At 35.5% G+C, this 72,089-nt stretch overlaps 2 protein-coding genes across 2 annotated transcripts; one reads left to right on the forward strand and one right to left on the reverse strand.

Moving 5' to 3' along the window:
- Positions 1-30,064: 30,064 nt before the first annotated feature.
- On the forward strand, positions 30,065-51,370 carry LOC117316520 (eomesodermin-like). The gene is made up of 6 exons (XM_033871142.1): positions 30,065-31,233; positions 38,236-38,390; positions 44,196-44,311; positions 45,406-45,552; positions 46,803-46,864; positions 48,077-51,370. The coding sequence occupies exons 1-6, from the start codon at positions 30,440-30,442 to the stop codon at positions 48,789-48,791; spliced, it is 1,989 nt and encodes a 662-aa protein (XP_033727033.1). The 5' UTR covers positions 30,065-30,439; the 3' UTR covers positions 48,792-51,370.
- A 14,904-nt stretch (positions 51,371-66,274) lies between these two features.
- Positions 66,275-67,198, reverse strand: LOC117316230 (glutamine-rich protein 1-like). The gene has a single exon (XM_033870769.1). It carries the CDS (start codon positions 67,196-67,198, stop codon positions 66,275-66,277), a length of 924 nt encoding a protein of 307 aa, XP_033726660.1.
- Positions 67,199-72,089: the final 4,891 nt, after the last annotated feature.

Here is a 72,089-nt window from a genome sequence, read left to right on the forward strand (position 1 = left end):
TTTATCTACCAATTATTTGTTGAAAAGTTACGTGATATCGAAGTATACACCGGTATTAAGATAGAAACAAAAACTTGAATTTCATACTTAGTCTGTTTTCATTCACATTTCTACACACCTGTAAATCCAAAAGCATGGAAGAGGTGCATTTCATGCAAAATTTTACATTTTTACGAGATAGCGAGTTTTGACTGTACAAGTGTATATCTGTTGTACTTTTTGTTCTTTTGTCTTACTTCTATCACACCTAATACATCTACTGCATAATTTTCTTATTCACATTATGTTACCCTCTATACCTACCTACTTTTCAAGGTGCCGATTGTATTCTGATAGATGGCGTTTACTTATAATGCATCCTTTGTAATTTGTATGTGAAATGTATAATTCCTTTGACGTATATATGGGATCCATCTGACGTAACTACCCGTTCTTCGAAATTAACACGGAATTTTCTGCTAATTATTCATTTCGTTATTTCTGTGTTGATAAGTATAATTGCAGTCTGATCCATCAGTGAGTTACTTTCCTTCGTTTCAATCTACTTGGTAAGATGGTGAGTGATACCTTGACCATCGATGTGGCCGACAATAGCAGTATTGCAATATGTTTCGATACCTTCTTAGCTTTGTGAACTATGTGTCATTGGAATCGTGATTCTACACTAGTCTTCCGTTTCTGTTCGTTATGTTAACTTGTTAGTGGAAACAATGAAAGTTACCTCGGTCCTTTTGCAATTAAATGAATTTTAGAAGCGTAAGAAAAAATATTTACCTTTCTCGACACGTTTTTCAATGACTTTGATATTCTGTGCTTCATGGAGACACACCTAGATGACTTGGTTGAAGATGGGTCTCTCGTTGTTCCCGGTTACTCTTCATTGATGCGTAATGATAGAAATGCACATGGAGGATGGATTCTTATTACTTAACCTTAAAAGCCATACGCAAACTTCATTTCTAACATTTGTTTGTTTGTTTTTATTTAACGTCCCATTAACAGCCAGGGTCATTTAAGGACGTGCCAGGTTTTGGAGGCGGGGGAAAGCTGGAGAGCCCGGAGAAAAACCACCGGCCTACGGTCAGTACCTGGCAACTGCCCCACGTAGGTTTCAAACTCGTAACCCAGAGGTGGATGGCTAGTGATAAAGTGTTGGGACACCTTAACCACTCGGCCATCGCAGCCCATTCATTTCGAACAATCCACCCTCGAAAGTATTCAAGCGGAAGCAGTGTGTCACAACAGAAGAATTATGACAGGATTATTTGACATGCCTCAAAACTCTAGTAATACTTTTTATCAAACCTTTGAAAGGTCGATTGAGAGTATATGTTGTTATTGTTTTGATGATGTTGTTCTTGGCGAAATTAATGTCGATTTGAACCGCTCATACGGCCGCTCTTCTTGATAAGAATTCTTTACCACCAATATGAAGTGCCTGAATAGCAGAATTTTTGATGTAGGTACCATAATCAGCGAACACAAAGCGACGTTTATGAATTGATCATTTTCATATTGTTGCAAGACTTTTTTTTATGAAAGACTCGTTTGAAGCTAGCCTTTCGATAACGGCAGTGAACTGGCTAGGCTTTATCAATAATGCTTCTTCCATTGACTGTGTTGTAGAACATTTTACAACAAAATATCTGGAAATAGCTGTTACACATATCCCAACATTGGAAATAACTGTTCATGCCTTATATAAAACTGATACTGTTTGATACTGTAATGCGGTAACATCGCCATATACGTGCCAGAATGAAGAACACAGCTCTTAATTCGGTGTCTTGAGGATTGGCATGAGAACCCATGAAAAAATTAATACGAAAATCCAACTAAATTCTAGACAATTCTAGAGAGTTTCTTCTCTTCTCCCATGATATTTATTGACGGTGGCAATTTTATAGCATCACTTAATTCCACCATGTAGAGGAGACACAAATAGTTAGTTAAAAACCCCGTACTGAAATCAAGCTCCTCGTAGTCGTCTTGACATTATGATAAACTTTTTGTTCTGTCGTCTATATATTAATGGAATCGTAGATTCGAAAGTCTCTAAGTGTTGTCTGTATAACAACTACATTATCTATTAAAGATGATACAACGCCGACAAAGAGTAATTATGATCGATTTAAAATAAAAAATAAGCCATAGAATTTTTTGTACAATGCAATAAATTAAATATCTTATACTATTACCACCATACCAATGTTAAGGTCCAAAGTGTATCATTTAAATTTTAAATTAACAATAATTAATTACGCCCGGAAATATTTTATCCTGCTCCGCCATTATCAACCTGTTGTGTTAATTTTTTTGTGGGATACTCAAGTAGGCGATCTCATGTATTTTTGCGTAGGTTTAAAAATAACTGTATATGGATTAGTGCATCGAATTCATAACGTATGTATATACATGTACACGTTGTGGAGTAACCGACTGCAATGTTTCATACAAACGATTTTGACTTTTAAAGAAATCGTGATATATTAATGTTGTATTATACCCTAATATTAAGCTGACTAAGTATAGTCTATATCACACACTCAGTGAATGTGCCTATACAAACAGCTATTATGTTGTCGAAAGATGATGTCAACATTTAAATGTTGTTGCATTCCATTTTTAGTTCACCTGCCCGGCGTCAACTTTTCCATTCAAGCAACTTCTTCTCAATAACCAAAAGGCCCAGAGACCTAATATTGGGACTGTAGCATGCTGAGGTAAAGGGCTACAAAGTTTGTTCAAATGAATAAAGTTGACCTTCATTCAAGGTCACAGGGGTCAAAAAGGCTAAAATCTTTAAACGACTTCTTCTCAATAACAAAGAGTCCCAGGAAGTTGATATTAGGTCTGTAGCTTGCTGGAGTAAATGGCTACAAAGTTTATTCAAATGAATGACCTTGACCTTCATTCAAGGTCACAGGAGTCAAAAAGGCTAAAATCTTTAAACGCCTTCTTCTCAATAACAAAGAGTCTCAGGGAGTTGATATTGGGTCTGTAGCATGCTGTGATGAAGGGCTAATAAGTTTGTTCAAATGAATGACCTTGACCTTCATTCAAGGTCACAGGAGTCAAAAAGGCTATAATCTTTAAACGACGTCTTCTCAATAAACAAGAGTCCCAGGGACCTGATATTTGGCCTGTAGCATGCTAGGGTGAAGGGCTCCCAAGTTTGTTCAAATGAATGACCTTTACCTTCATTCAAGGTCATAGGGATCGAATAGGCTGAAATCTTTAAACGACTTCTTCCCAATAACCAAGAGTCCCAGGGAGTTGATAGTTGGTCTGAAGCATGCTGGGATAAAGGAGTACAAAGGTCACAGGAGTCAAAAAGGCTAAAATCTTTAAACGCCTTCTTCTCAATAACAAAGAGCCCTAGGGGGTTGATATTGAGTTGGTAGCATGCTGGGGTAAAGGGCTGCCAAGTTTGTTCAAATGAATGACATTGACCTTCATTCAATGTCACAGGGGACAAAAAGGCTAAAACCTTTAAATTAAGGATGAACGGAATGACGAGGAGAATGCTAACCGAGGTGCATGATAAGATTAACAATTGTACAATGTCTCACTTAAGAATAGCGATTAGTAATAACTTCTGCCGTTGGCGTCGGGAAAGATTGCCTACATAATGTGATGATTCAATAACGAGTAGCACGATTTTACAGATCCTACAACGTAGCATTGATATTTATTATGTATATTTAAATTGTGTTTGCTCAACTAAATCTTACCTGTTCTCCTTGATTCTACGGTGAAAATATACGATGCATTTTTGCATGAACGACGAGGTTGGTCCATTTTTCTCGCATTCTTCCGGCTCACTTCTGTTAAGTGCCTTTGAACTGTTCAATATTTCTGCAACTTGAACCCACGCCTGTTGTTTTGCTGATGCCGACGCTCCATCCTTAAATCACTCGCGTATGATTTGCTTTCTTTCACGAACTAACCGCACAATCACCACGAACTCGTCTTGTGTCGAGTTAGAACATCTTGTCTTTTTTTGCTGCCGCCAATTCCAGATTCGAAGCGTCTTGGAAGGTCAGGAACTTGACATTTTTCGAAAATCACACAGCTACCTAACAACAATACACCAACTTCATGAAATATTCAAATGCAGATACGTAAGCATTAGTAAATACTTAAGTCAGTTATGAATGTTTCTTACTAACGTTATTTTATGAATATTTGTCCAGATGTTCAGGCTCATCATCAACAACCGCCATGTAAATATCGCTAGCAGAACGTCAATGTCACGTTCTCAAAATGTGAACATGGTAAAAATGAAATAGCCATGAATATCGACTATGAAAACACACCAACCATAGAACTTCCCAGTGTTCCCCGCTTGTCTCAAATTGAGTCTCTGTGTTTTCGGACAATAGCACAGAAAATCCTTATTTGTCGTTTGGCTGAATACCCGGTGTGCATGTCGTTTGGCTGAATACCCGGTGTGCCTGTCGTTTGGCTGAATACCCGGTGTGCCTGTCGTTTGGCTGAATACCCGGTGTGCCTGTCGTTTGGCTGAATACCCGATGTACCTGTCGTTTGGCTGAATACCCGGTGTGCCTGTCGTTTGGCTGAATACCCGGTGTACCTGTCGTTTGCGTCACTGGTTTCTGTTCTATCTTCAATACACACTTTTTAAACCTGTTTGTTAAGCGTAATGGAATAACATTTCACTCCTTCCAACGTATATATAGAGGATATCTAACAGTGTCTTCTGTAATACCAAATATATTTCACGAGTGGGGCTAATATTTTGATATTTTTCACGAGTGCGCAGCACTCGTGAAAAATATCAAAATATTAGCCACACAAGTGAAATATATTTGGTATTACTGAAGACACTGTTAGATATTCTGTTTATTACATTTTTTATCAACGAAAAACCTAACCCGTATACTAACTAGGCCTACAGCGATAATTTGTAAACAAAAAAAGTAGTTCCCCCTGTCCAGGTGCTGACATATATGTCGGGCTTTCTGATTGGTCAATTATTTTTGTATTTTCTAATCATTAATTTGATTGGTCAAATCAGCAAAAGTGATATTTTTCACTATATGATATTTTTCACTAGTGAAAAATATCACTTTTATAGAATGAATAATTTTTGATATTTCACTGGTAAAAATGTAATAAATATATATATAATTCGCGTGTTGTTTTTGTCCATCAGTTCTGTCTTGTTATGTTACAAATACTTGATGGGACAGACATATCTATATCATTGGCTTCGTTAATTGCTAAGCCACATTTATTACTTCGCCAGCCGGTTAGTATTAAGCAATGTGACTTCAGTGATTAACTTAAAATTAACTCTAGTTTCAGTGTTTTAATGCTTGTTAATTAAAAACCACGACAGTTGTCAAAAACCCTATTATACGCAGTTTTTTTCACGCTCGTTCAGAATCCGGGTGTTATAAATTCCAATTTGACCTTAATAATGATTTTCCTGTAAGCGTGTAACCAATATAAGAGAGGAATTGGTTTCACATTATAATATTAACATTTAAACACCGGAAGGTTGTGCATATAGACTTGTATTTTACGGACCATGGGGTAAAGGGAACGTTATGGTAAGATTCGTGTGTTTTTGAAGCTAACAAATTTGCGCAAACTTAGAATTTTCATTTCAAAATTAACCTAGCGAATTGTTAATTTCCATAGAAAAACTAATGGAATAAATATGGTTTGCTTCATTGAAGATTTTAAAAAACACACACACTTCAATTTTGAATTATCCATCTAACAGCCATGTTGATCAATACATGTTCATGAAAAAAGGTTATTTTGATTAATTTTGATGGATGTTATTCAAAATGATTTTTCGTAACATTTGGCATATAGACATTCATAGTTACTAGTATCAGTCTGATAATTTTAAAATCGTTCACGGAATAAATAATAAATGCTATAGTCATTATCACCTTCAGATGTGCTAATCATGTAGAGAAAACTTGCTAACAAGCTTACTGTCATTTTCTGGAAGAGTTTCTCGACCATATATGGCAGACCTGAAGCAAATATATCTTTCTACATGATATCCTCGATAGGGGATTTATACTATACACACAGGGAAAAGAAAGCCTAATGACGATCAACATAGAAAAGTGGTAAAACATTCTGTAGAAAACATGACATGATCAGAGTTAAAACATTCTGTAGTAGACATGACATGATCTGAGTTAAAACATTCTGTAGTAGACATGACATGATCTGAGTTAAAACATTCTGTAGGAAACATGACATGATCTGAGGTAAAACATTCTGTAGGAAACATGACATGATCTGAGGTAAAACATTCTGTAGAAAACATGACATGATCAAAGTTAAACATTCTGTAGTAGACATGACATGATCTGAGTTAAAACATTCTGTAGGAAACATGACATGATCAGAGTTTAAACATTCTGTAGGAAACATGACATGATCAGAGTTTAAACATTCTGTAGGAAACATGACATGATCAGAATTAAAACATTCTGTAGTAGACATGACATGATCGGAGCTAAAACATTCTGTAGGAAACATGACATGATCTGAGTTAAAACATTCTGTAGGAAACATGACATGATCTGAGTTAAAAAATTCTGTAGTATACATGACATGATCTGAGGTAAAACATTCTGTAGGAAATATGACATGATCACAGTCAAAACATTCTGTAGGAAACATGACATGATCGGAGTTAAAACATTCTGAAATGAGTGAATAACATGTGTTTTCCAAAGTTAAGACATCAACAGTTATATCCTATTTGGAGGTCTTTCCAGAGCATACATAGGATTTGTCTTATTTGGAAACTTGACCTCCGTCTAATAACCTCACCCTCTCAAAATTATAAGTCAGCTCTATGATAGATGCACAAGAGACTTGATGTGTAAACGCCCTTTCACCTGCCAGAGTTTGTCTGTGCTTGTTGTATAACTCAACCACCCAAGAGTATATCAGCATCTGCTAAAGTTATGTCAATGATAATGTCAGAGACACAAACAATGAAATGATCAGAAGCAAAATTTTCCAAATATGATAACTTATTGCTTAAAATACCAATACTCGAATGTCAAATGAAAGATATTCATATCTTTATTATGATTTCAGGAGCCTAGGACGAACGTAAGAGGAGTGGTAGAATCGATAGGCATTATCTGTTAAGGCATAGAAAACAAAACAACTTATTGTTATCATAAGCATTATGTCAAACCGAGCTATTGAGAACATTTGTCATTATGATATTGAAAAAATACTTTTGTGGAAAAAATAAAACATGAATACGCTGGTAGATGCAACCGATAGCCGCCAGACACTGAATTAAATCATTACTCATGCTTGTCTACAAATGCATGTGTAACATAAAATAGTCAAAACACTCCGTATCAGGAAATTGACATTGACCACATAACAACACTATCTGATATCACTGATGGTTCTTATCATTTGTGGATAATAATTGCCATTGTGTGATACTATTTACATCATTTGGTGATGGTTTCATATCTTTTAACGGAAATTATCCTGCACGTATCTTCCACCGTGTTATCCCCTTGAGTATTGAGACATAATGACTCTCCACAAGTTTCTATAGGGTGGTCGCAAGAATGGACTGACCAATGTCCTTTGGAACGTGAAAGCCCTTACTACAGAGTTTAGACCATGAAATTCATTACTACAGACAAAACGAGTACAACTTTGCCCTTTGAAGCATTAAATTTGAAATTACTCCCTGGATTTCTTTTATCTGTATGCGTATTGAATAATAATAACCATTCAAATTTAAATTCGTATACGTGTTCATTTTATCATTTGATTGCAGGGAAATCGATATGATATGAAAAAAATAGTTCTTTAATTTATTTCATGCAAATCATGCATAAATCCCTCAATGTTTTACCTTTTATTCCCTTTCTATCAATCATTCAACGTGACAATGGGAATGTACTTATCAAAGAGTTTATCTCATTCATATAAAAATCTAAACAAATATCTCCTTGTATTTTGTTTTATTTGCTTTTTCAACATATAGTTAACAATACATAATATACAAAACCCATTACAATAGCACAGCTTTATAAATTATGTTAATTTCTTATCTAGATATCTGCATTTAATTTGCTATCTCCATCTTTGATGAAATGCTACTATTTTGTCATTACACGTAGATATTTATGTTTCAGTATTATAGTAATTCTTAATATCTTTCTTAACATTTTCCATGTATAACATGTCACCTTTCTCATTATGTAAGTGTAATGTTTAACAATGGATAATAGATTTTGTAATTGTTTCGTAAAATTTATAAGCACAAATGTTTGTAAAAATATCCAGTTCTCAGGAATGTTCCACAGTCCTTCCACGTGTTTACTTTCACAAAAAAGGGATCATAGTTTTCTTTGTCTATTTACAGAAGTACTGACGGTTTTGACACTATAAATGTGCTAATTAAGTGGCTTATATCCCTTTTGAAAATGCCTCAAATTGATCACAGTTTGTTCACTTTCTTCCTGCAGGAGTGGTCCATTTGGTGACCAATCTAACCTTTTCTCTCGAAACACACATATGATGCATAGCAGGTGACTTTTAGCAATTTAAGAAGACAGATGATTATTGTCCCAATAGGTCTACTGGGTGTCCTTTTGACATTTACAGATGTTTTCAACTATAAAATGATTATATTATAAAACAGGCGTCTGGTTCTGGTAAGTTTTTATTGTAAAGATAATAACCTCCTTCTCTAACTATTTGAACAAATTGTCTAAATCCATATGGGGTCTTCATGATTTTTCGCAGTTTTGCTCTTACAACCTTTTAATGTTAAGAAACTGAGAATATAATCTTTTGAAATTTTATAACAATAAAAAATGCTTTATCATTAATGAATTAACCATGGCAACCTGAAGCTTGACTTTATGAAATAAATGTTATTTATTCCTTATGTTTATACACTTAAGCAGATAGGAGTGGTGAAGAGCTAATTTATCAACAAAATTATAAATCATACTCATGAAGGAGGGGGGTATCAAAATGTCATTCTATTTCATTTATTTGCGGTTGGCATGGTTACTTACTGAAAATAAAGAGTAGTGTTTTTTTGTCAAAGTTTTTATTGAAATTTATCTACTTAGCCGCCTCCATTATAAAGAATTTGTATTTGCATTACAGATATAATGTTTAAGACAACAGTCAATATATATTGAAACCCTATCAATAGGTTATGACAAAACATTTATTTTGTTTGCATTTAAAGCGTTACAGTGGGAACAAAAATTGAAAATGCAATAACATACGCATGTGTTCCAGATTATGGAAAGATTTATTGTGAATCTTTCAAACTGGCTTTCTAGATTATGGAATGATTTATTGTGAATCTTTCAAACTGGCTTTCCAGATTATGGAAAGATTAATTTTGAATTTTTCAAACTGTCTTTCCAGATTATGGAATGATTTATTGTGAATTTTTCAATCTGTCTTTCGAGATTATGGAATGATTTATTGTGAATTTTTCAATCTGTCTTTCTAGATTATGGAAAGATTTATTTTGAATTTTTCAAACTGTCTTTCTAGATTATGGAATGATTTATTTTGAATTTTTCAATCTGTCTTTCCAGATTATGGAATGATTTATTGTGAATTTTTCAATCTGTCTTTCTAGATTATGGAAAGATTTATTTTGAATTTTTCAAACTGTCTTTCTAGATTATGGAATGATTTTTTATGAATCTTTCAATGTCTTTCCAGATTATGGAATGATTTATTGTGAATTTTTCAATGTGTCGTTCTAGATTATGGAATGATTTATTGTGAATTTTTCAATCTGTCTTTCCAGATTATGGAAAGATTTATGGTGAATTTTTCAATCTGTCATTCCAGATTATGGAATGATTTATTGTGAATTTTTCAATCTTTCTCTCTAGATTATGGAATGATTTATTGTGAATTTTTCAAACTGTTTTTCTAGATTATGGAATAATTTATTGTGAATTTTGCAATCTGTCTTTCAAGATTATGGAATGTTTTATTGTGAATTTTTCAATCTGTCTTTCCATATTATGGAATGATTCATTGTGAATTTTTCAATCTTTCTCTCTAGATTATGGAATGATTTATTGTGAATTTTTCAAGCTGTCTTTCTAGATTATGAAATGATTTATTGTGAATTTTTCAATCAGTCTTTCCAGATTATGGAAAGCTTTATTGTGAATTTTTCCATCTGTCTTTCCAGATTATGGAATGATTTATTGTGAATTTTTTTAATCTGTCTTTCTAGATTATGGAATGATTTACTGTGAATTTTTCAATCTGTCTTTCCAGATTATGGAATGACTTATTGTGAATTTTTCAATGTCTTTCCAGACTATGAAATGATTTATTGTGAATTTCTCAAACTGTTTTTCTAGATGATGGAATAATTTATTGTGAATTTTTCAATGTCTTTCCAGATTATGGAATGATTTATTGTTAATTTTTCAATCTGTCTTTCTAGATTATGGAATGATTTATTGTGAATTTTTAAATCTGTCTTTCTAGATTATGGAATGTTTGATTGTGAATTTTTCAATCTGTCTTTCCAGATTATGGAATGATTTATTGTAAATTTTTCAATCTGTCTTTCGAGATTATGGAATGATTTATTTTGAATTTTTCAATGTTTCTTTCTAGATTATGGAATGATTTATTGTGGATTTTTTAATCTGTCTTTCTAGATTATGGAATAATTTATTGTGAATTTTTTAATCTGTCTTTCCAGATTATGGAATGCTCTATTGTGAATTGTTCAATCTGTATTTCTAGATTATGGAATGATTTATTGTGAATTTTTCAATCCGTCGTTCCAGATTATGGAATGACTTATTGATCAATGCCAGACAGGAAGACATCCACGCTATCCTGATGTAGTAGGAGTACCTTATCATGTTGGAAATAGAAATTTGCAAATCTCACATACTATGAAGTAGTTTTGAATATCATTTGTTCCGAGTTAAGATTGCTAATGATTCAGGATGTACATGTGGTAACGATTGTGAAAATGTGATACAATATTTTATTGGTTGTAAATTGCATAGACGACAATGTAGAATTTCCTTCGACAACATGAATCGGTATTGCTTTTATTTGTGGTTCTCTAAACCTTGTTGATGATTAAAACAAAAATCGGTTTTAAAGTCATGTCATCGCACCCTTCTTTTCGTTTCTTCTCCTCCTGCTTTACTCAGTTCAATTTTCATTCTGTGTTTTAACCCTCCTCTTCTTAAACATATATAAATGAAAAACTTAATTTGATGAAAGTGTATGCTATTGTAGATATGCTAAAATATGCAATGTTAATTTTGAAGGCGTTTCTAAGTTGTGATAACTTAAATCCCTTTTATTTTAGATTTGTTATAGATTCAACAAACAAAATGTATACGGGTCTATACGGACGGAATAAAACACCTAAATGGGACTAAATGGGTGTTCTGGGGTAAATAAATACCTCATCTATCCATATATGTAAGGTAGGTGTTATGTCACATCCGATTTTATTTTAATCTAACTGAAAACTACCAAGATTCGCAATAATCTTTTCAAACAATCTATATGTGATTGGGTCATTAACGTCTGCGCCATACATTCGGTGCAGGGCACCGAAATTGGGCAAGGTGTTCCGATTGGTATGACCTCGAACGTAATGAAGAAGCTTCCATTTTGTAATAGGGGAAAATTTCTCGAATCAACGCTGAAGGAGGAGGGGTACAATATCGTACACGGAAAATGACGATATCAAGGGCTGACAAAATGTCCAAGATAGTTTCTGACGGAAGAAAATCGTCGATGACGTAGACTCGCTTCAGGCGATCGGCTTAAGAATAGCAAAACTTCCTTCTTACCATTGGTTTTCATGTATATAATTCATTTATCGTGATCAGAGATCAAACTGCCAAGAACAGTCTGTAAAGGCATTCAAAATTCAATACAAATGTGCCGATATGCACTATAAATATTCACCAAATTCATTGGATCACATCTTTACATGATTTTAAACTTTAACACGTTGATCATTCCAGAATGTTTGTCTACATCGAAAGCAGGGAAGATGTAACCTTCTCCACAATGACAATACTTAAAGGATTTAGTGAGTTGGGGTAATCAATCTGTACAGTGGTAACACACTTGTCTTTCACCTAGGCGGCCGAGGTTCGATACAACGAACGAAATGAAAGGGTGTACGTGGTGTCACCTGCTCGACCACGTGGATTCCTCCAGGTACTATTTTACTCCCACAGCAAGACCTCTCGAGCTTCAATCCGGGCAAACATGAGTTAATAGTTTCCAAAACATGTAAGGAACGTGAATATATAATTCGAACTCTGAAATCTGAACTCCGCGTTTAGAAACTAAGACACTCTTTTCAAAACAACGTTACTTTTATCTGTAGTAAATATTAATGATGACAGGCAGGTGTCTCTGTAGTCAATGTTAATACTGACAGGGAGTCGTCTGTAGTCAATGTTAATACTGACAGGGAGTCGTCTCTGTAGTCAATGTTAATACTGACAGGTAGTCGTCTCTGTAGTAAATGTTAATACTGAAAGGGAGTCGTCTGTAGTCAAGGTTAATACTGACAGGGAGTCGTCTCTGTAGTCAATATTAATACTGACATGGAGTCGTCTGTAGTCAATGTTAATACTGACAGGGAGTCGTCTGTAGTCAATGTTAATACTGACAGGGAGTCGTCTGTAGTCAATGTTAATACTGACAGGGAGTCGTCTGTAGTCAATGTTAATACTGACAAGGTGTCGTCTCTGTAGTCAATGTTAATACTGACAGGGAGTCGTCTGTAGTCAATGTTAATACTGACAGGGAGTCGTCTCTGTAGTCAATGTTAATACTGACAGGGGGTCGTCTCTGTAGTCAATGTTAATATTGACAGGGAGTCGTCTGTAGTCAATGTTAATACTGACAGGGAGTCGCCTCTGTAGTCAATATTAATCCTGACAGGGAGTCGTCTGTAGTCAATGGTAATACTGACAGGGAGTCGTCTCTGTAGTCAATGTTAATATTGACAGGGAGTCGTCTGTAGTCAATGTTAATACTGACAGGGAGTCGTCTGTAGTCAATGTTAATATTGACAGGGAGTCGTCTCTGTAGTCAATGTTAATACTGACAGGGTGTCGTCTGTAGTCAATGTTAATACTGACAGGGAGTCGTCTGTAGTCAATGTTAATACTGACAGGGAGTCGTCTGTAGTCAATGTTAATACTGACAGGGATTCGTCTGTAGTCAATGTTAATACTGACAGGGAGTCGTCTCTGTAGTCAATGTTAATACTGACAGGGAGTCGTCTGTAGTCAATGTTAATACTGACAGGGAGTCGTCTGTAGTCAATGTTAATACTGACAGGGAGTCGTCTGTAGTCAATGTTAATACTGACAGGGAGTCGTCTCTGTAGTCAATGTTAATACTGACAGGGAGTCGTCTCTGTAGTCAATGTTAATACTGACAGGGAGTCGTCTGTAGTCAATGTTAATACTGACAGGGAGTCGTCTCTGTAGTCAATGTCAATACTGACAGGGGGTCGTCTGTAGTCAATGTTAATACTGACAGGGAGTCGTCTCTGTAGTCAATGTTAATACTGACAGGGAGTCGTCTCTGTAGTCAATGTTAATACCGACAGGGAGTCGTCTTTGTAGTCAATGTAAATACTGACAGGGAGTCGTCTCAGTAGTCAATGTTAATACTGACAGGGAGTCGTCTGTAGTCAATGTTAATACTGACAGGGAGTCGTCTCTATAGTCAATGTTAATAATGACAGAGGATTCGTCTGTAGTCAATGTTAATACTGACAGGGAGTCGTCTTTGTAGTCAATGATAATACTGACAGGGAGTCGTCTGTAGTCAATGTTAATACTGACAGGAAGTCGTCTGTAGTCAATGTTAATACTGACAGGGAGTCTTCTCAGTAGTCAATGTTAATACTGACAGGGAGTCGTCTCTGTAGTCAATGTTAATACTGACAGGGTGTCATTTCTGTAGTCAATGTTAATACTGACAGTGAGCCGTCTCTGTAGTCAAAGTTAATACTGACAGGGAGTCGTCTCTGTAGTCAATGTTAAACCTGACAGGGAGTCGTCTGTAGTCAATATTAATACTGACAGGGTGTCGTCTGTAGTCAATGTTAATACTGACAGGGGAGTCGTCTGTAGTCAATGTTAATACTGACAGGGAGTCGTCTGTAGTCAATGTTAATACTGACAGGGAGTCGTCTGTAGTCAATGTTAATATTGACAGGGAGTCGTCTGTAGTCAATGTTAATACTGACAGGGAGTCTTCTGTAGTCAATGTTAATACTGACAGGGAGTCGTCTTTGTAGTCAATGTAAATACTGACAGGGAGTCGTCTCTGTAGTCAATGTTAATACTGACAGGGTGTCGTTTGTAGTCAATGTTAATACTGACAGGGAGTCGTGTTTGTAGTCAATGTTAATACTGACAGGGAGTCGTCTGTAGTCAATGTTAATACTGACAGGGAGTCGTCTGTAGTCAATGTTAATACTGACAGGGAGTCGTCTCTGTAGTCAATGTTAATACTGACATGGAGTCGTCTCTGTAGTCAATATTAGTACTGACAGGGAGTCGTCACTGTAGTCAATGGTAATACTGACAGGGAGTCGTCTGTAGTCAATGTTGATACTGACAGGGGAGTCGTCTCTGTAGTCAATGTTAATACTGACAGTGAGCCGTCTCTGTAGTCAAAGTTAATACTGACAGGGAGTCGTCTCTGTAGTCAATGTTAAACCTGACAGGGAGTCGTCTGTAGTCAATATTAATACTGACAGGGTGTCGTCTGTAGTCAATGTTAATACTGACAGGGGAGTCGTCTGTAGTCAATGTTAATACTGACAAGGAGTCGTCTGTAGTCAATGTTAATACTGACAGGGTGTCGTCTGTAGTCAATGTTAATTCTGACAGGGAGTCGTCTGTAGTCAATGTTAATACTGACAGGGAGTCGTCTGTAGTCAATGTTAATATTGACAGGGAGTCTTCTGTAGTCAATGTTAATACTGACAGGGAGTCGTCTTTGTAATCAATGTAAATACTGACAGGGAGTCGTCTCTGTAGTCAATGTTAATACTGACAGGGTGTCGTCTGTAGTCAATGTTAATACTGACAGGGAGTCGTCTTTGTAGTCAATGTTAATACTGACAGGGAGTCGTCTTTGTAGTCAATGTAAATACTGACAGGGAGTCGTCTCAGTAGTCAATGTTAATACTGACAGGGAGTCGTCTGTAGTCAATGTTAATACTGACAGGGAGTCGTCTCTATAGTCAATGTTAATACTGACAGAGGAGTCGTCTGTAGTCAATGTTAATACTGACAGGGAGTCGTCTTTGTAGTCAATGGTAATACTGACAGGGAGTCGTCTGTAGTCAATGTTAATACTGACAGGAAGTCGTCTGTAGCCAATGTTAATACTGATAGGGAGTCGTCTCTGTAGTCAATGTTAATACTGACAGGGAGTCGTCTCTGTAGTCAATGTTAATACTGACAGGGTGTCATTTCTGTAGTCAATGTTAATACTGACAGTGAGCCGTCTCTGTAGTCAAAGTTAATACTGACAGGGAGTCGTCTCTGTAGTCAATTTTAAACCTGACAGGGAGTCGTCTGTAGTCAATATTAATACTGACAGGGTGTCGTCTGTAGTCAATGTTAATACTGACAGGGGAGTCGTCTGTAGTCAATGTTAATACTGACAGGGAGTCGTCTGTAGTCAATGTTAATACTGACAGGGAGTCGTCTGTAGTCAATGTTAATATTGACAGGGAGTCGTCTGTAGTCAATGTTAATACTGACAGGGAGTCGTCTGTAGTCAATGTTAATACTGACAGGGAGTCGTCTTTGTAGTCAATGTAAATACTGACAGGGAGTCGTCTCTGTAGTCAATGTTAATACTGACAGGGTGTCGTTTGTAGTCAATGTTAATACTGACAGGGAGTCGTGTTTGTAGTCAATGTTAATACTGACAGGGAGTCGTCTGTAGTCAATGTTAATACTGACAGGGGAGTCGTCTGTAGTCAATGTTAATACTGACAGGGGAGTCGTCTGTAGTCAATGTTAATACTGACAGGGAGTCGTCTGTAGTCAATGTTAATACTGACAGGGAGTCGTCTGTAGTCAATGTTAATACTGACATGGAGTCGTCTCTGTAGTCAATGTTAATACTGACAGGGTGTCGTCTGTAGTCAATGTTAATACTGACAGGGAGTCGTCTGTAGTAAATGTTAATACGTGTACTGACAGGGAGTCGTCTGTAGTAAATGTTAAACCTGACAGGGAGTCGTTTCTCTACTCAATGTTAATACTGACAGGGAGTCGTCTCTGTAGTCAATGTTAATACTGACAGGGAGTCGTCTGTAGTCAATGTTAATACTGACAGGGAGTCGTCTCTGTAGTCAATGTTAATACTGACAGGGAGTCGTCTCTGTAGTCAATGTTAAACCTGACAAGGAGTCGTCTGTAGTCAATGTTAATCCTGACAGGGTGTCGTCTGTAGTCAATGTTAATACTTACAGGGAGTCGTTTGTAGTCAATATTAATACTGACAGGGAGTCGTCTGTAATCAATGTTAATACTGACAGGGAGTCGTCTGTAATCAATGGTAATACTGACAGGGAGTCGTCTCTGTAGTCAATGTTAATATTGACAGGGAGTCGTCTCTGTAGTCAATGTTAATACTGACAGGGAGTCGTCTCTGTAGTCAATGTTAATACTTACAGGTAGTCGTTTGTAGTCAATGTTAATACTGACAGGGAGTCGTCTCTGTAGTCAATGTTAATGTTGACAGGGAGTCGTCTCTGTAGTCAATGTTAATACTGACAGGGAGTCGTCTGTAGTCAATGTTAATACTGACAGGGAGTCGTCTGTAATCAATGTTGATACTGACAGGGAGTCGTCTGTAGTCAATGTTAATATTGACAGGGTGTCGTCTGTAGTCAATGTTAATACTGACAGGGAGTCGTCTGTAGTCAATGTTGATCCTGACAGGGAGTCGTCTGTAGTCAATGTTAATACTTACAGGGAGTCGTCTGTAGTCAATATTAATACTGACAGGGAGTCGTCTGTAATCAATGTTAATACTGACAGGGAGTCGTCTGTAATCAATGGTAATACTGACAGGGAGTCGTCTCTATAGTCAATGTTAAACCTGACAGGGAGTCGTCTCTGTAGTCAATGTTAATACTGACAGGGGGTGGTCTCTGTAGTCAATGTTAATACTGACAGGGAGTCGTCTGTAGTCAATATTTATACTGACAGGGAGTCGTCTGTAGTCAATGTTAATACTGACAGGGTGTCGTCTCTGTAGTCAATGTTAATACTGACATGGAGTCGTCTCTGTAGTCAATATTAATACTGACAGGGAGTCGTCACTGTAGTCAATGGTAATACTGACAGGGAGTCGTCTGTAGTCAATGTTAATACTGACAGGGGAGTCGTCTGTAGTCAATGTTAATACTGACAGGGAGTCGTCTGTAGTCAATGTTAATACTGACAGGGGAGTCGTCTGTAGTCAATATTAATACTGACAGGGAGTCGTTTCTGTAGTCAGTGTTAATACTGACAGGGAGTCGTCACTGTAGTCAATGGTAATACTGACAGGGAGTCGTCTGTAGTCAATGTTAATACTGACAGGGGAGTCGTCTGTAGTCAATGTTAATACTGACAGTGAGCCGTCTCTGTAGTCAAAGTTAATACTGACAGGGAGTCGTCTCTGTAGTCAATGTTAAACCTGACAGGGAGTCGTCTGTAGTCAATATTAATACTGACAGGGTGTCGTCTGTAGTCAATGTTAATACTGACAGGGGAGTCGTCTGTAGTCAATGTTAATACTGACAGGGAGTCGTCTGTAGTCAATGTTAATACTGACAGAGAGTCGTCTGTAGTCAATGTTAATACTGACAGGGAGTCGTCTGTAGTCAATGTTAATACTGACAGGTAGTCGTCTGTAGTCAATGTTAATATTGACAGGGTGTCGTCTGTAGTCAATGTTAATACTGACAAGGAGTCGTCTCTGTAGTCAATGTTAATACTGACAGGGAGTCGTCTGTAGTCAATATTAATACTGACAGGGAGTCGTATCTGTAGTCAATGTTAATACTGACAGGGAGTCATCTCTGTAGTCAATGTTAATACTGACAGGGGAGTCGTCTGTAGTCAATATTAATACTGACAGGGAGTCGTCTGTAGTCAATGTTAATACTGACAGGGGAGTCGTTTCTGTAGTCAGTGTTAATACTGACAGGGAGTCGTCTCTGTAGTCAATGTTAATACTGACAGGGGAGTCGTCTGTAGTCAATATTAATACTGACAGGGAGTCGTCTGTAGTGAATGTTAATACTGACAGGGAGTCGTCTCCTTAGTCAATGTTAATACTGACAGGGAGTCGTCTCTATCGTCAATGTTAATACTGACAGGGTGTCGTCTGTAGTCAATGTTAATACTGACAGGGGAGTCGTCTGTAGTCAATGTTAATACTGACAGGGAGTCGTCTGTAGTCAATGTTAATACTGACAGGGGAGTCGTCTGTAGTCAATATTAATACTGACAGGGAGTCGTTTCTGTAGTCAGTGTTAATACTGACAGGGAGTCGTCACTGTAGTCAATGGTAATACTGACAGGGAGTCGTCTGTAGTTAATGTTAATACTGACAGGGGAGTCGTCTGTAGTCAATGTTAATACTGACAGGGAGTCGTCTGTAGTCAATGTTAATACTGACAGGGAGTCGTCTCTATAGTCAATGTTAATACTGACAGAGGAGTCGTCTGTAGTCAATGTTAATACTGACAGGGAGTCGTCTTTGTAGTCAATGGTAATACTGACAGGGAGTCGTCTGTAGTCAATGTTAATACTGACAGGAAGTCGTCTGTAGTCAATGTTAATACTGACAGGGAGTCTTCTCAGTAGTCAATGTTAATACTGACAGGGAGTCGTCTCTGTAGTCAATGTTAATACTGACAGGGTGTCATTTCTGTAGTCAATGTTAATACTGACAGTGAGCCGTCTCTGTAGTCAAAGTTAATACTGACAGGGAGTCGTCTCTGTAGTCAATGTTAAACCTGACAGGGAGTCGTCTGTAGTCAATATTAATACTGACAGGGTGTCGTCTGTAGTCAATGTTAATACTGACATGGAGTCGTCTGTAGTCAATGTTAATACTGACAGGGAGTCGTCTGTAGTCAATGTTAATACTGACAGGGAGTCTTCTGTAGTCAATGTTAATACTGACAGGGAGTCGTCTTTGTAGTCAATGTAAATACTGACAGGGAGTCGTCTCTGTAGTCAATGTTAATACTGACAGGGTGTCGTTTGTAGTCAATGTTAATACTGACAGGGAGTCGTGTTTGTAGTCAATGTTAATACTGACAGGGAGTCGTCTGTAGTCAATGTTAATACTGACAGGGGAGTCGTCTGTAGTCAATGTTAATACTGACAGGGGAGTCGTCTGTAGTCAATGTTAATACTGACAGGGAGTCGTCTGTAGTCAATGTTAATACTGACATGGAGTCGTCTCTGTAGTCAATGTTAATACTGACAGGGTGTCGTCTGTAGTCAATGTTAATACTGACAGGGAGTCGTCTGTAGTAAATGTTAATACGTGTACTGACAGGGAGTCGTCTGTAGTAAATGTTAAACCTGACAGGGAGTCGTTTCTCTACTCAATGTTAATACTGACAGGGAGTCGTCTCTGTAGTCAATGTTAATACTGACAGGGAGTCGTCTGTAGTCAATGTTAATATTGACAGGGAGTCGTCTGTAGTCAATGTTAATACTGACAGGAGTCTTCTGTAGTCAATGTTAATACTGACAGGGAGTCGTCTTTGTAGTCAATGTAAATACTGACAGGGAGTCGTCTCTGTAGTCAATGTTAATACTGACAGGGTGTCGTTTGTAGTCAATGTTAATACTGACAGGGAGTCGTGTTTGTAGTCAATGTTAATACTGACAGGGAGTCGTCTGTAGTCAATGTTAATACTGACAGGGAGTCGTCTCTATAGTCAATGTTAATACTGACAGGGAGTCGTCTTTGTAGTCAATGTAAATACTGACAGGGAGTCGTCTCTGTAGTCAATGTTAATACTGACAGGGTGTCGTTTGTAGTCAATGTTAATACTGACAGGGAGTCGTCTCTGTAGTCAATGTTAATACTGACAGGGAGTCGTCTCTGTAGTCAATGTTAATAATGACAGGGGAGTCGTCTGTAGTCAATGTTAATACTGACAGGGAGTCGTCTGTAGTCAATGTTAATACTGACAGGGGAGTCGTCTGTAGTCAATGTTAATACTGACAGGGAGTCGTCTGTAGTCAATGTTAATACTGACAGGGAGTCGTCTGTAGTCAATGTTAATACTGACATGGAGTCGTCTCTGTAGTCAATGTTAATACTGACAGGGTGTCGTCTGTAGTCAATGTTAATACTGACAGGGAGTCGTCTGTAGTAAATGTTAATACGTGTACTGACAGGGAGTCGTCTGTAGTAAATGTTAATACTGACATGGAGTCGTTTCTCTATTCAATGTTAATACTGACAGGGAGTCGTCTCTGTAGTTAATGTTAATACTGACAGGGAGTCGTCTGTAGTCAATGTTAATACTGACAGGGAGTCGTCTCTGTAGTCAATGTTAATACTGACAGGGAGTCGTCTCTGTAGTCAATGTTAAACCTGACAGGGAGTCGTCTGTAGTCAATGTTAATCCTGACAGGGAGTCGTCTGTAGTCAATGTTAATACTGACAGGGAGTCGTCTGTAGTCAATGTTAATACTGACAGGGAGTCGTCTCTATAGTCAATGTTAATACTGACAGAGGAGTCGTCTGTAGTCAATGTTAATACTGACAGGGAGTCGTCTTTGTAGTCAATGGTAATACTGACAGGGAGTCGTCTGTAGTCAATGTTAATACTGACAGGAAGTCGTCTGTAGTCAATGTTAATACTGACAGGGAGTCTTCTCAGTAGTCAATGTTAATACTGACAGGGAGTCGTCTCTGTAGTCAATGTTAATACTGACAGGGTGTCATTTCTGTAGTCAATGTTAATACTGACAGTGAGCCGTCTCTGTAGTCAAAGTTAATACTGACAGGGAGTCGTCTCTGTAGTCAATGTTAAACCTGACAGGGAGTCGTCTGTAGTCAATATTAATACTGACAGGGTGTCGTCTGTAGTCAATGTTAATACTGACATGGAGTCGTCTGTAGTCAATGTTAATACTGACAGGGAGTCGTCTGTAGTCAATGTTAATACTGACAGGGAGTCTTCTGTAGTCAATGTTAATACTGACAGGGAGTCGTCTTTGTAGTCAATGTAAATACTGACAGGGAGTCGTCTCTGTAGTCAATGTTAATACTGACAGGGTGTCGTTTGTAGTCAATGTTAATACTGACAGGGAGTCGTGTTTGTAGTCAATGTTAATACTGACAGGGAGTCGTCTGTAGTCAATGTTAATACTGACAGGGGAGTCGTCTGTAGTCAATGTTAATACTGACAGGGGAGTCGTCTGTAGTCAATGTTAATACTGACAGGGAGTCGTCTGTAGTCAATGTTAATACTGACATGGAGTCGTCTCTGTAGTCAATGTTAATACTGACAGGGTGTCGTCTGTAGTCAATGTTAATACTGACAGGGAGTCGTCTGTAGTAAATGTTAATACGTGTACTGACAGGGAGTCGTCTGTAGTAAATGTTAAACCTGACAGGGAGTCGTTTCTCTACTCAATGTTAATACTGACAGGGAGTCGTCTCTGTAGTCAATGTTAATACTGACAGGGAGTCGTCTGTAGTCAATGTTAATATTGACAGGGAGTCGTCTGTAGTCAATGTTAATACTGACAGGGAGTCTTCTGTAGTCAATGTTAATACTGACAGGGAGTCGTCTTTGTAGTCAATGTAAATACTGACAGGGAGTCGTCTCTGTAGTCAATGTTAATACTGACAGGGTGTCGTTTGTAGTCAATGTTAATACTGACAGGGAGTCGTGTTTGTAGTCAATGTTAATACTGACAGGGAGTCGTCTGTAGTCAATGTTAATACTGACAGGGAGTCGTCTCTATAGTCAATGTTAATACTGACAGGGAGTCGTCTTTGTAGTCAATGTAAATACTGACAGGGAGTCGTCTCTGTAGTCAATGTTAATACTGACAGGGTGTCGTTTGTAGTCAATGTTAATACTGACAGGGAGTCGTCTCTGTAGTCAATGTTAATACTGACAGGGAGTCGTCTCTGTAGTCAATGTTAATAATGACAGGGGAGTCGTCTGTAGTCAATGTTAATACTGACAGGGAGTCGTCTGTAGTCAATGTTAATACTGACAGGGTGTCGTCTGTAGTCAATGTTAATACTGACAGGGAGTCGTCTGTAGTAAATGTTAATACGTGTACTGACAGGGAGTCGTCTGTAGTAAATGTTAAACCTGACAGGGAGTCGTTTCTCTACTCAATGTTAATACTGACAGGGAGTCGTCTCTGTAGTCAATGTTAATACTGACAGGGAGTCGTCTGTAGTCAATGTTAATATTGACAGGGAGTCGTCTGTAGTCAATGTTAATACTGACAGGAGTCTTCTGTAGTCAATGTTAATACTGACAGGGAGTCGTCTTTGTAGTCAATGTAAATACTGACAGGGAGTCGTCTCTGTAGTCAATGTTAATACTGACAGGGTGTCGTTTGTAGTCAATGTTAATACTGACAGGGAGTCGTGTTTGTAGTCAATGTTAATACTGACAGGGAGTCGTCTGTAGTCAATGTTAATACTGACAGGGAGTCGTCTCTATAGTCAATGTTAATACTGACAGGGAGTCGTCTTTGTAGTCAATGTAAATACTGACAGGGAGTCGTCTCTGTAGTCAATGTTAATACTGACAGGGTGTCGTTTGTAGTCAATGTTAATACTGACAGGGAGTCGTCTCTGTAGTCAATGTTAATACTGACAGGGAGTCGTCTCTGTAGTCAATGTTAATAATGACAGGGGAGTCGTCTGTAGTCAATGTTAATACTGACAGGGAGTCGTCTGTAGTCAATGTTAATACTGACAGGGGAGTCGTCTGTAGTCAATGTTAATACTGACAGGGAGTCGTCTGTAGTCAATGTTAATACTGACAGGGAGTCGTCTGTAGTCAATGTTAATACTGACATGGAGTCGTCTCTGTAGTCAATGTTAATACTGACAGGGTGTCGTCTGTAGTCAATGTTAATACTGACAGGGAGTCGTCTGTAGTAAATGTTAATACGTGTACTGACAGGGAGTCGTCTGTAGTAAATGTTAATACTGACATGGAGTCGTTTCTCTATTCAATGTTAATACTGACAGGGAGTCGTCTCTGTAGTTAATGTTAATACTGACAGGGAGTCGTCTGTAGTCAATGTTAATACTGACAGGGAGTCGTCTCTGTAGTCAATGTTAATACTGACAGGGAGTCGTCTCTGTAGTCAATGTTAAACCTGACAGGGAGTCGTCTGTAGTCAATGTTAATCCTGACAGGGAGTCGTCTGTAGTCAATGTTAATACTGACAGGGAGTCGTCTGTAGTCAATGTTAATACTGACAGGGAGTCGTCTCTATAGTCAATGTTAATACTGACAGAGGAGTCGTCTGTAGTCAATGTTAATACTGACAGGGAGTCGTCTTTGTAGTCAATGGTAATACTGACAGGGAGTCGTCTGTAGTCAATGTTAATACTGACAGGGAGTCGTCTTTGTAGTCAATGTAAATACTGACAGGGAGTCGTCTCTGTAGTCAATGTTAATACTGACAGGGTGTCGTTTGTAGTCAATGTTAATACTGACAGGGAGTCGTGTTTGTAGTCAATGTTAATACTGACAGGGAGTCGTCTGTAGTCAATGTTAATACTGACAGGGGAGTCGTCTGTAGTCAATGTTAATACTGACAGGGGAGTCGTCTGTAGTCAATGTTAATACTGACAGGGAGTCGTCTGTAGTCAATGTTAATACTGACAGGGAGTCGTCTGTAGTCAATGTTAATACTGACATGGAGTCGTCTCTGTAGTCAATGTTAATACTGACAGGGTGTCGTCTGTAGTCAATGTTAATACTGACAGGGAGTCGTCTGTAGTAAATGTTAATACGTGTACTGACAGGGAGTCGTCTGTAGTAAATGTTAATACTGACATGGAGTCGTTTCTCTATTCAATGTTAATACTGACAGGGAGTCGTCTCTGTAGTTAATGTTAATACTGACAGGGAGTCGTCTGTAGTCAATGTTAATACTGACAGGGAGTCGTCTCTGTAGTCAATGTTAATACTGACAGGGAGTCGTCTCTGTAGTCAATGTTAAACCTGACAGGGAGTCGTCTGTAGTCAATGTTAATCCTGACAGGGAGTCGTCTGTAGTCAATGTTAATACTTACAGGGAGTCGTCTGTAGTCAATATTAATACTGACAGGGAGTCGTCTGTAATCAATGTTAATACTGACAGGGAGTCGTCTGTAATCAATGGTAATACTGACAGGGAGTCGTCTCTGTAGCCAATGTTAATATTGACAGGGAGTCGTCTCTGTAGTCAATGTTAATACTGACAGGGAGTCGTCTCTGTAGTCAATGTTAATATTGAAAGGGAGTCGTCTGTAGTCAATGTTAATACTGACAGGGAGTCGTCTGTAATCAATGTTGATACTGACAGGGAGTCGTCTGTAGTCATTGTTAATATTGACAGGGTGTCGTCTGTAGTCAATGTTAATACTGACAGGGAGTCGTCTGTAGTCAATGTTAATACTGACAGGTAGTCGTCTGTAGTCAATGTTTATACTGACAGGGAGTCGTCTGTAGTCAATATTAATACTGACAGGGAGTCGTCTGTAGTCAATGTTAATCCTGACAGGGAGTCGTCTGTAGTCAGTGTTAATACTTACAGGGAGTCGTCTGTAGTCAATATTAATACTGACAGGGAGTCGTCTGTAATCAATGTTAATACTGACAGGGAGTCGTCTGTAATCAATGGTAATACTGACAGGGAGTCGTCTCTATAGTCAATGTTAAACCTGACAGGGAGTCGTCTCTGTAGTCAATGTTAATACTGACAGGGGGTGGTCTCTGTAGTCAATGTTAATACTGACAGGGAGTCGTCTGTAGTCAATATTTATACTGACAGGGTGTCGTCTGTAGTCAATGTTAATACTGACAGGGAGTCGTCTCTGTAGTCAATGTTAATACTGACATGGAGTCGTCTCTGTAGTCAATATTAATACTGACAGGGAGTCGTCACTGTAGTCAATGGTAATACTGACAGGGAGTCGTCTGTAGTCAATGTTAATACTGACAGGGGAGTCGTCTGTAGTCAATGTTAATACTGACAGGGAGTCGTCTGTAGTCAATGTTAATACTGACAGGGGAGTCGTCTGTAGTCAATATTAATACTGACAGGGAGTCGTTTCTGTAGTCAGTGTTAATACTGACAGGGAGTCGTCACTGTAGTCAATGGTAATACTGACAGGGAGTCGTCTGTAGTCAATGTTAATACTGACAGGGGAGTCGTCTGTAGTCAATGTTAATACTGACAGTGAGCCGTCTCTGTAATCAAAGTTAATACTGACAGGGAGTCGTCTCTGTAGTCAATGTTAATATTGACAGGGAGTCGTCTCTGTAGTCAATGTTAATACTGACAGGGAGTCGTCTGTAGTCAATGTTAATACTGACAGGAAGTCGTTTCTCTAGTCAATATTAATACTGACAGGGAGTCGTCTGTAGTCAATATTAATACTGACAGGGAGTCGTCTGTAGTCAATGTTAATACTGACAGGGAGTCGTCTGTAGTCAATGTTAATACTGACAGGAAGTCGTTTCTCTAGTCAATATTAATACTGACAGGGAGTCGTCTGTAGTCAATATTAATACTGACAGGGAGTCGTCTCTGTAGTCAATATTAATACTGACAGGGAGTCGTCTGTATTCAATGTCAATACTGACAGGGAGTCGTCTGTATTCAATGTTAATACTGACAGGGAGTCGTCTGTAGTCAATGTTAATATTGACAGGGAGTCGTCTGTAGTCAATGTTAATACTGACAGGGAGTCGTCTGTAGTCAATGTTAATACTGACAGGGTGTCGTCTTTGTAGTGAATGTTAAACCTGACAGGGAGTCGTCTGTAGTCAATGTTAATATTGACAGGGAGTCGTCTGTAGTCAATATTAATACTGACAGGGAGTCGTTTCTGTAGTCAGGTTACTATGTTAGGCCCTAGGTTACTATGTTAGGGCCCTAGGTTACTATGTTAGGGCCCTATGTTACTATGTTATGGCCCTATGTTACTATGTTAGGGCCCTATAGGTTACTATGTTAGGGCCCTAGGTTACTATGTTAAGACCCTAGGTTACTATGTTAGGACCCTAGGTTACTATGTTAGGACCCCAGGTTACTATGTTAGGGCCCTAGGTTACTATGTTAGGGCCCCAGGTTACTATGTTAGGGCCCCAGGTTACTATGTTAGGGCCCCAGGTTACTATGTTAGGGCCCTAGGTTACTATGTTAGGGCCCTAGGTTACTATGTTAGGGCCCTAGGTTACTATGTTAGGCCCTAGGTTACTATGTTAGGGCCCTAGGTTACTATGTTAGGGCCCTAGGTTACTATGTTAGGGCCCTAGGTTACTATGTTAGGGCCCTAGGTTACTATGTTAGGGCCCTAGGTTACTATGTTAGGGCCCTAGGTTACTATGTTAGGGCCCTAGGTTACTATGTTAGGGCCCTAGGTTACTATGTTAGGGCCCTAGGTTACTATGTTAGGGCCCTAGGTTACTATGTTAGGGCCCTAGGTTACTATGTTAGGGCCCTAGGTTACTATGTTAGGGCCCTAGGTTACTATGTTAGGGCCCTAGGTTACTATGTTAGGGCCCTAGGTTACTATGTTAGGGCCCTAGGTTACTATGTTAGGGCCCTAGGTTACTATGTTAGGGCCCTAGGTTACTATGTTAGGGCCCTAGGTTACTATGTTAGGGCCCTAGGTTACTATGTTAGGGCCCTATTTTACTATGTTAGGGCCCTAGTTTACTATGTTAGGGCCCTAGGTTACTATGTTAGGGCCCTAGGTTACTATGTTAGGCCCTAGGTTACTATGTTAGGGCCCTAGGTTACTAAGTTAGGGCCCCAGGTTACTAAGTTAGGGTCCTAGGTTACTATGTTAGGGCCCTAGGTTACTACATTGTATGTAAGGCCCCTAGGTTACTAAGTTAGGCCCTAGGTTACTATGTTAGGGTCCTAGGTTACTACATTGTATGTAAGGGCCCTAGGTTACTATGTTAGGGCCCTAGGTTACTATGTTAGGGCCCTATGTTACTATGTTAGGTCCTAGGTTACTATGTTAGGGCCCTAGGTTACTATGTTAGGCCCTTAGGTTACTATGTTAGGGCCCTAGGTTACTACATTGTATGTAAGGCCCCTAGGTTACTAAGTTAGGCCCTAGGTTACTATGTTAGGCCCTTAGGTTACTATGTTAGGGCCCTAGGTTACTATGTTAGGGCCCTAGGTTACTATGTTAGGGCCCTAGGTTACTATGTTAGGGCCCTAGGTTACTATGTTAGGGCCCCCTAGGTTACTTTGTTAGGCCCTTAGGTTACTATGTTAGGGCCCTAGGTTACTATGTTAGGACCCTAGGTTACTATGTTAGGGCCCTAGGTTATTATGTTAGGCCCTTAGGTTACTATGTTAGGGCCCTAGGTTACTATGTTAGGGCCCTATGTTACTATGTTAGGCCCTAAGTTACTATGTTAGGGCCCTAGGTTACTATGTTAGGGCCCTAGGTTACTATGTTAGGGCCCTAGATTACAATGTTAGGGCCCTAGGTTACTATGTTAGGGCCCTAGGTTACTAAGTTTGGGCCCTAGGTTACTATGTTAGGGCCCTAGGTTACTATGTTAGACCCTAGGTTACTATGTTAGGGCCCCAGGTTACTATGTTAGGGCCCTAGGTTACTATGTGAGGGCTCTAGGTTACTATATTAGGGCTCTAGGTTACTATGTTAGGGCCCTAGGTTACTAAGTTAGGGCCCTAGGTTACTATGTAAGGGCCCTAGGTTACTATGTTAGGGCCCTAGGTTACTATGTTAGGGCCCTAGGTTACTATGTTAGGGCCCTAGGTTACTATGTAAGGGCCCTAGGTTACTATGTTAGGGCCCTAGGTTACTATGTTAGGGCCCTAGGTTACTATGTTAGGGCCCTAGGTTACTATGTTAGGGCTCTAGGTTACTATGTAAGGGCCCTAGGTTACTATGTTAGGGCCCTAGGTTACTATGTTAGGGCCCTAGGTTACTATGTAAGGGCCTTAGGTTACTATGTTAGGGCCCTAGGTTACTATGTTAGGCCCTAGGTTACTATGTAAGGGCCCTAGGTTACTATGTAAGGGCCCTAGGTTACTATGTTAGGACCCTAGGTTACTATGTTAGGGCCCTAGGTTACTATGTTAGGGCCCTAGGTTACTATGTTAGGGCCCTAGGTTACTATGTTAGGGCCCTAGGCTACTAAGTTAGGGCCCTAGGTTACTATGTTAGGGCCCTATGTTACTATGTTAGGGCCCTATGTTACTATGTTAGGGCCCTAGGTTACTAAGTTAGGGCCCTAGGTTACTATGTTAGGCCCCAGGTTACTATGTTAGGGCCATAGGTTACTAAATTAGGGCCTCAGGTTACTATGTTAAGGTCTAGGTCACTATGTTCGGCCCCTAGGTTACTATGTTAGGGCCCTAGGTTGCTATGTTAGGGCCCTAGGTGACTATGTTAGGGCCCTAGGTTGCTATGTTAGGTCCTAGGTTACTATGCTAGGGCCCTAGGTTGCTATGTTAGGGCCCTAGGTTGCTATGTTAGGTCCTAGGTTACTATGTTAGGGCCCTAGGTTACTATGTTAGGCCCTAGGTTACTATGTTAGGGCCCTAGGTTACTATGCTAGGCCCTTAGGTTACTAAGTTAGGGCCCTTACATAGAAAAAAATATGTTTGTATGTCCTTAATCGGCCATCGTATGTACACCAATCAAACAGTAACAAAAAATAGTATACACACCTTTCACAAATATCTTTTTTTTTTTTTAACATATTCCTATATCATTCAATTCAATTCAAATACTTTACTTACTCATATAAGAGTGTCGATACAAATATTGGTATAATTCCTGCCTTTCATGTAGGTTACTCGAGTTCGATTCTCGCGTTACACGAGAAAAATGTAATATAGGGCTCAACATTGGTTTTCTCTTGGTACTCCGTTGTCCTCCCACAGTCAGATCCCGCGCACAATAAGACCACACGTGCGTTTCTACACAGGCCAATAGGTTTAGTTATTAGTTTAAACATATTTATTGTCAAAACATAGACACGGGATTAGGCAAAAGTTACAACAACTTATCAACGCCTTCTCCCAATGGTGATCTAAGTAAAAGTTTAAATAAATTGTTTCACGGTCCTAACATACATTGTACATTTGCATAATTTATATCATATTTACACACGAATAAGGTTCAATTGATACATTTACCTAAATAAGACAACTCTTTTACATTATCCCAAATTAGAATAAAGGTATACGGTTGAAAAAGAGTTCATTGGCTATTAAAGAATTATTTTTTTACATTTTACATACTTTCAATTTAAAAAATAAAATAAAATAAATGTCGGCCCACAAGATTTACATTACGGTATTTAAAAATAAGGCAACTATAAATTACATATTCAATGCACTCAGACTCTACGTAAAAATGTGTAATCATTTTCATTATTTCAAACATAAGGTGTGTTGTTTTTCATGCTACATATAATTAAAGACATCTTTTAATAAAGTATGCTTACAACTGTTCTGTCAAACATTTGGCATTTCCGTACCTACCCAAAGCGTTGCATTGATATCTGGACCGTTATAGATTTCTATATCAAAATATACCGCGTTGTTCACACATACTGAGACCCGTGTCACGACTGACCCTGAGTTCCACGTCTCATTCAACGCTGTAACGATGTTCTCAAATTAGCCAATGAAATCGTTCGTATTAGGTGGTCTTTGGTGACATGCGTTAATGAGACAAATAGTTCTAGCGTATGTCGCTCTAGTAATTGGCATTGTCAACCGCGGAGTCTACCGTTCACCTGTTACAAAAAGAAAACTGGTCACATCGATGTAGGTAAATTAGTTTATGAAAGCGTACAGGCATCGAAGGATCAGTCAATCTTTTTTGAAGTACTGTTAAAACAGTTCTGCTAGGAAAGTATTACAGTCCTGGTCAAGTACGACACTAGTTACGATACAATGGTTACACATGGATGTACCCGTTATATAGTCTATTGAGGACCGTGAGAGACCGAGTGTCTACTTGTGAAACCAAGTAGTGATAACACTAGAGACAAATTTACACTTTGGTACAGTTAAATACACAGTGGGAGAAGTAGATAATTGTCAACAATAGTTTATTATCACACGTAAAACTCCAGATGACGGAAAATATTAATTATCAACAGTCGTACGAGGAGAATAGACGCCGGAATACGACCACAACTGTTTATTCACCCCAAAATGAAAACAGAGATTCCAGATCTACTGGGGAAATTCTGGAACAACAAGGTCAATATGCTTCTGGAATAAAGCCTTACTATTATGGATATCCGTATATGAGTTCAGAATCTCATCATCCGTCCAGATCCTTACTGCACACGGATTCGTCTCCGGAAATCAATTCCCGGGATGAAATTGAAGAAGATACTCAGAGTACATCAGCTAACTCTTCTCCGAGAAGTCGACAAATGTCTCCTCGGAATTCTATCGAAGCCGTCAGCGGGCCTAGTTATGCATGTCTGCAGCCTGCTAGCATCAGTTCCATGCAGGGATTTTTTCAGCATCCATTTCAGGGTCAGTACCAGGAATATTCAGGCGATTCTTCCGCTCAACCCGTCCCAGCGGAACAGATCCAGCAGTACTCAAACTATCAATACGGCTATGGGGAGGCTGAGGCGATGTCCCACCCGAGTCATCCGTATCCCCGGGGGTATAACGGAAGTCCTCCCTCCCATCCACATCCAATTGCTCATACCCCGTGCAACTTTATCGCCCTGTCCCCGGGGATGACGATGGCGCCTGGCGGTCAGACCGGAGAGAGCCTTTCCCCTCAGGCCCAGAGCCGATATCAATCCCCAGACGGACAAGAGGCGTGCGTCAACCTCTGCAACAGGGACCTTTGGGCAAAATTCCACGCTCATACCACAGAAATGATCATCACGAAACAGGGCAGGTATGTCGATATTTACTTCTTATTAGTTATATCAATTGCCTAATGTATGTGTGCATTTTTCATCTAAATTTCTTTTCCTGATAATTTTTTTTTTTTTTTTATCGTTTCCCCTTTTTCTTTTCACTTTAGAAAAACAATCAAATTGTCACCGTTTGACATTGGCAATGGACGTTCTTTCTACTAAAGAGTTTGATATTCTATATAAGATATTTTTGCTGAACCTTTACTACGAATATTTTTTTCTACAGAATACACTGTAGCTCTTAAAGTAGACAAATCGGAACGCTCCTTTTTCGGACAATGCTGGACTTTGCCTTAACACAAACTGGTACCTTGTTATCACAGCACAAGGTGTATGATCAGTGTCCATCATGAAAATAAGCCTAAAAATTATACATTCGCTTTCATTTGCGCTAACATCCTGGAAACAAATAAGACATGTAGGTCCGTAAATCTGTTCGTTGCGATTTTTTTTCTTTTTTTTAATGCTAAAAGAACAAGTAATCTTGATTTTGAAAATGGCAAAAAAAAAAAAAAATGATAATAATTAAATGCAATTGAATATAGGGTCGGAAGGTTTAGTGGGAATGCACGTATTTTATGTTTGTATGGCTTTGGGACAATTGGAAAGACAAAAAAATATCTCACAAAGTTAGAGGAATGTTTGAAATATAAATATATCTGACAACATATTCCTAAACATAAAAATGATGAAAATAGACCAGAAGAAAAAAGCTAAAAAAAAAAGAAGAGAAGAGAACATATGTGAATTATTAATGCTTTACTTGATAACAAACCTGTCTTAATTTAGTCAATTGTTAGTAAGATTTAAGTACTTATGTAAGTATATAAAAGAAAGAACCAACGGATGAAATCCGGAAGGAACGTATAAGTGAAGAAGTCCATTAAAAAACCTGTTTGCGCTAATATTCACAAGACAAAAGTGGGGATATATTTTTAACGTTTTAAGGTAAAATATTTCCTTGTATATTATCCCTGGTAAATAAAAGATACTTGTACATTAGAGTTTTTAATAAAAGAAGGCTATACCACTTATTTGACAATGGCCTATTGTTATTAACTGAATACTTGACCAAAAGAAATAAAAATCTTAAATTGAGATTTGACTAATGATCATCAAATTTATTTCATTTGAACAATGCTATTTAGATTTTTTTTTTGTTAAATTTCAAATATGCATTTAAGTTAATATGATATAAGTATTATGTAAGAATATAACAGAAAGAACCAACAGATGAAATCCGCATTATGTAAAGAACTGAAAAATAAGACACCTCACGCGCTTTCATCCGGCCAAACAAGTGACTAACATAATTCGAAAAGTTAATTGTTTTAAATGAAAATACATGAATCTTCATCCCCTTATATAGTTGACACATAGAATACTATTATTACAATGGAAACGTGCATATTTCTACGATAACTTAAAGCAATCGAAAGCTGTGGATAGATTTGATGAGAGTTTAGCATAACTAAAGATACATAATAATGATAATAGTTTATTATTATTATTATTCAGGCAAAGCATTCAGTACAGTACACATAGCTTGTTATAATAGCTTTATAACATATAACATTATAACTTTCAGCTTTATTTTTTTCTGACCGACTTGTCTAGTCTCACTCTATACACACTATATAGTGGCTATGTTAGCATATATGTACACTTTGATAGTGTTTTTTTTTTGTAGGATTATATGAAACTGTGATAGATCTATATATTTAAATTTGTTACAATTTATGCATACACTGTGAAAATGTTAATTTTACTTATGTTTGTCGCAAGAATAGCACTAAAGTGCTAAGGTTGTCCTGTTTTATGATATGCGTCTTTAAATAAAATTTCTTGACTCTTGATTCTTATTTTTCAACATTGTCTTGATAAATAATGATAAACAATTAACAAATGTTATCGCATAAATGTTGTTGTGTTATCACAGTTTGTAGTTTGACATATTTATACAATGCACTTCATTATTTTCGAGCACAAATTTAAAATATGAACCTTTTCCCACTCTCATAGCACTTCCATGTGTTTGGCGTGGGGTTTTTTGGCTGGTGGGCGGCTGTAGGCAAGTTGTTAAGGTGTCCCGACACTTTATCACTAGCCCTCCACCTCTGGGTCGCGAGTTCGAAACCTACGTGGGGCAGTTGCCAGGTACTGACCGTAGGCCGGTGGTTTTTCTCCGGGTACTCCGGCTTTCCTCCACCTCCAAAACCTGGCACGTCCTTAAATTACCCTGGCTGTTAATAGGACGTTAAATAAACAAACCGTAAAAACCAACTGGTTGGAAGACATGCTTTTCGCGCCCCTTTCAGTATTTTTCACTCCATAACCCATTACTTAATTTTCTATTGTTTTCGTATGTTTGATAATGTATTTATGAAAATATATCTTTTCTCTTAATCAACCGTTTCCCTCACAGATAGTATAAAGTAACTCAATATACTAAATAATTTTGTCTGGTGAATGAACGATATAAAATTAATCAACAGCCCTTTTCCAAAAAGTTTGACAATGCTCGTAAAGTTGAATAAATATTTAGATCAAAATTATTTTAAAGAAGGAAATAACATTTTCCAGTTATGTGTTTAATTCTGGTCCCAAAGAGTATGAATGGCTTGAACTTAAACGTGTCACGTAGTCTTCAATAAAATATTTAAATACAAAATATATACTGTCGACAAAAAATGAAGATTTTGGTAAAAACGAAATCCGACTTCATCCAATGTTATGGTTTGTTTCACGGTAAATCTCAAAGGACTAATCACTGTTTACTGATTCTGTATATTTTTCCTTTGAATATGAAATATATCAGTTTAAGACTTCAATACATTTAGTTTCAAATATTAATCAAGTACGATATTGCATCAAACGATGTTTCAGGGTGCAAAGGTCAAGGACAAGGTCATCGTTACTATTTATAAACGATTTCTGACTGGCACAGCAGCTATGATACATTCTCTAGGGTAATTCTGAATTTGACTAGAGATATACGCAAACAAAAAAATTACACGGGCAAATCCATTGGCCGGATATGATTAAATAATCATCCTGATGTCCAGGTTTAACGAAATACAAATGGGTGGAGGGGGAAGATACAAAAGGGAGAAATAGGCGACCAATTCTATTATTTATTTAACTGTGATCAGCAACTTATACTCAATAGTAGACGGAAATATATGTCTAGATATTATTATGAAAGACCAAATACATTTGAATTTCATACATTACTCAATTACGTAACTGAAAATGAACTTATTTCATTTGCTAAATTTATTATTGATATAGTTATAATAATTAGTTCACAATACTGGTGTCCATCCTGTTTTACCATGTTTCGTTGTTATCCATTTGTCTGTATCCTTATTCTCTACACTGTACTGTTTACGAGAATAAACAAATTGTCATGCCATTAATCAGCTGTTCACGTGCTCGTCTGATCCGTGGCCTGGTATCACACTCGCGGCGATAACGTGATCGCCTCACCTAACATGGGTGGAGTTATATAGTTATTGTAACAAGATATTTCATAATAACCAGAGATAAACCGAAGAGCGTTTATTAAAATCTCGACATGAAGAGCAAATGGCACTGACTAAGCTGATATTACATGTTAAATTCATGTTTACAAATGTTTGTTTTCGATTGCGGCTGTTCGCAAACCGCACTTATTATTGTCTTTAAACAAAACAAACTCAATTTAATTAAACATAGACAATTATCATATCAATGTGCATAGTTTTTTTTAAGTGAAAATAATTTATTAATCATTGATGATCAATTAGTTCGTACTATATTGGTTCATGAATACACTAGGTATAAGCTGTAAGCTTGTTTCCAGATCCTTTTGAAAATTATGAACTGATATTTTGTATTTTTGTATGCAATGTCTCAAAATTAAATAAAATACTGTTTAAACTAAAATAAAACTTTTCTACATGTACAACACGTACTCTCTCTAATACACTATTACAATTAGACTTGCACTCAAATAACACTTACAATACGTTCTCTCTCTAATACACTATTACAAACAGACTTACACTCAAATAACACTTACAATACGTTCTCTCTCTAATACACTATTACAAACAGACTTACACTCAAATAACACTTACAATACGTACTCTTTCCAATACACTGTTACAATTACACTCAAATAACATTTACAACACGTGGTCTCTCTAATATACTATTACAATTAGACTTACAATAACATTACATTTACAGATAGATACATGAATTATATACTGATTGATTGATGTGTACTGTGTGTAGACTTACCTATGGTAGAATATACAGTATAGGGTAAATAATGATTTTAAAAAGTTAAACCTAATCCACGTATTATCACAAGTAGCAGCAGCATTACAAATACGATAGCTAACATCATCATAATAAACAGCTTTTCACAAAATTTGATACATGGTTTAAATGTTAACACAATACAATATATTATATTATGAAAGATAAGAATGATGTAATGTGGAAAGTGTTGAATCTACAATATTTTCTTTTACGATTTGTAATATTATAATTTATTTATTATGCAATCATTTCAATATTAATGAGAGGGGTTGTTTAGGCTTAGCCTAATACCCAATTCCCATTTTCGCAAATATCAGTACAATAAAAAAAAGTTTATTATTATTCAAGTCATAAACAAGGATGATTAAAAAGTAGCAAAGATGTAAATATGTTTGTTCAATAATTCATAATGTATTTTTGATAATTCAAAAACAAGCATTCAATGAACTGTTAATAAATGTTCGGTGATTTTTAAATAAATTTAAAAAAAAATATATAAAAACAGGTTTAATAATTTGTAAATATGCTTTTAATTCATTTATTTTTCAAACATTTGTGACTTTTTTCAACAATATCTAAAGTACCAGTTGTTGGTGTTTATCCTAGAAAAATACAATTATAAAACACTATTGCAGTTATACCTAATAATATATGTACATGTTTACCTATTCGATGTAGTTAAAAGCTTGGATTATAACTATAGGTGTCGTATTCATTTGGCGAAAGCTCGGATCACATTTCATTCGATGGTGTAAAATACTGTGAAAACAAATTTAGCAGGTGAAGTCGGGGTACGGATTAGGGTACGATACTCTCACGTGAAACGCTATTCACGTGACCTGTTCGATAAATACTAAACTCACATAAAATGAAATGATTATATTGCATATTATTGAACACAGAAAATTGCGGCCGTGTTTGAACTCATTGTATATAAATAGAGATTATTGTCATCTTTGTCTTCAAACGTGAACGAAAAGAATAGATACGTATTATAACAGATACAAGGGAATCGGTATGTACACATCGTCAGTGGTATTTAGAAACTTATTAAAAGATATGGACACCCGAACAAGGCACGGTAAGTAGTAAACAACAACAACATATTGACCATATTACAATATATATATCCTTATTGAATTCTCTGTTGTAATAAATCCAAGTAAGTATTACATATTTTGCAATTCATTGAACAGCTCTGATTATCAACGGGGTTCAAAATAATAATAATGAAATGTTTCATTTCATTTCAAAATATTTTATTCAATCAAGCATTTGAATTAATTTACATACAATATTTCATAATAGAGATAGATTTTAAATATAAAAATTGATTGGACAACAGGCTAAGCCTATACAGGTCCTTTCCGTAATAAGATATCAACTTTATTTATTTATTTATAAATACTTATTTATTTACTTTACTTTACTTTACTTCATTCATTCATTGACGCGAAAAGAGGCTTATGTCACTGAATTAATTTAACAACAAGCACTGTAGAAGAAAAGTGTATTCAGAATCTTAAATTGGAAATAAAACTGATTTAAAAGTTACATATCAACAGACATTAAATAAAATTTAGGAATGGATGTCGTAAAGCCGGACTGCAGAAATTTAAAAAAAAACATGAACCTTATGAATATTATTGAAACCTTGAACTGTAATAATAATTTAGTAAGTATCTTATTTCATCTTCCCGAATCAATGCCTTAATAATTAAAATGGTGTATTTCCGATAGTGAACATTTTGTAGTCGTTTTCATAAATTTCAATAAGATATCAGATACGAAACAGAGGCTCGTCCATTACTTAACACGCGTAGGCATACAAAATGTCCCTTGTACGATATTTTTGTATGAAAACACAGACAAAATACAGAAATACATATGCTTTCAGATTAATTTGGCTTTTGAAATTATTCATATTTGATTACGAATATACTTATTTATTTGTTTGTCCTATAGTTATTTAAATAAATCAAAAGTTATTTGTTTAATCTATTTTCCCACTGTCATGTTTTTCACGTCCAGTGGACAGTCGGTCGGCGCAGTGATAACACGCGCGCCTAAAGACGTACCGCCGGATTTCGATTTCCCAATTGAAGGACTCACACAACTAAATAATTTACTATATGTTATTACTAGTGACCTCATCCCTTTATTCGCTCGTTTGAAGTTCAAATGATGTGAAACTTATATCAAATTAAAGTTTGAAGTTTTTTCTATCGGATAAATGTTGTTATTGTATAGGTTTAATTGCATATTAGAGCACACGGGTACTCGAAAGACAGTAACCCTGACATTAACAGTACACTGGGTACCCCCACCTGGGGAATTCCCGCCTATTTACACCTCGAATCCTACACCATTCTATTTTCAGTAGGAGTGTATATTTTTGATTTTCCAAACCTCAAGACCCTACACTTTATTCTCGTATATAGAAAGTACCCCTTTCATATGTTATTTACTCAGGAAAACAGCTACAATCCTAAAAACACATTTTCCTCAGGGACTTGGTTCACGTGAAACACCAGCTGATTGGCTGATTTAGTTGTGTGAGTCCTGAACGCTTTCTCCGGCTATTCCGGTCACGCATTAGTATTCTGTGGATATAACTTGTATTGCATTTGTTGTGAAATAAATCAAGTTTCTGGTTCATGTACTTTCAGGCGGATGTTCCCGACACTTCAGTACAGCCTTACTGGACTCTGTCCGTCCAAGTGCTACAACGTGTTTGTAGATATGATTATCGCAGATCCTCACCATTGGAAGTTCCAGGGGGGCAAATGGGTGGCGAGCGGTCAAGCGGAACCACGCCCTCAAAGTAAGTTGATCGATTGATTGTAAGTTAATTTTACATCGGACGACGGGGGATTAAAGAAGCGATATCCCCGACAGTGCACGCGTGACATCCATAATTTCGAAGATTTTTTATTTTTCACTCAAATTCAAATTCGTTTATACAGGTCATCTGTGTACAAACACATGATACATCAGACAGTTAAGATATACTGTAACAACAGGCAATCAATGACATAGAAAACAACTAGATATACACAATTATTGGTACCGTGTAGTTCGTGTTGATAAAATAAACATATTGTAAGTGTACAGAGCTTTAGAGTACTTAAGGTATTCAAAAATATATTGCTTATATCCCTTAGTCACTTTTTTTATGAAAAATTGCAAACATTCCTTTCCTGAAGGACTAAGAACATATCACATCATTTGACTTCATTGTCTGTTGGCTTGGTATATTGCGTTCACATGACGGGATGTATTTCAGCATTAATTGTGTTACAATATTATTATTACACTTAAAAAATTGAATTCATCTCCTTTAACACTATATCGTAGTTAACCTACTGCTGTACTATCCCTCTCCATCTACAGCGAGTTTAATATTTTAGGTTATAAATTTTCAAATAAATCTTGCGCTTTTTATTATTCAAAAGTAACAAATAATCGTCCATACAAAAACAAAGATAGTATACACATCCCCGGGACGAGTTTCCATATTATTTAACAAGGACTCAATAAACTGACCCTTAATTTTTGTTTTACTTTCATTTTTAAATAATTCATATGTGACAAACAAGTTTTTCGTGATCCAGATATTACTTAAATCAATACTATCTATGGTGTTTTAAATATAGTGGTTATTACTTTTTACTAAAAATCAGCGAGTAAAATTGAAGCATTTCTAATTCTATATCAATATCTACAGAATATCTTCCATTTTCTCCATAATCCATAAAATTGATTTTACTTTTCCTTAAACCCAGAATTCACTTAACTGAGTTGTAAAATATCATTTCAAGAAGACGGGGGTTCTCATAAAACCATATTTCATTTTCATTTCATTTCAAAATATTTTATTCAATCAAGCATTTTAATTAATTTACATACAATATTTCATAATAGAGATAGATTTTAGATATAAAGTGGATTGGACAACAGGCTAAGCCTATACAGGTTCCGTTATAAATATTATAAATAATTTTAGTGGTATAGCTGTATTTCTAATTACGATATAGTAAAATGGAATGCTTATCATCAATTAATGGAGGAAAAGAAAGATCATAGTTGAGAGGAAAGTTTTGCTTGTAATAGAGAAGATAATTTATTGAAGAGAAAGTATAACAGAGAAGAGAAAAGGTCAATAATAAATATATATATAAATAAATAAATAAATAAATAAATAATTAAGTAAAAATGAATAATAGATTTAATAGTAAATAAAAGATGCTGAAAAAAAGACAACAGAGAGAGAGATGAAAAAGAAAGAAGAAAAAAGAAGAAGAAACCATCACCTATCTTCATACAATGATACATACATACATACATACATACATACATACATACATACTACATACATACATACATACATACATACATATTTCATATGAGTATAGTAAAAAAGAAGAGACCAATGAATCAGTTTATTTAACTTTTGAATAAAAATTTAAATTAGTATTTACTATTATCGATACACCACCGCTTTTCTGGTTTGCCGAGATATCTGAGTTTCTGTCGCAGCAAAAGTACCATTATAATAAGAAGGGACACCTTGGTATGAAAACGTATCTTAAATAAAGTCCTAATGATGTAAAATAAATCAGTTTCTGGACTTCTTCTTTCTTTTATTTTTGTTTTCTGTCTTCAATTCAACTTTATTTCGTAAGTTTTACAACTTATTGGATAATATTATATATGTACATACATTTAAGGACAAAGGCACCCACTTAATTAATTAATTAACCCACTACATAATTCACCATTCATTCTACAAAATAGTACTTACTCTCTTCACATACATCTACAGTCAACAAAAATAATTCTTACAACCATCTTAAAGAACAAAAACAATTAATATATTATTAATCTAATAAGTTGAAAATGAATATATTTTGATAAAAATCTGAACAGATTACCTCGTCAGTACATGTGGGTGGGCAGGGCGCGTGATTTCCTGTGGGAACTCTCACGTAGGAGCTGATTATTGTTATAAATAGTCACCCACGCTATAGAAATACACATACATTTATTGTATCCAGAAAAGTTATATTACCCCAAGTCTCAACTGTAGATCAAGTGGTAAATAGAAATTTATTTCAATTTTTTTTCTATATAATAAAATAACTCTGTTTGGGCTTGGAAGGCTTATTTCTTTTTCGCTTTACCAAAATTTCCAGTTTAGTAGAACAATAATCTGAGGAACGGGTACGAATCTATAATTTCAATTTCTTCTCCAAAAAGCAAACTTTACATTTTTTTTTCTCGTATCGAAACGATAAGTATCTTTGATTAATTATATCAACTTCTAATTAGCTTACTTTACAGTAATCGCCAAATACATCTAATGCTTTCAATGTCGTCCGAATATAACAAAATAAACAGTTTTAGGTACATTCCAGATTATCGATATCATTATAGGAAACTCTAAATTATTCAAGTAAATTGAAAATGAAAAAAAAATCATCATAAATTCACCCTCTTTGTTTTCAACCGATATTACACGTGAAAAACTGAGTTTTTTCATTTTCATTTTTTACACATCGTCTAAATCAAATATATGCTGTGTAACTGAAAATCGTCCACATTGACGTTGTTCAGAAGTTAAAAAATTCTTCCATAGATTTATCTACTTTGCTGGGGTTTTTTCGTGCAGTCAATTATCCAAAGACTTTTTGGGTCATTGTTTATCTTATTTATTCCTTTATATATACGCTGTATATATATATATATATATATACATTATATAACAATTTTTAGTAGTATTTCGACATCATTCACACTAGGGGGATAATTGAGGAAATGGCTGTCAATGTAGTTAAATTGTACATGTATATCATGGTATATCATAAAGCAATGTATCAAAATCTTCCATGATGATAAATTATTCTGTTGAAACAATAATATGCTCCACTAAACTGGCATAATTACTTTATTTTACCAATATGAGAATCCTTTCCGAGTCTTCAATTACCAAAATATAAATGATATTTCTTTTACATCAATCTACATGTTGATACTCCCTGGCATAGGGACACGTTTCAACACGACAGTCCTATATTTGTGACCGAGGGCCATAAGCTCAACGACAAGATGATTAAATGATTAGTGTTTTTGTGACGGAGTACTTGATCGGTATTGTACTTTAACTCCGGGGTAGCTGTTACACGCTGTGTAGGATGAGATAGCTCAATTACCTTACAATATCATGGGCTAATTATGAGCGCACACTGCCTAAGTATAAAGGTCGCTGCCGCTGTATAATGGTCAGTCCGAGTGATTACAGCAGCGCTAGTTCAGGAAACGAGAGATTGCCGTAGAAACGCCCAGAAGTATTATATTGCGTTCCTAGTGTTGTTAACACTTTATACAACGGCGTTCGAATTTCGCTCAGACATCCACCGTTAATTAGCGGTCAAGTGGTCATAGGAACGGCGGACTCTGGCCATTGTCGTCTGACCATTGGTCATTATTGCCTGGTATTCACCTGCCTTCTTTTCGGTGTATCACCTGTCGCACAGTTTGACCAGCAATGTGACGTTTGAACAAAGAACAGCATCAACCATAGCGCTCAGTTGCGTCATTGTTTTGACCTCTGTTCATCATATCTTTACCAGTCACCAAGTGACATTTTGACAACTGAAATATCGAAATTACAACGTCTGTCAATAAAAAAATATTAAGTCCAGACCTATAGGATATCAACCCCCCCCCCCCCCCCATCCCCCCCCCCCCCCCCCCCTAATTCTAATTTTGTGATACAGTATGTAAATACAGTATGTTATTCAGCTATGTAACGTTTAAAATATTTTAACTGAGATCTTTATATTTTATTTTTGTTGTTGTAATATAACTTTATTTTTTTTTTTTACTAACAATCTTTATTTCCCAGACATTTAAACACAGAGATGACTGCCAGGGTTGGGACCCTGTGTTCAGCATCCGTACAAATATATGTCCTTCGTTTGTTTGTTCGCTCTTTCACTCGCTCATTCATTGATTCTTTTCGTTTCATTTCATGTCATTCAAGCCTGTTACACTATAAATGCTACACACATGTACACACACTTACACACTCACACACATATACATGTATCTATACATACAACAACCCTCTCTATATCGTACGCTGTATAACATTATTCCCTGATGTACTTTCAAGTAGGAGAAGGTCATGTAAGCATATTGTAGATAAGGCGTTACGCAAATAGTATAATGCTAAATTTATCAAATAGGTCAAAAACAATATAAACGTATATATTATATATTATTGCGAGAATAGACAAGATTTAACGAAAACTGGTTTCTCCGTGTAGTCAAGTTTTTTTCACACAATAAGAGCCCTCGCGCATTTCCATTCAGGCCAACACGTATTCGGGGATCTAACTTGTTGCACAAATGTTGTAAAATAAACAAAGTTTATAACTTTCTATCTAACGGACACTATTTAAAATATATTTTAGTAAGAAGAATGAATTTTATAAAACGAAGGGATACGCTTGGTACTACTGTTTTAGGAGGAACCATAAATTAAAAAAAAATAAACAACAGCTCATCAAAGTTTGTAATAATGTTGTGATCCTATATATAGATGAATCGAATTGAGTGGTTGTTGTATGTGGTTTTTCATTCACTCGAGTTTTCAAAATATACAAAAGATTAAAAAGAATAATAGTTAGTGAGTGTTTTCTTGTAACTCTTGAAAAGATAATTATCCAGATTGAAAGAAATGGCATATAAAGCATACGAGTTTGTGTGACCCAATGTGTTTTGTTTACAATACCATTTGGGGCGTGATATCACCTGTAGTAAAATGCCGCTTGAAATGTAAAACTGACATTTTCAGAAATATATGGAAATTTCTAATTTATCACAAAGCATAACATGTAGTCAACAAATGTATTATCACCAAAGCTTGTTATTGAAAGAAATCTACATTTTTTTTGTATATAAAAATAATTATCACAAATAAATGCGAACTACTTTCTACATTCAGTCAAACCCCTAGGAATTACGTGATTAAAAAGGAGTTGCGGTTCAGTCAATCAAAACTCATTTACAGTTTATTTATTTGTCTGCCACAACTTCCGGGTGTTATTCCGCTCTCAAAGCAAAAACAATAATCATTACAACTATTGTATATCTATAAAACAGGCAAGCACGTGAATCACGCATTTTAATTTAGTAATTGACACAATATATGATTCACCTTTAAATTTAAATTAATAATAAAAATAATATATGATTCATCTTTAAATTTGAATTTAATAAGAAACACAATATATACAAAAACTTCAAATTTATAACCTGAATCGTTTTTAGTAGTTATTGCTTGCCATTCGGAAAAGCAATGATTCGGAGTCATAGGTACCATTGTTAACTCGTAAACGTTAGTCTTGATTGTGACGTAGTTAGTCCTGATTGTGACGTAGTTAGTCCTGATTGGGACGTAGTTAGTCTTGATTGTGACGTAGTTAGTCTTTGATTGTGACATAGTTAGTCATGATTGTGACGTAGTTAGTCTTGATTGTGACGTAGTTAGTCTTGATTGTGACGTAGATAGTTATTAGTCCTGATTGTGACGTCATTAATGTTTGACATTTTACTGTTACAGCTGGTCGTGTTTACCTACATCCGGACTCGCCGAGCTCTGGATCTCACTGGATGAAACAAGTCATAGCCTTCAGCAAACTCAAACTCACCAACAACAAAAACAGCTCGCAGGGACTTGTAAGTTTTAGTGAAATTAAAATAGCCTTTGTTGTATTTTCTTCCTTGTTACTTTGTTGTCGAAATTTCATATTGAAGTTAAAAATAACAGTTTTTCCTTGGTTATTTTATTTATTGATTTATTGGCGTCTATATTTTTATCCTTTACTAGCAATCTCCCACTGTTTATTTAAGCATTGATGTCATTTTTTCTAGTTTCATCGGGGTATGAAACACATTTTGTTTGCAAACTGTATGAATCCGCGTAGCGGATTCTTACAGAAGTTTGCAAACAAAATTTGTTTCATACCCCCATGAAACTAAAAAATAATTGACATCAACGCTTATAATTAATTTTTGAAAATGATTTTCTAATTTAAAACATGTTTTATGTACAATTTTACTGGTTTTATGGGGTTATTTTTTCTCAAATCAATACGCAACGTCAATTGTCTTATTGTGACGTCACATTTTTCGCGCCATTCTCGGAATTTCTTTCATAGAAGAATGAAAAGAATTTTTCGACCAATCACATTTGAGTATTTACCATGAAAACAAAGAAAAATTAATTATATATTTAGTCACGGTATGGCGGAACTATATTAAGCTACTTATATAGTATATAAATGTTCTGTCTGATCGGTGTGAAATACAATCATTTCAAACCATCAAAAGTTCTTGGTGAAGTTATGAAATGGGAGAAATTGTTGTGTCTTTCTTCTTAATTACTTTGTTTCATATGAATTGTCACACGCGCCGACAATCTCCCACTGATAATGTTACAAACTAGGGATCATTGGCAGCATTTTAAAAATATGAACACACTGTATGACGTAACTATGCATACATTAACTATTCTACCTTATCGATGTGAAATAAAACCCATTTCACTCCATGGAATGTAATTTATGGTGTTCTGATCTAAAGAAATAGTTCCACACAACAAACTTTTCCACAGCATCTCGTTAGAAAACATGCGCCTGACTGAAAAAGCTACATTGTTTGATTTTCCCAATTCCTTCTCTGAACCACAAAAAGAGTTAATATGCTAGTAATTATATATATTTATATAATATACATATATGCTACATAATGTTGAATTTCAATATTTTCAGATTGTGTTAAATTCCATGCATAAATATCAGCCGCGTATTCACGTTATTGAGGTTGGAACGTGCGGATTGAATGACCAGAAGAACCTACAGACGCATGCGTTTCCGGAAACACAATTCATTTCCGTCACAGCTTATCAAAACACTGACGTAAGTTAATTGTCAGCTAACTCTTTCTAGTCAATGCTATTTAACAATATACACAACAACTAATCTTTTAAATCAAATGGACATAAGGTCATATGTTATGGGGTTTTTGTTGTTGTTTTATTTCGGATTTTGATTGGTGAATTTTGTGATGCCAACTTCATATTTTTTGAACGGGCTATTCCGTTTATGTAGCAGTTTAATGACGACGATATACAAGATGTAGTTTTGCGCCTTATAAACCCTTAGATATCTTTTTTTACAACGAATGCGAGGAGAGTCTATCTCGAATTCAAATCCTTCGCGATTGTTTGGACGAAAAAAAACCCTTGTCATGACGAATAAGCTTCCGGTAGCTCATCAAATGCGAATCTAATATCATTTCTAGAGTAGCGTTCAAGAAATCCTGTATTTGTAAATATCAGGATGAAGAAATACAGTTTTTTTTTTGTATTCATTTTGAATTTCAAGCTTATTCTTTTTAGGATGCTTGGCCTCATGGACTTTATCTATTATGAAAGTATATATAGCATGTTAACGTTCTACTCACGTTCTAGTGTATTCTTTCGCGATATCCATAAGTAATACAAATGTATAATTTTGCAAACAAATCAAAAGATTATTTTGATGAAAACACCTAGTTAACCTAATTCATTGATGTGGGAATAGACATGGATTCATATACAATATTTTAAAGGAAAAGTCTACCTTGATATCATTATCAAAACTAAATATGTTTACTAAGGTGATACTGTTCGGTAAATAAGTAGATCAGGGACGTGCATTTCAATAACGTTAGTGGGATGGAGTTAATTCTGCTGAATTTAAATTTTGAAATGTTTTTGGACTTAAGAGTTCAATTGGTTAATTTTGTGAGTTTTGCAAATCTAAAATGCTGTGGTATTATGCTAGATATATGTATTAGGAATCTAAGGACCAGCGCCATAAGGCATTAACACAACTTCTTATCAATATGCTAAATTAGGGTCTTTGGGACCCGAAAAGAGTAAATTAGGCTTTGTTAAAGTTTAAATGAATGTTACGTTAATGTCTGTGAACAAGTTGTTTATGCACTGATGAATAACCAAAACCAAGGAGCACTTCATTATTATTAAAAGTTATATGGATTGTTTTTGTTAATATACCTCAACAAATTTTGCATAAATCTTTGGCCAAATCGGTTGACTACATTTCAGTTTTCGAGGAACTTGGTATGGAGCGTGCTTATCAGTTGTGTTTTATTTTCTATTTAGATCACTCAGCTCAAGATCGACCATAATCCATTCGCAAAGGGATTTCGAGAAAATTATGAGGGGTGAGTTATTTTCTTCTTTTCATCTTGCCGATGTACATTTTCTTTTTTGTTTTCGATTTTAATGCACTAGTGTATTGATGGCTTGCGTGGACATTCATGTGTCTAGTGTGAAAGGGGCAAGGAATAACCCTACTTTGTCAGCTGTACTCATTTTGATACTGCGGAATTTTCTTTGTTTCTTGTCATTTCTGTTCTTTTATTTTTACTGTAGTTTTCATCCCTCTACTCGTTTCTCCTTGACACGCGTCCTCAATCACCTGGTTGTTACGAGAACGTTAAGCATAAAAAACGTTAACTTTACTAGCGCCTATACTGTTGCGGCACACTGTTGTTTACTAATTAAGTGAATATTTCAATCGTTTGTTTATAACGAAAGTCACGTTCATGGTGTGAGGATCGTTCACCTCGATATCATTGTCACATTGCTTGGGAGCGGTTTTGGTATTCAGCGTAATTTTATGGAAGAACAAATTGTTTGTTAAATGTTTTTATTAACCTGTACCTCACTTCAATGCTCTGTATGATACTGTAGGCTGGAAACCTTCGTGAACTTGTATGAATTAGGTGCAGCACAGCAAATATATCATTGAACAACATTAACTTCTACGAAGGGGAGTTGTCGGAATTTATTCATTTATGGCGCAGTCAGTACAACCACGTCTGTTCCGAAATATTAATGAAATCTTTGATGATATTTCTTTTATGTTTTATCTCCTATACCACAGTGGTATTGTGAACTTTTAACTCTATTATAAACATTCTGACGTTTTAATGCCCCACTATGCATGTATATGCCAGCTTGTGAACGAATCGTGATTGAAATAAACCCTCTGATATAGATTATAAAATCTGTTACATCAATGGGCAACTGTACCTAACCATCTCGATTTCTCTCTCTGTGTATATTGAGTTTCATAAGTCGTCTCCTGTAGGTATCAACATATGCATAGAAGTTCGCATTAAAACGTCATAATAATCATAATAAAGTTAAAAGTTGACAATTCCACTGTGGCATAGGAGATCAACAAAAAAATTAGTATCATATCAGAGATTTTATTAATATTCTGAAACAGACGTGGTTGTAATGGCTACGCCATAAATGCATCACTGTCTTTATTTATTATTTGTATTATGGACAACGCTTCCTTATCCCTTCATTCCGTTGTTGCAGATTTCTAATACGTTTTTTTTTTCTATTTTCAATTTCAACAGACGATACTTTGATGACTTCAATCCACTAAACAAATATCAACGGATATCACAAAACCCACCTGTCTGCGGACCGGGGATGAATGGATCCGGAACTCACATGTTACATGTCGCTAAATCCAATACTTACCAGCCGGAACAGTTCTCAAATGGGAGAATGGCGTTCCAGTCCTCTCAAGTTCTTGGTGATTCTATCGGAAACGGAAGTTTCAACCAGGTAATATCTCCACGTATGAATACCACCGATGGTAATATGTACTATAATAACTCCACAGCGATTGCAAATATAAATCGTTCACGATATGAAATGAAAAGCAACTGCATTGAACAGGACAGAGAGGAACGTATAAAATGTGAGCCAGAGACTGATGGTCAAGCCTTAACACTGGAACAAGACAACAAACGCGAGTCTTATGACCTCGCTAACAGTCATTGCATGACCAAAGAAACGTATGCAGATGAAGATGACGGATACGAGTTACCAAGGAAAAGGCAGCGAATATCATCAGAGAACTCACATGAACAGAGAAATGAGTCACCAGATCCGGAGAAGTTAAACAGAATCTATGCTGATTCTCAGAGAGGACTTTGTGTGAACGGAGGAAAATTTGGAGAATTCATCCAATGTTCGAATGTCAAAGTAGAACAATATGCTGACTATCATCATACATCACAGTTCCAGGAATTAAGTCGACAGGACAATTCGGTTGTATACTGAATACAGCAAACTCATCAGGTAAAACACATCAGTTCATATCGAAACAAATTATCAGAAAATAAATAATGAAATAACAATTTTGAAGAACGAACATTTCGATAAACTTCTTAATTCTTACTACTAAGGAGGTATCCCCATCTGATTAGATCTATTCATGATTTCATTACTATTGTGTAGTACTGTATAATGGTTAACAGTTTGCGGTCGTCCTAGGCGGAACTATTTAGCGGGTATTAAATTTTGCGCAACACCGTCTTTTAACAATCTGCAGCTAACATCTGTATATATATATATATATATATAATGTTTCGCTGTGTATTTATTTTCGTGTTATATTGAAAGACCGTGAATATAGTGAAATTAAAGCCCTTGCGAATATTAGAAACTATGCAGTAAACGCCATAAATAGATCATTTTAATCCTATTTATTCGTACTCAAACAACTGGTACTAATCAGATAAAGGAGCGAACATGGTATTCTACTATACGTGTAATAGGTCAAACAATGGTTCTCAAATATTTGTCTAAGAAAGCAACCAATGTATACAACTTACATGTATATCCGTATCCTAGCTCATGGGTTCCAATCAGTCAACTTTGCTCAATAGGTATAATTAAGTGAGACAATGATTCGATAAACTAATCTCCCTCCTGTCTAAGTAATCACTAATCTAACTCCTTCCTGTTTAAATAATCACTAATTTAACTCCAACCTGTTTGGTTTCAAGAGACTACGTCTATTTCTGTCTAAATATGCATGTTGGAGGGAAACTGGAATATATATGGAAAATATTTCTTGTATATACAGTTTATAATGTTTTCTTTGCCAGAATGCAGTTAAGAAAGGGAACAAAAATAATTACCTCTGGTCTTAAAGAAAAATAAGTTTTGATATGTTACTGAAAATCGGGAGGAAACTTTGTTTTAGATACGACGTACTCTCTGGATTATAGGCAGGCTTTTGAATAAGTAACGATTGCATGAACATGCAACATGTTTATACTAAACACTGTTGGTGCATGGAAATGGAAGAGTCCGTTTGTTTTATTCATCTTATATTTTTATGCATTTTCATACATATGTAACATAACAAAGAGGTCTAGTTTTACAATGTGAATATGTGTTGTCAAATCATTTGTAAATATAATCTTCTACTTGATCGGGTTCAACCGTGTCTATAGTGCATATTTGTTTTCTTATTGAACATTATACACCGCAATATATATCCTTTTCTTTTACCCTCCTACCTCCTCTTCCATTAGAAATAAATTACCGAATGAAATAAGTAAATAAATTAATACATAGATAGCAGTAATCAATAGAAAGGACAGATACAAAAATCATTTTATCATTTTTAATATGACTTAAACATTTTATCGGTTTAACCATCAAAATGATATAAATATTGACTTTAATTGCAAAATAGTATTACTTCGTGCTTTTAAAGGTATTTTATTTGTATATATTATGATATGTATAATTTTAAGTTCCTTGTTTATTGATTTTAAATGATTTCCATGCCCATGCCCATGCGCAGTAGGGAGCATACCGTTTTATTTTTTGTTTGTCCGTCCATCATATTTGGTAAACATGTTTTGCAGAGGTTTCATGAAATCGTTAATAGAGGTAAATGTGGATATGATGAAAGTTCCTTTTTTGGCCAAACGTTAATGCTGTTCAATATTGAAAAATATTTGTTAATTTTCTTTGATTGTTTGTCATTGTAATGTCATGGAATTCGGCTGAATTTTGAATTTAGTTCTACTTCCATAAAAGTTGGATCGGGGCATACACATTTCATAAACGTATTTCTCGTTTTGAGTTATGCTATTATTGTTAATATGATGGTTTATATTCATATTGTACGTTCTCGTCATATTCAAATAATATTTGATCAATAAGCGTACACAATTTATTGTAATGTTTTGGAAATTCTTGCACTGCATACTGTAAAATATTTTATATAATGACATTTGTTGTATTCAGTGGAATTTGTGAGGAAGAACTGATCGAAAAGGTCAATTTGTTTGTATAGAAGTCCCGTTATTGGTACTTAATATATACATATATATTTATTTTAACATTCATTGTTTGAGTTTTCTCGTTATTGTTGTATTTGTGTGTTGAAGAGTCAAACAGAGACACGTGCTATTGTAAAAATGATAAATTAACAAAATACATATTTGAAGTCGTAAACGAGAAAACTCACATTAAGTGATCCCTCAAGTAAAAATATCTTGTTAAATTCTGCCAATGAGAAGATATACTGAGAAATATATCTTGAAAATTCTAACCAAGATTTAGTAATTTTTATCAATAAAGTATATATAAGAAATCTAGTACTGATCAAAACACCAATTAAATCAAAATTGACGGATGTGGAAATGCTGTTTGTGAGAATTCATCAAACATTCTGCTCACGTGCTTGGATATCCGTCCTGATGACATTTAATAGTGTAATAATTGATTTATATGTTATGTACAGCAGTATTAGTTAAATGTATTAATTTATTGTGTGGGGATTTTACGATATTCGTTGATAGTTTGTCTTGATATGAATAAAACTGTGAAAATTGTAAGCAAATGTTGATTATCTATATCAAACCATGTTGTGTACATTATTCTTCAGTTTTTTCAAAATAAAAAAAGTTAGCAATAGATTTGATTACTGCCGACACACTTACTTTGATGTACTTACTATTAAATATTAAATAATTTGGCGCATATCCAATCTAATAAGATTTTCCTCGATGAAGGAAATATTGGAGTACCCACAGTACCTGTAACATAGACTATAAATAAAAAAGATGCAATTTACACTATCATTGTTTAGCGGAATTATTTCAGCGAAAAAAACGTGATACAATTATAATATCGCTACAATATGAACATTTACAGTAGTAATGCTTTTCATTACTATACTGTTGAAATTGTGATATCTTCCCACAATGGTTATCTAACATTTCTATTCATAGGCGGGCAGCATAACGGGGAAAAATCAATCATTTATCACATTCTAATACTTCCAGGACATTACATGTATCCCAAAAAATCAGCCTGAGGAGACCATTTAGTGCTGGCTATTAAAACAATAGATAATTGTATTCTTTACTCTTCGACAGCCATCTTCCATGCATGTCAATTTCGGGTTAAATTACATTCTGAAAATGAGAACTAATGTGGTGACAACGGGATCACTATGCATATTGATGGATATCAAACACTACATATCACGCAAGGAAACATGTCTCCTAATCAAATCATGATGTCTTCTATAAAAGTTTATCATGGTCTTCAGCAACCTGCATCTTCCATCATAAGTCGACATCTGACGAGGAAATCGTGATACAGACAACAGGGCCTTGTAAACACCGCATTTGCGGAAACATGGATTTTAATATCTAGAAATGGATAGTTTTCCATCAGAATCTTCGCTGCGTTTGATTCCTTTGTAACGCACAGGAAACATTTCTATAACGTTGATCAACATGGCGTAACAATCAAGTCATGTGATCCTGACTGCTCATCGCAGCACTGATTAACATTGAGGTAATTGGAGAATGTAGATGTATTCCATAGATCAAATAAACATAGATAGCAAGAATAAACAAAATATATATTCAGATTCCAATAATCAATGTTCAATGCTATTCTCGCTTTTATTTGCTCGGCTTTTGAGATTGGAAATACATCAACCACATCAACTGTTGGCTTTCTATGTTTGTTTTTGCACGAGTAATATATATCGCTTAATGATGCTGATAGAAATCTTTTCGTGTTCAGGAATGTCATCTTTTTCTCTATTTTACGATGGCCGATATCGGACGGGCAAAATAGTGTTACTATAGTAGTACGTTTTTGTCAACGAAAAACGTACCTACATATTGTGTGTCAAAAATATCTACTGCTAGTAGTAGATAAATTTGTACACAAAACGTGTACGTATAAATCCTGTGTCAAAAACCTGTTACTAGTAACACATTTTTGAGACAACTTTCATTAAGAATTAAGAGCTGTTATTCTTCTGAAAATAACGTAAATCCAGTCAATACTAGAAACATAAGTGTTTCCGAGGAATCGAGTCTGTCCTGTGCAATGCCCTTTCAACACCGCATCACTTCTAAATGTTAATCGTACATCATTGCGCAGAAAAATGGTTTCGATTTTAAACAATCAGAAATTATGTAATTGTGAACAATTTGACGATACCTACACAAGTATATGAAATATAAAATAAAGCCAAATTTGTGCAAAAACCTTTTATGTGTTTGCTATTGATAACGTCATAAGGTACTATATAATTTCATAACCTACAGTAAATAAAAAATCTTTATGAATGTAAATATAAGCATTGAACTGTTACCAAATGGTAGTATACAGTCGATATGAATACAATTTGGGTGACAGATAAATATTTCATGTCGCCCTAACCATTTGTACCGTGTGTACTAACACTGTGTAACCATTTGTACCGTGTGTACTAACACTGTGTAACCATTTATACCGTGTGTACTAACACTGTGTAACCATTTATACCGTGTGTACTAACACTGTGTAACCATTTATACTGTGTGTACTAACACTGTGTAACCATTTATACCGTGTGTACTAACACTGTGTAACCATTTATACCGTGTGTACTAACACTGTGTAACCATTTATACCGTGTGTACTAACACTGTGTAACCATTTGTACCGTGTGTACTAACACTGTGTAACCATTTATACCGTGTGTACTAACACTGTGTAACCATTTATACCGTGTGTACTAACACTGTGTAACCATTTATACCGTGTGTACTAACACTGTGTAACGATTAATACCGAGTGTACTAACACTGTGTAACCATTTATACCGTGTGTACTAACACTGTGTAACCATTTATACCGTGTGTACTAACACTGTGTAACCATTTATACCGTGTGTACTAACACTGTGTAACCATTTATACCGTGTGTACTAACACTGTGTAACCATTTATACCGTGTGTACTAACACTGTGTAACCATTTATACCGTGTGTACTAACACTGTGTAACCATTTATACCGTATGTACTAACACTGTGTAACGATTAATACCGTGTGTACTAACACTGTGTAACGATTAATACCGAGTGTACTAACACTGTGTAACCATTTATACCGTGTGTACTAACACTGTGTAACCATTTATACTGTGTGTACTAACACTGTGTAACCATTTATACCGTGTGTACTAACACTGTGTAACCATTTATACCGTGTGTACTAACACTGTGTAACCATTTATACCGTGTGTACTAACACTGTGTAACCATTTATACCGTGTGTACTAACACTGTGTAACCATTTGTACCGTGTGTACTAACACTGTGTAACCATTTATACCGTGTGTACTAACACTGTGTAACCATTTATACTGTGTGTACTAACACTGTGTAACCATTTATACCGTGTGTACTAACACTGTGTAACCATTTATACTGTGTGTACTAACACTGTGTAACCATTTATACCGTGTGTACTAACACTGTGTAACCATTTATACCGTGTGTACTAACACTGTGTAACGATTAATACCGTGTGTACTAACACTGTGTAACGATTAATACCGAGTGTACTAACACGGTGTAACCATTTGTTCCATGTGTACTAACACTGTGTGACCATTTGTACCGTGTGTACTAACAATGTGGAACCATTTATACCGTGTGTACTAACACTGTGTAACCATTTGTACCGTATGTACTAACACTGTGTAACCATTTGTACTGTGTGTACTAACACTGTGTAACCATTTGTACCATTTGTACTAACACTGTGTAACCATTTGTACCGTATGTACTAACACTGTGTAACCATTTGTACCGTGTGTACTAACACTGTGTAACCATTTGTACCGTATGTACTAACACTGTGTAACCATTTGTACCGTGTGTACTAACACTGTGTAACCATTTATACCGTGTGTACTAACACTGTGTAACCATTTATACCGTGTGTACTAACACTGTGTTACCATTTGTACCGTGTGTACTAACACTATGTAACCATTTATACCGTGTGTACTAACACTGTGTTACCATTTGTACCGTGTGTACTAACACTGTGTAACGATTAATACCGAGTGTACTAACACGGTGTAACCATTTGTTCCGTGTGTACTAACTATGTAACCATTTATACCGTGTGTGGTATATTTCATATTTCTATTGATCTGTCACCCAAATTGTATTCATATCGACTGTATACTACCATTTGGTAACAGTTCAATGCTTAAATATGCGATGCAAATGAGCTAATTATGTTCCCCTGAAACATGCATTTTTCTGATTTTTTTTTTCAAACAGCTTATCAAATAACATGCCAACAGCAAGACCCAGGGTTTGCCATGATACATACTAAAAGTTCACCATGTTACTTCTGCTAAATTCTACCCTAGTAGGAATTGATAGGCCTGTAAAATATCACTGTTTTGACTCGATTTGCTGTTTAGATACCCCTTAATCAAGATAAAAGTTTCCCATTTATATCATAATTAGCTAATTTTACATTTAGTCCCTTGTGCCAAACTTTATCGAACGCTTTGGAAATATCACAGAATACAAAACATGTTGGCCTCATTTTTTCTAGATTCTCACATAAAGTGTGATAGATTTCAATTATTTGGTGGACAGTAGAGTGGCCAGGCTGAAAGCCAGATTGGTATTTATATATCAACGAATTTTCAAGTAAATATTTATGTAGATATTTAACAATTAACCGTTCAAAAACTTTTCCAATAGTACTAAGTGAAGATATCGGTCTATAGTTAGAAGACATTTTCTTAGCACCTTTTTTAAATAACGGTTTTACCAAAGCTTTCAAAAGTTTTGGAAAGATACCAGTTTCCAAGGAAGACCTATATATTAAATACAAGGGTAAGACGTTATAGATTCAGCGGTGATTTTTAACATTTGATGACTGATTTTGTCCTTGCCAACCGCTTTATTTGTTTGTAAGGATATTAGAATGTCAGTTATTTCACCTAATTTAAAGAGTAGTTCAACTTCAGGTACGTCAATGTCAGTGTCGTCAAATGTAGAAATAGAAACAAATTAATCATTTACCAGTTAATTAGATATGGTATAGAGTTTGAAGTATCAGTTGATTTTAACAATATTCCAACAATTTCTAGGGTCCGAATCAGAGTAATGATCTCAAATTCCATTAATGTCCGCATAAAATGATTCGTTTGGACGTATTTTGAATTATTAACGTGATTACGTTGTTTCCTTTAATTTGCTAAATTGTTTGGTGTACGTTTTTCAGTTGTTTAATAGTCGGTGTCTTTTCCTTATCTCACATCGTACGTTCGAATTAACCCAAGGCTTGTCATTAGGTCTAATAGTTACAGTCTTTGTCGGTACGTCGTACGTCCGATTCGTTTCGGTCTGTCTATTACGTTCGTCAGGTGAAATGATTGTATAAAGTTATGAATAACGTGCGTGATTTCTACGGTTAAAAGGTCAACATTTATATCACCTACAATTATGACGTAAGGAGTTTCATGAAAGGCATTTTCTATAGAAAAGCGAAAATCATTCAAGAAGGAGTGTGGAAACAAAATGATTTTATGTGTGAAATTTGATATTTCATCAATATTTCATCACGTGGGCAATGACCATCTTTAATGTGTCTGCACAAAATACCACGTGACTGGTTTCTTTTTATCGATACCAGCACAAGAAATTGTTGATATTCTTTAGATCATTTAGTTTCGGGAATACCTGTGCAGACCACTCGCTCTAAAGTAAGTTCAGGCTCGAGTTGTTAAACCTTTATTTAGACATTTTTCATCCATTCTAAATACAATTCTGTAGGGGACGAAGTCCTATTGGGATACCCGATACTTTAGAATTTAAATTAATAGAATGTGGATTTTGAAAATCTCCAAAGATCTTATCTTCCTTGAACATCCACTCTAAAGAACATTTCTTCCATAAAAACACTTGAATTTTACATTCTTTACACTACTGTTCCCTATTCCAAACTAACCTTTGATCTTAATTTACATGTACAAGGTAGCCAACAGGGGCAGCTGTCTGACAAGCATGATGATTTCTATTTCCTAGTTGCTAATTTTCCATGTCTAGATAGCAACATCCTTGCTTCCCCTACCTGTAGTGTTTACATGTCATTCGATGTTCAAGGTCTTGCCCAATTACCATTTTCACGATTTCCGTGACAGATTTCGACTACTGATGGAGAAAATAACGATACACGGTTTCGAGAGATGCAAGTTGATGAAGACAATAGAAAAGTTTAAATGGCGACATCATGGTCTCGTTTGTAAACATTCTTTTCCCTTATGCGATATGAAGTCCGACGTGTTTGATGCTTGTTGATATACCTAGTGGTATCACCTTTACTCTCTCATTTGAGATTGTGACCTAGATCTATGTAGCGGATGTTGTTGATGAAGCATACTCTTTTGGAACACCTTGATTTATTCATCTTGTACTTTCAAAAGTAGTCTTCATGAAAATCTATAGTTTGCATATATTTTGCACTTGTATAATCGATTGGGAGTTTGGATTATGGTACACTTATTATGTCTGTATTCTGTGAGGGCATTTAAATGTCATAAACACCAGACCAATTAATCGCCCGGTGTAATGTATGGGATGTCGTTACAGTGGGTTCTCGATTATTAGCGGAGGAATTTCAGTATTATACCATCACATGGCGCAACATATTTCTACATATTTTCTTTTTCAGTGAAAGTAACAATGTGACTGAGTGTGTGCATGTAGTTTCGAAACAACGAGTCAAGAGTCAAGAGTCAAGAGTCAAGAGTCAATCTACTATATGTGATCAGCAATACAGCTCAGTATGATATTCACAGGAAACAAATGACGCAGCTTTGAATTTGTTTTAATTTTGGTTCTTTCCGTCGTTGAAGCAACGTGCACGCAAAGTGTATTGGTAGATTGTGGGCTGAAACACAAACAAATAATTTCGTAACGAAGATATTGTGGGTGAATCAGTCTCTTATGCAACCTACAAGTATGTTTAGTGAGTGCGGAAGGATGGATATAATGCAAAAACTCTTTCTCCGGTTGCACTGATTTGGCCGGGTAACGAACTAAGACTAACTACGCACTCATTTAGAGAATGAGGAATCATGATGGCGTTGGAATATTTATTAATATTCGTGGCATTTAGAAGTATAATGGGATGGTTTGGCCGTGAAATGTGTAATAAACAACAGCTGTTTCTTAGAATTGAAACATGTCATCCGCACATTGCAATACACGTTTTCTGATATTCAGATAGACCTGTCACGTACACAGACTTGAACTACAGCAGATAGCCTTCATCTAGGTACGATGACAGTTTGTTGTTGTCTTTTAAAAGGGTACGAATGCAACGGAATCGATAAAAAATGATCCTACAAGATGTATTCATCTATACATGGGACATGTGTTGTTTAATTGCGATTAGGTACCCCATTTCGTTTTTTTCCCCACTTTTTCAGATCACATTGATAACATGTTATACATATAAACCATATATAATTTTGACGTTTGTATATCCATATCGACAATTTTTAGTTCTAGTCTAATAACAACGACTTTTGTCACTATTGCTATAGTAAGCAGTGGCGTTTTGCTGGTAATTTACTCACAATATTAATTCAGCACCATTCTTTATACACCTTCCATTTAATAAGGCGGAGTGTCTTAACAATTATTTCAGCTCAATTTCAACTTCCTCTGAAAACTTGGAACCTCTTACTCCACCTGAAAATAACTTAACATTTAAATTTTAGAATATCACCATATCTAAGCAAGACGTTAAAATAAACTATTTATTCTTAATGATAAAAAGTCACCCGGTCCAGATAACATAATACCTAAGATTGTAAAAACATATCCCTTCACTAATACGACCTATCAAACTCTTATGTAACAAGACTTAAGAAACAGGTATTATACCATCAGCATGGAAATCAGCTAACATATGAAGACAAAGGTTCTGATAATGATATTACTAATAACCGTCCGATTTCAACCACACCTTGTTTCAGTAAAAGTCATTCTTGAATAAATGATTAATGACTTGAAAAACTGTGATATAATATCAAAGCACCAGTCTGGCTTCTTACCAAAAGATTCAACGGTTAATCAGTTACTTAAAAAATATATAAGACTATTGTAAAAAATATTTGGACCAAAATAATAAAATCAGATTTGTATTTTGTGATATTAGTCAGGCGTTTGATAGAGTTTGGCATGAGGCTTTACTTTATAGATTAAAATCCTATGGCATAAAGGGGAAAGATTTACAACGGTTCAAACATTATCTTCCTGTCAGGAAACAACGAGTATCAACAGAGGGTTTTTATTCAACATTAAAAAACGTAAAATCATGAGCCCAACAAGGCTCGGTTCTGGGTCAATTTATGTTTTAATATATGTAAATGATATAACTGACTGTGTAACAAGTAAAATTAAACTCTTTGCTAATGATACTACTCTATATGATATAAGTGATAGTAATCAAAATGAAATTGCATTGAAACTTACAAATTATTTGAGTAATATAGGTACATGGGCAAAAAAAATGGGATATCAATTTCAATCCACTGAAAACAGAATCTGTACTTTTTTCGAGAAAAAGAGAATTTGATAATCCAGATCTTTTGTTACTGATCATACAGTCAGTCTTGTCTTAGTTCTCAAACACTAAGGGCTTACTTTCAATAGTTATGGTAAATGGACTCACCATATCAACTATATTTATGAACATGCCTATAAAAGAATGAACATTTTGAGAATGCTAAAACATAAAGTAGATACAAAAAAGTCTCATGATAATATATTCATCATTTATAAGGCAAATATTAGAATATGGGATGTAGTATGGGACAACTGCACAAACAAAAATAGTCTAGAATCAATTCAATTAGAGGCACTAAGATTAAATACATGATTAAGACGAGGGACATCACACAATAAGCTTTATGCAGAAACTGGTGTTGAATCTCTTAGATCCAGACGAAAGCAACATAAGCTAGTACTAATGTATAACATTTTTAACGATGTAAATCTAAAATATTCAATAGATGTTGTTTAATCCTTCATGAATTAAAATACGAGATATCCTTTGAGAAAAAAAAACAGATTATTTTATCCCCCTTTATGTAGAACTGAAAAGTATGCTAACAAGGTTTTGTTCCGTCAATTACTAGTATTAGATAATTTTATATTTAATCTACTCCCATTTGATACTACAAACACTAATTCTTTAGAAAATTTAAAAATTCCAATAAAGCCTTCAGATAATAACTTACTACAAGCTACAAATGATTCAGATATCTTGGACTTAGAAAATATAACATTCTTCTTTGTCAACTCAGAAATTTCATAAGTAACGTACGATTGTTTAAATAGTTCACATGATGGTGCGGTCTATCCGTCAGCAATTTTACGTTATGAAAATTACTTCGAAATCATGGCGGCTGTGAGACAATAAAGTAGCATATTACAATATGTACATGTAAATATACTGCAGAATTTTTTCGAGCATACACGATCAATTTTGAAAAAGTGTTTGATAGTATTATTTTCTCTTTTATTGCATCAGCCATGATATAGTTGTGAACTCATGAATGCAGTTTTTATGCTAATTAGGCACTATTCAATAAGCAAAAATTATCTGCAATAGGTGCAATCCTTTTCAATCCATCCTTATCAGGTAAAAACTTCCATGCCTGATAATTTACCGTGTTCTGCTATCTGACAGTAAATCCATCCCTATTAAGTTATAAGCCCCATGTAATGTGTATTTTTATATCCAATTGAAAAACTCGCAATTAGAGAGAAATTACAAATTATTCAAGATAAAGATCCGAAAGGTCTATTTTCAGTTATATTTCAATTTCTCAACAAGTCTGTCGGTTTATCTACATGGGCTAGCGCGTTGGAAGTCATGTAAGATTAAGTGAATTTTGAAGCTATGTAATGACACCTTTGTATTTTTTTTCTACCTGATATAACTTCTTGTTATTATCAGGGGCTTTACCTGAGCTTAATTGTAACCATATCTAATTGTTAATTGAAATACCAAATCCTTCAAATCGTTTATCCTCTTTTTCTCAAAACCACAAAAACGGAGTTATGACTTTGTACGTATGGGGAGCCATGTTTAGGATAATCTTTGTTCCCCTAAACAATCGACTGAAGATGTTCTTTCTGAGGAAATATCGTAGTACTTATATATTCAATCACGATTTCATCATTTAAAGGTTCCAGAAATATTACTAATCTTATACTTAAAAAGGTGGTGAAACGTTTGGTAAAGGCTCGGCAAATGAGATATATTCGCAACTTAATCATAACCAATTTATCTGAAATATTGAAATTGTGAAGCACGATTACGATGCATTGTACTTTTATATAAAATCGACAATTTGCGACTAGTTTAGTAGAAGTAAGCACAAAGATGGTCGTCCACGCAATGTTAATCTCCAGGACCGGTTAAATCCTATTTCTTATTTATGACATAAAGATCTTATGTTGTTTTCAGACAGCCTCCAAGGCCTGTATTAACATCTGCAAGTCCGTCAAGTTACATGCCTGAAATATTAAATTTATAATCATACAGACCGTTTGTCCGCATAAACATATAGGCCTCCTTCTTTATGTTCTAGGTCGTGTTCTCGTTGTGTGCACGAGATTTTACTTAGATCATGATCATTCCATTATTTTAAGGTCACCTGAACGATCGCGCCCTCTAACAATGTTCTCATCTGACTATGGTCACGACGTGAGCTCTCTGATATTTCGAATTCCGTTTTGTTAATCGCGAGAATACGCTAACCTGTCATCAAAACAGACGATAGACTAAATGCCGCAAGTGGCAGAAAAATACTCCTTTAAGAACGGCCACACTTATCTTAGCAGTCCTGAAAAGGTAGTAGTATTGCTGGTAAATAGAACATCAGGGTTATTTGAAAACATTTAATAGCTTGTCAGATCATTACTTTTACTAATCAAATGTTACATGCATCTTTTAGTTAATGCGGTGTAACATGCAACTTTTAGTTAATGAGATATTAAAAAATAAGCTTAGTTTTCCTCTGGTTACTTTAAAGATAATTTAAGCCAATTTGTCTTCACTAACTCGATGGGATTTATCTAAACATAAATCACAATAATTTCCTCATTAAATGTGGCTATTTACTGCTGTGGTTTTGGTTATGAGATGTTCAAACAAATTTGGATATTTTTTCTCCAGTTATCTTGAAGAAAGGTGAAAGGTTTTAACTTATTCTAAACCTTTTTTTTTTTTGTTTTTTTTTTTGCCATTTTGACTTCAACATGGATATAGATACAAGGTTTGAGACATGAGTCCCTGGCTTGACAGGTTTTCAAATAGAAGTCTATTCTATCTGATTAACTAGCGATACAATAAGTCTATTCTATCTGATTAACTAGTGATACAATATTACTTTTCATTGCCGTGCATCGACAGTGATAACATCATGATACAGATGTTTCGTCTTTCTGAGACTCGTCAGTGATCTTCTTAGCCTTGTCAGGGATAGCAGCATAACACGGCTGTTTCGTCTTTCTACAAGTCGTTAGTGATGTTGTGACCTAACACGCGGAAATCCCGAAGTACGCCTTGACCTAAACTATTTGACAATTCATTGAAACTGCGACACACAAGATTCGTTTTAAAACTATGTCAAGAAAAATATGTTTATATCAGTGCATTTGTCAATTTAGCATAATCCACCAAAGTCTGGCATTCAAGCAGATGTTTTGGAATCTTGAGATGTTAATTATCACATTGTTGTTACAAACGACTAACTAAGGGCCAGACAATATCGATCGCTGGTTGAATTAATACCATCTATATATGCAACTGAACTTTAATATTTGAACAAAAACCATTTTCAACACAGTTCCAAATTTAAACAAACCAACGCATCGTTGAGAGTTTTCACTACAAATCGAGCAAACAATATCTATATAGAATGTAACATTAACACTGTGACCCCGCTTATAACGCAGGAAGAGATCAAAAATAGCATCTCGACTACAATAAACTGTATTTTTATTTTTGTATACGTATATTTTAATATTTTCAAAGATAATATAATATCGTTAGCGTAGACGAAATAAGATGTATGGATGAAATCATAACTATTGAAGATGCAAAGTTTTACCTTAAACGATATAGAGAAGTTCAGAGATTTTTTCACTAAATTTAGAGGGAAAATTTATTAATCTGTGAGGATCAGTTACGTTTTATCGCTATATCAGTGAGAATACTAGATTAGTTTATAAGATGCAAAATGTTGAAGATGTAAATATCTGGTATGTTACTGATGATAAACTTAAAGAAAATCATAAAGGAGTTTTCCATACATTTTTTTTAAATGTTTGGCCCCCTTACCTTATTTTTTTTTAGTGCTCAGAAATTGGCTCTTACATGTTATTGTTAGTTTTGCTCATATTTAATTTCTCATTTATAATACATAATATAGGCTTCACAAATACCTTTATTATTATCACTGCCCATTCTAGCATCAACATGCTCGCATACACAAGTACATGTATATAACAAGTCATTAACACATACACATTGAAATACACTTACACCCGCATTATTTTCATTCACCAAACACCCTTCCCACACTCACATGCTTAGAATATCATAAACACACTTTCAGATATCAAATGTATACAGGAATTTACTATAAACATGCGAACGTATAGAATGTCCTCATTCTAACACCACACCTCTCTCTCTCTCTCTCTCTCTCTCTCTCTCTCTCTCTCTCTCTCTCTCAAATCAAATGAATAAACATCACGACATTCGTCTTTTTATGCAAATATAACACTTGAATTTACGTAATATCGTTACATATAAATAACAAATTTTAGTACATTTTTGGAGCTAGGCACCCAGAACCTCAGTATTATCATCATTGCACTTTTCTGTTGATTTTTATTTTTCAGCATTCTTATTCGCTCGATATCTTATCAAACATTAACATATAATAATAACATCATTGCTTTTATAATATTGAAAAATATTAATAATTTGATCTAATAGTACTCAAAATATTCTGAAAATAATCTGTTGGTACCTTTTTTCTTTTCTTTGTTTTCATGAACATAGTTAGATTATTTACTAATAGCGTTTTAATTTTTTCATGAATGATATCAATTGTAAATGTCTTTTTATTGTATTTTATGTCATTTCGACATTTCCATATTGACCATTTAAATGAGAGTAGTGCTGTATTGAGAAGCACAGGGAGATTATCATTTCCTGGATATCCGAGAATCACGTCTTCAATTACCAACATGTCTTCTCTAAATCCTGGAATAGGTGAAGAACACATGTTCAGAATATTTTTGATAGTACTGCATTTATAAAAAAAATGTGAACAACATCTTCGAATTGGGTCTTGCAAAAATGGCACATGCCATTTGAATTACCAGATTTACTTATTTTTGATTCGGTATAAATAATATTGTGTACACACTTCCATTATAATTCTTTCATTTGCGTTGTAGTGATAGTATTTTTTATATTTTGCCATATCAATTCCCAATGAAATTGTTTTTGAAATTCGAATTCCCATTTCATTTTGCATAAAGAAATACCATCTGTCTTCATTTCATTTGCTATCATTTTTGGTTTAAAGTTTTCGCAAGATATTTGTTTTGCATCTTTTCCTATTATGTCAAGTATAGCGTTTATTATTGGGTACACACATTATCTTACCCTGACATCATTTCCTTTCAGTATATTAAGCCATTCACTCGGTTTAAATGTTTAAATTTCGCCAGTTCAGAGATGCAGTTTCTATTATCTGTCAACATATTGTATATTTCACGATCTTTTTCAAAATCATTGTGCGTTCATCCCATAAATCTTTAACTGCAAAAATGTTACTTTTTAGAAAGGAAGTAAAAAATATAGGCATTCTGTTATACTGGATAAAATTATTTCCAAAGATGGGCTGATCTAGTATTCCATTTCTGCTAATATTGGAGAGGTTGGACTTTTGAAAATGTGCCCATGCTTCAATAAGGTTTCTATAAAAAGCTGGAATTTTGGATAAATCTAGTGTTTGAATGTCTGATAGCTTGCATAAGAAATAATCTTCTCTGTATTTTTCATCCATATAGATAATCCAGTGTTTACCAATAGCATTACATGTGTCGTTTTCACTTTTTAATATATTATATTTACATTTGTCTGGCATTGTCACTATATAGTCTGTTTGAGAGCTCTGGCATTGATGTACGTTTAAATGCCATCCATCACGCGCTCCACTTATCAGCGTATTAATACATCACAAACCGGAACTACAATATCCAGAATAATGATTTTGTCTACATTATTTGTTATGAAAAATATGCCATTTGCGCATTACGTTGTTAATAAAATGATTAACAATTTCTTTTTTTAATTTTCCATGTACTATTTTGTTTGCCAATAAGCACGCAACCATGTTACGGCTGTTCCAACGTCTGACAAAAAAATCTGCTGACTGTCGGTAAGGCGGGAATTATGAATTTTAAATATGAATTATAGCATTTAAAAAATTAAAAGAAGTAAAAGGAATGTAAATATAAGCGTTGAACTGTTTTTGTATGATATTTATGATCTATTTGAATGCCAGAGCTTTGCAAGCAAACAAATCATAATGTGCGTCAATCATAATGTGCTAACGCACATTATGTTCTTTGCTTGCAAAGCTCTGGCATTCAAATAGATCATAAATACCATACAAAAACAGTTCAATGCTTAAGTACATTGATTTTATTTGTCTGCTGAAAATAAAGCCTTTTGTCTGTGAAATACTCCTGAGAAAAACAACCCTTTTTCGAACAATACAATTCAAACACCAAAATTCATTTTGGAAGTAGCCTACCCGACAGACGTGTTAGACTGACTTTTATTTTGCAGCATGTATTTAATGCATGTACGAAATAAATTTGATGTATACATTGACAAAAATATCAACTCTCTCTCATCTCGCCTTATTTAATCTATAAGCAAAACAACACATGTATATGTGTTGATCTGCCGAGTCGGATAGCCCGAGTTTCTTGTGCGGAGGAAAATATCACGAGTGTGCGAAGCACACGAGTGATATTTTTCCTCCGCGCAAGAAACGAGGGCGATCCGACTCGGCAGATCAACACATATGGGTGGTTTTGCTTTTATCACATACCTTAACCATTAATATTCAGTAATATTCGCTCCAGAAAACATCCCGGTAGCAAGATTTTGACAGTCTCAAGATGACCGTGGGACCGTAGAATTTTGAACAGGTGCGATCTCTTTGGAACCTACTACGTCACGGCGAGACAGTGTTGATGATGTACACTTTGATGACAAAGTATTTTGGGGACATTTTGTAAGACACATTTCACGCTGCTGATCCATAGACGCAACTGCGTAATTGTTCACACTGTTTACATTTTTATGGCCACTCAACTGCATAATCGTCGTCGGTGCAACGCCAGAATGCAAAAGTTTTGTGCACAGAGTTTTTTCGGAGAGATTGGTTGGTCTTTTTTCCAACAAGACCAGCATTATTAGCCATTGTTTTCCTCATTACGGAAAGTTTATTTTTCCCAACTGGCTGATTTTTGAACCACTTTTTACCGTTCTCGTTGTGGTTAACAGCAAGATAGAAAGGGGATTCGCCAGTGTTCATTTCAACTGGTCTATGTTTTGCGTAAAGTTTATAAGATTCGATTGGACACCTAGATAAATTCTGTGGATTTGCAAAAAGTTTTGGATTAAACGATCTTTGGTGAGTAGAATTTCCTCCACGGGTTTTAGTCGATATTTCATTGAATTCCAAATATTCTTGGCCTTTTTCATCTGTTTTCAGTTCAAGATCTCCCCATTTTAATTGCCTGTTTTCGTCACACCCCCTGAACCCCAACAATTTCGTGTTGTGGTACCAAATGGTAATAAGAAGAGACTTTGGATTGTCCAACCCTAACTGCCCACTTTCCCACAACGCGTTTTCCTCATTTTCACTGACCGGCTCGGCCCTATTTGGTTTGTTGCCTAACCCCCGTTGTTTAAGTTCTTTCCTTCGCACCTGGCGGCTCGTGCTGAACAACTCTGACGTCGTGATGTTGTATGCATAGTTTATTTCGCGTAAATGACGGTCAATTCCGAGATGGAAGCTTGTCAAAGTGTCGGGTTCATAATGGGATCCGTCATCCTTCTGGGCAAATAAAAGAAACCCTCCTATATAAGTGTCCATTTCAAATGGCAAAATATCGCACAATGGCCTTACGTCAGAGCGGGGTGGTTGTGCTATCCAGTCAACAAATTTCCTGATACAACCTTCAGTTTTCCGAACAGTGTTGGGGTTTCTCTTACTCATTATATAGGCCTAATCCCTTAAATCTTAGATTCCAGACGTGAATGTTCTCTCGGAAGATATTCCAGTAGATTCCGAAGTTTGTTGTATTGGGATTGTTGTTTCTGGGACAGGCATTGGTGGGGGTACGGGTGGGGGACAGGCATAAACTGGGAAGCAGACACGGGTACATCGTGGAGGGTTTCATTAGTTTGTAAAGGCTGTTTTGTATCATTTTCTTCATCATTTACAAACCCATCCATGTCATCTTCTTCATCAAATACCAGATCATGTAGGATTTCGAAATTCACATCGGAAAGTTCCATGCTGGAAAGAACTGTCAAACTTGTCAAATCAGACGGTAGCAGACGACGGAACAGAGGAAAATTTTATTTCTTTTTAATAAAGTTGACATATTCAAAAATATCCCAGTAGTAATTATTTATTTATTTGCATGTATTTTTAAAAAAAATATTTTAATATTTTTTAAATCAATGTTATAACATCCAGCCATAGTTTATTTCATCCAATGAACTGTCTATTTTTAGTTTCCATCGAGAAGATGGAAAAAGGGAATTCCCCTAAAAAGTAGTTCCGGCTAGTATGGTGATACAACTTTTTTGTATCACACATGTATGATACACGCCACCAGAAAACGCGCCTCGAAAATTGTTGTAGTACTATTGTAAGATAACATAGGTATGTGATAAGATCTAAGATCTATGCCATCTTCAATAAACACATATATACAGCATGTGCTTATGTAACGTCCAGGGTTAAAAACCAGAGATGAAACTCAATGAGCCAAAAACTCTGGAAAACCTTCTGACGTTTTACCCCTATTCTATCATTCGACCAATCCTATGATCTCTATGTATCAAGAACATGCCAAACTTTACCTTTTACCTTTTTTTAATAATGATAAAATAAAATGAGTTTATTTTTCTTAACGTTGTTCTGTCTTGCGGGTCTCTGCCTAGAATGATTCTATCGCACCTGTATTCCCATTTACGTGTTACCTTCACACAAATCTCGTGCACCTTGCCACTACTCATGAATATTCATACATGCTAATATCCATTTACGAAACTCCCAGACATATATTGCCTGCTATACTCCGTAACGCAGGACAGTTACAATATCAACAATACCCATACCCCTTCTTCGAATGTTTTTGACATTATTCTGCGGTTGACTAAATCTCTCTTTTCATTCCATACGAAGTTCCATATTAATAAGTCAATTTCTTTGCTATACCTTTCAGGACTACCACGAGCCTCTACTTCGAATGCTATAAGAGATATAATCAATGATTTAATTATCAAGCTCTTACCGTATAATGATAAGTTTCTGCTTTTCCATACCTGCATACATGCTTTAATCTTTTTTTTGTTTTTTCTTCCCATATCGCATTTTCATCGATTAAGTAACCATTGAGCACTCCGAGTGTTTTAACACTAGTTTTAGACCATGCGATATATGTATAAATTGGATCTTTATGTTTCCATCTGCCTAAATATATACCTGTTGTTTTTTCTAAGTTAATTTGTGAACCAGAAGCTAATTGGAAAGTATTTAATACATTGAATGCTTCTACAATCGACTGTTCGTCCCTAACAAAAAAGCTGTGTATCATCAGCAAACATATTTATTGCTGTTGCGGTTTGATTCGGGAGTTCAATACCTTTGATATTTTCATTACCTCTAATAGAGCAAGCTAGCGGTTCTATTTGTAAAATATACAAAATCGGAGCTATTGGGCAGCCCTGCCTCGCCGATCTAGATATAGGGAAATATTTACTTACAAACCCATTTGTTTTTATGCATGTCTTCGAATCTTTCAAAAGCATTGTAATCCAATTTCGAAATTTCGCGCCAAATTTGAAATGTTCTAAACACCTATTTACCCATGCCCATTCCACTCTGTCAAATGCTTTACTTTGATTCAGGAAAATTACTGTCCCTTCTGACTGTTTTAAATCTGTGTATTCAAATATATCTTTGATAAGTCTATTGGCGTCTGATATGTTTCGGCCTGGGACAAATCCTTTCTGATCTGGGTGAATTATATCTTTTAAATGGGTTTTTATTCTGTTAGCTAGTGTTTTCGCTATTATCGTGTAATCAACGTTTAGTAAAGTCAAAGGTCTCCAATTCTGAATCATTTCACGTTCCCCTTTTTTATACAGTAAGGTTAACATACCTTCAGTCTGAGATTCCGATAGTTTATTTGATGCAAATATTTCCTTTAAAACCTGTAAAAAATCTTCTTTTATTAAGTACCAGTATTGTTGATGAAATTCAGAAGCAATACCGTCTTCACCTGGAGGTTTATTCTTCTTCATTTATCCGATACTATTTTGTATTTCTTTTTCAGTTATGTCTCTCTCCAGCTCATCTTTCTGATCATCTGTCAATTTATCATTCACGTTTTCTAGTAGCGAATTCGCAGCTTTTCTGTCCCACCCCGTTGATTTTTAATTTTTTTTTTATCAAATTTTGCTTGTTTATCTAAAATTGCCGTTATACCATCTTTATAATTACCATCTTCTGCCTTTATTCTGTGCCATAATTTTTCTTTTGCCTTAGTTTTCTCCAAGTTGAAAAAATATCGCGAGGACGTTTCATTGTCCTCAAAATTTATCCTTCTAGACCTAATTGTATGTCCTTCCGCCCTTTGTTTGTAGTAAGCCTTTATTTCATTAATTAAAGAGTCCATTTGTTCCTAGTGATTATCTAATTTCATAATTTCTTCTAGTTTATGTTCTTTTCTTTTTATTTCACTTTCTTTCCTATTCAGTATTTTTGACACGTGTATAGTAAGTTCTCTTATCTTAACTTTTGTTATTTCCCACCATTCAGTGATGTTCCTAAATTTTGCTTTTTCTGTTTTCCAATATACCCAAAAAGTTTCAAATATGTCTTTGAATAAGTTAGATTCTCTCACTGATATATTCATTTTCCATGTTCCAGGACCAACTTTCGCCGGGTCGACTTTTAATTCAGAAGTTATCAGTTATGATCACTGTATATGCACGGAATTATCTTGGAGTTAACCATACCATTGAACAAATTGTCAGATACTAAAATGTAATCGATTCTAGATCTGGAGTTTCCTCTTCTAAATGTGAACTCTTTATTTTCGGGGTTTCACTCCCGCTCCAAATCTCAGAGCTCACATTTTTCCATAAGATTTTTAAATTGTTGTCTCGTGTTTTAGCGTGCAATTAAAGTTACAATATAATTTGCTACAGGTATTTATTTCGCATAATTTGTTGAAAAATATTTTTCTTTCTGCACAAGTATTTGGTGAGTATATTCATCATATTAGATACCAGGGTATCATCTTTTTTTTTTTTAATGCAGCATTCTAATAATCTTCCTTCTACGTCTCTATTTGATTCAGAAACAGTAATATTCGTTGTAAATTGAGTTACTATTGCTACTCCTCTAGATGAAGAAGTACCGCTATTCCATACACTATCCTTTCCTCCCATATCCTTCCATTCGTTACCCCAAACATACTCATCTCCATCTGTACAATGCGTTTCTTGTATTGCTTTTATGTTAAATTTCTTTTTAGATAACAATGAAAAGAACTGGTGTCGATTTGTTTTTTTCTCTTAAACCATTAATATTAATGGATGCAATACATAAAGATGACATGATTGCCGTAAATGAATAAAACAGTAATTAGGGACATACTATCAACAATCCTATGTAAACACTATCAAAGGTAGATACAATCTTCTTATCCATCCTAGCTTTAAAATTCAATAAATTCCCTTGTATCTACCATTTTTAGTCCCCCATCAATATAATTCTGTGTGACAGTTTCTCTCTTAACTTTAAAAAAAAAGTATTGCTGTTTTTGTTTTACTTTCCATTGTGGGGGTGGGGATCTTATTCAAATCAATTAGCTATAACTTATATATATCGTGGCTTACACTTGCTTATTTGTATACTTATTTATTTTCTTTCTTCTGAAAATATCTCTGTGAGTTATAGTCCCTAACATTTCTTTCTGTTAATATCTTCAACAGTTTTTTTCTCTTTCTTTAGGTTTGCAGCTTCCTTCTGAAAAAGAATTGCCATATCTAGGTTAATTTTGAGAATTGATTGTTTTGCGAAATTTGCTTTTTGTTTTGCAATAATCAATATTGTGCATGTCTCTGTAATATATATATATACATGCTCTGCCATTTCCATTTTAATTTTAGTGACTTTTCGAGTTAGCTTCGAACTTCCCATTCTTATGGTCAAGGGCATTGTTACTAAAGAAAGTATTTGCTTAGAATACTACATGTACTGTAACTTCAGACTTGAAAGTCAAAAGAAACCATGCACATTACTTGGAGTTCTAAATGTATGCACTCAGACTTCAAAGTTTTATCTCGGGTGGATTGATATGATAGAGGTGTGACTATAGTAAAAGACCTATTCAAAGATTTTGTCTCTTGCACTGTTAATATTTTTCAAAATTTAGTCAGATCTATGGGTTAAACAAAAATTTTCTTCAATTATATATTGTAGTATCTGTAGTTAATAAAGTTTATCGAATTATTGATTAAAACTGATTTAGTTGAAGTGAATCCAGAAGTTGTTTTTAATCTACATATTATATCAAGACCTGAATTGGGTCTTGGGCAAGTCTATGTGTGATCTTGGTTCGGTACTGTTTAGAATTACGCAGTTGCAGTACCATTTAGGAGAGTCGCAGTTAAAGTAATATCTCGATGACGTAGCATTTATTCTTGGCGTCAAACACAAGGCAGACAGTATTGTGTTGAACATTTTTTTACATACACAAACTTCAATATATATATATAACTCAATACAAAATATGTAGTTTAACTATAGTTAGTTAACTGATAGAAGGCACCATAATCAGTATAAAATAATAAGAGAGAAGAGA

Source organism: Pecten maximus, chromosome 18, assembly GCF_902652985.1.
Source record: "Pecten maximus chromosome 18, xPecMax1.1, whole genome shotgun sequence".
NCBI classification, from domain to species: Eukaryota; Metazoa; Mollusca; class Bivalvia; order Pectinida; family Pectinidae; genus Pecten; species Pecten maximus.

Bases quoted from the DNA above. Each gene is read 5' to 3' on its own strand.
- LOC117316520 (XM_033871142.1), top strand. From the start codon at position 30,440: ATGACGGAAAATATTAATTATCAACAGTCGTACGAGGAGAATAGACGC. The intron at 31,234-38,235 runs GTATGTCGATAT...ATGTACTTTCAG, and splicing joins ATCATCACGAAACAGGGCAG to GCGGATGTTCCCGACACTTC. The intron at 45,553-46,802 runs GTAAGTTAATTG...TTTTCTATTTAG, and splicing joins CAGCTTATCAAAACACTGAC to ATCACTCAGCTCAAGATCGA.
- LOC117316230 (XM_033870769.1), bottom strand. From the start codon at position 67,198: ATGAGTAAGAGAAACCCCAACACTGTTCGGAAAACTGAAGGTTGTATC.